The sequence below is a fragment of the Ipomoea nil genome, unplaced genomic scaffold (assembly GCF_001879475.1).
Source record: "Ipomoea nil cultivar Tokyo-kokei standard unplaced genomic scaffold, Asagao_1.1 scaffold2353, whole genome shotgun sequence".
NCBI lineage: Eukaryota > Viridiplantae > Streptophyta > Magnoliopsida > Solanales > Convolvulaceae > Ipomoea > Ipomoea nil.
In genome coordinates this window covers 105,722-177,810 of record NW_017618781.1, presented here as the reverse complement: position 1 = coordinate 177,810, position 72,089 = coordinate 105,722, and the positions used below count along the sequence as shown (strand labels likewise).

At 38.9% G+C, this 72,089-nt stretch overlaps 3 protein-coding genes across 3 annotated transcripts in view; 1 reads left to right on the top strand and 2 right to left on the bottom strand.

Annotated features, from left to right (window-relative positions):
- Positions 1 to 32,034: 32,034 nt before the first annotated feature.
- Positions 32,035 to 32,618, bottom strand: LOC109152005 (inositol hexakisphosphate and diphosphoinositol-pentakisphosphate kinase 2-like). The gene is made up of 4 exons (XM_019299593.1): positions 32,609 to 32,618; positions 32,370 to 32,523; positions 32,195 to 32,294; positions 32,035 to 32,112 (listed from the first exon to the last, which is right to left on the bottom strand). Exons 1-4 carry the CDS (start codon positions 32,616 to 32,618, stop codon positions 32,035 to 32,037), a joined length of 342 nt encoding a protein of 113 aa, XP_019155138.1.
- Positions 32,619 to 49,058: 16,440 nt separating this feature from the next.
- On the top strand, positions 49,059 to 50,636 carry LOC109152004. The gene is made up of 2 exons (XM_019299592.1): positions 49,059 to 49,691; positions 49,941 to 50,636. The coding sequence occupies exons 1-2, from the start codon at positions 49,059 to 49,061 to the stop codon at positions 50,634 to 50,636; spliced, it is 1,329 nt and encodes a 442-aa protein (XP_019155137.1).
- An 18,823-nt stretch (positions 50,637 to 69,459) lies between these two features.
- The window catches only part of LOC109152012 (pectin acetylesterase 8-like), a 3,171-nt gene continuing 541 nt past the window's right edge, over positions 69,460 to 72,089 (bottom strand). The window contains exons 4-13 of the mRNA XM_019299596.1: positions 71,548 to 71,677; positions 71,394 to 71,473; positions 71,205 to 71,291; positions 70,902 to 71,026; positions 70,737 to 70,797; positions 70,591 to 70,644; positions 70,423 to 70,500; positions 70,168 to 70,249; positions 69,931 to 70,055; positions 69,460 to 69,801 (exon numbers count right to left, since the gene is read on the bottom strand). Of these exons, the coding sequence (XP_019155141.1) occupies positions 69,679 to 69,801; positions 69,931 to 70,055; positions 70,168 to 70,249; positions 70,423 to 70,500; positions 70,591 to 70,644; positions 70,737 to 70,797; positions 70,902 to 71,026; positions 71,205 to 71,291; positions 71,394 to 71,473; positions 71,548 to 71,677 (945 nt within the window). The 3' untranslated portion in view covers positions 69,460 to 69,678. The remainder of the gene's footprint in view (positions 69,802 to 69,930; positions 70,056 to 70,167; positions 70,250 to 70,422; positions 70,501 to 70,590; positions 70,645 to 70,736; positions 70,798 to 70,901; positions 71,027 to 71,204; positions 71,292 to 71,393; positions 71,474 to 71,547; positions 71,678 to 72,089) is intronic.

Below are 72,089 nucleotides of genomic sequence, written 5' to 3'. Positions count from 1 at the left end.
CGAACCCAAAATAAAAATCCAAAGACTGAGAAGTGATCATGGGAAAGAGTTTGAAAACTCCCTATACTCAGATTTCTGTTTCGAAAATGGTATAGCTCATGAGTTCTCAGCTCCCAGAACAGCTCAACAGAATGGTGTGGTGGAAAGAAAGAATAGGACCTTGCAGGAAATGGCTAGAGTAATGTTACACGCATCGCATCTGCCACAACGTTTCTGGGCTGAAGCAGTGCACACAGCATGTCATACTGTGAATAGAGTCTATCTCAGACCAGGAACGTCTAAGACACCATATGAGATATGGAAAGGGAAGAATCCAAATTTAAAGTACTTTCATGTATTTGGAACAAGATGCTATGTGCTAATTGATTGGGAACAAAGAGGAAAGTTTGAACCCAAGAGTGATGAGAGAATCTTTCTTGGGTACTCTCCAAACAATCGAGCTTATCGAGTTTACAACAAAAGAACTCAATCTGTCATGGAATCAGTGAACGTTGTTATAGATGACAATCCAGAAGAATCAGATGAAACATCGGTAACTGATCCAGAGACAGATTAACCTATCAGTGAGTTAAAAACAGTTGAGGAAACCAAATTGTCTGACACACAAGATTCATCAGAAGAAGATAAAGAAAGTCATGAACAAGATAACCCTCTCTCGGATGGTGATGGTAAGAACAAGCCCACCAGAACTCATAAAAATCATCCATCAGACAACATTATTGGTAATCCAACAGATGGAATGAACACCAGGAGTCGAATGAGAAGCAATCTGATAGAAATATCCGGATCTACCTGTTACACCTCAAAAATAGAACCAAAAAATGTGAAGGAAGCCTTACAGGATGATCTATGGATTAAGGCTATGCAAGAAGAGCTACATCAGTTTGACCGAAATTATGTGTGGGATCTGGTACCAAGACCTGAGCGAGTTAACATAATCGGAACAAAGTGGATCTTCAAAAATAAAAATGATGAAGCAGGAAATATTGCAAGAAATAATGCTCGGTTAGTTGCTCAAGGATATACCCAAATAGAGGGAATTGACTACGATGAAACGTTTTCCCCTGTTGCAAGACTGGAGTCAATTAGAATTTTGTTGGCAGTCGCGTGTATTCTGGGATTCACACTGTTTCAGATGGATGTTAAAACAGCGTTCTTGAATGGGTATCTGCATGAAGATATCTATGTGGCACAACCTAAAGGTTTTGAAGACCCAGTTCATCCGACGCATGTCTACAAGCTCAGAAAAGCTCTCTATGAGCTTAAACAAGCTCCAAGGGCATGGTACGAACGTCTGACACAGTATCTGTTACATCATGGGTATAACCGAGGGAGTGTTGATAAGACCTTGTTTGTTAAAACCACTGGAAGTCATGTTACTATAGCTCAGATTTATGTAGATGATATTATCTTCGGATTTACTCTACAGAAATATACTGATGACTTAGTGAAGGTTATGAAGGAAGAATTTGAAATGTCCATGGTGGATCAACTGACTTATTTCTTAGGACTTCAAGTTAAACAGAGTATTGAAGGCTACTTTATCTCACAAGAAAATTATGCCAAGAATTTGGTCAAAAAGTTTGATCTGGAGTCATGTAAAACTCCCAGAACTCCTATCTCCACTTCCACAAAGGTATCAAAAGATGATACTGGTGCATCAGTTGATAACACAGTCTATCGAAACCTAATTGGAAGTCTGCTCTATTTAACCGCAAGTTGACCAGATATTATGTTCAGTGTTGGGATGTGTCCAAGATATCAATCTGATCCCAAAGAGTCACATTTGATAGCTGCTTAACGGATCGTGAAATACATCAAGGGCACAATTCAGCATGGGTTATGGTATTCCAAGGACAGTGAACTCAGCCTGAGTGCATATTGTGATGCTGATTGGGCAGGGAATATTGATGACAGAAAGAGTACATCAGGTGGATGCTTCCTTGTTGGTAAGAATTTAGTCTCATGGCTAAGCAAGAAGCAGAATTCAATCTCTCTAAGTACTGCAGAGGCAGAATATATAGCAGCTGGAGGATGTTGCACTTAGTTGGTCTGGATGAAGCAAATGCTTCTAGATTATGGTCTCACACAAATGACTATGACACTCTACTGTGACAATGTCAGTGCTATAAATATTTCAAAGAACCCAGTTCAACACTCCAAAATGAAGCATATTGACATAAGGCATCACTATATCAGAGACTTGTTTAAATCAAAGGAGATAAAATTGGAATATATTCAAACAGATAAGCAATTGGCTGACATACTGACTAAGCCTCTGGACGCAAATCGGTTTGAGATTCTCATATCTGCTGTGGGAATCTGCAGGATTGATCAATAAGGCAGAATGATAACACAGAAGGAGAGTGTATGGTAGTCCCACTCATGAGTCAAAATTACATATTTGACTTCCTTTTTATACTCTCTTCTGTTTATGTTAAGATAATATCTTAACCTTGGTTACCAAAATTAATTCGTCTCTTTCAAATCTCAAATCATCCGTTTAATCCCTAAAAAGGAGCTATACCGTTGCGTCAATCACATAAGCTGCATGCATTCTGACAACCGCATTAAATAGTGTTCATCACCCTTAAGATTATATATTTGATTGGGTCTCTTATTACTTTGGAGGAAGAGTTCTACACACTACTTTGCTCTCTGTTATTTGCTTACTGATTTTACACATAGGGTTTTTCTCTTCTTTTTCCCAAATCGCACAATAATGGCGGATGCAGTGAGAAATATTATCATCAAGCTGGGAAGGAAAATCCATTCACCAGAAACAACCATGAAGCATTTAAAAACTCTTCTCCAACTCGCTATGAAAAAGAAGTTGAAGCTTGACTCTGTTCTCCGCGACGAAATCATAATAACAGTGCTCTCAGATTACCCGGAGTTCTATGCGGACTGGTCCGACGATGATACAAGTGATCTTTTGATGTTGGCCTCCGAAGCAAGTGATGATGTTAGCCTGCATCCATTCCTGAGCCTGAAGATGGGAACCGTGTTGGGGTTTTCCTCCGATATTTCGCCCAAAGGGCTCTAGAATCCGAAGAAGTCTCGCGTCGACGGATAACAGCTCATCCTCTCTATCTTCAAGCTGCACAGGACGAAGCCAAACACCGTCTTGAGATTCTTCGTAACAGGTTTAATACTTCTGAAACCCCTATTGAGATTTCTCCTGATAAGCCCGATGATTTAATTTCTGATGATATTGAATCTGCTCTGCCTGTTGTATAATCTGATAATGAGAATGCTTTACAGTCTATGAAATCCTCTGTGTCTTATGATCCTCATCGTTTCTCTTCTGAAAAAATTGAGCCTACAAAAGTTGTCCTTAACAGTGACTCTGAAGAGAAAGTTAACCAATCTGATAAGGTAGAAAATTTGAGTCTGGTTGTGTATTCTGCTGATATTGCGCGATCTGCAATTCCTGTTGTGCATGTATCTGATGCTGCTGAGTCACCGGTTGAGGTTTGCCCGGTTGATGTGTCTCCTAAGTTGCCTATTGAAATTGAGGCTGCCAGACATTCAAGCCCTCGTTCCTCTGATCCGATTGATGGAGTTCTAGTTTATACATCCTCTACCTTGGCTGAGAGCCTTGACCACATCCGACACTTTGCGGGTTTTCCTTCTGCTTCAGTTCTGGAACCATATAGAGTTATTCATCCTGATGATTCCTCTGTGCAGATAGACAGTGATGATGAGAAAATACTGGCTAAAGTTTATGGTCCACAAGCCCAGTTGTCTAGACCTCTTACGGTGGAAGCTACAGCACATCCAGACTCGACTACTTACAAAATTCGAGAAGTCTCCAAACTTCTTGGCTCTTCATCTGCCCCTGAGTTAGAAACAAGCCACTCGGTTTCACCAAGCCCAACTGATCATTCTCCATCCAGAGAGACAAGAAAATATAAACGCAAAGGTGTCCCTGAGAGAGTAGCCGTTGAAACCGGTGATGATAATCTTGATACGGTTCAACCTGAGAAAAGAAGACGATCTGCTAAATCAGTAAAGGCTGAAAGTGATCCACCTATTCAACAGTTGTTCAAAACTCTGAGATCGTCTGTCAAGAACAAGGCTCCTGCTATGGTTTCCACCACCTCTACCAGAAAGATGAAACCCACTACAAGGTTGAGAGGAAGGAGTATCACTCCTAATGTCCAAGCTGCTTCTGAAAATCCTGACAATTTACAAACCTTAGTTTGTTTCTGCTACGACTCAAGGAAAGTGGTCTACGATGGTTCGACGAGAGCTTATAGTTCAGCGATCGGTTGATGAGAATCAGTTGAACTCTGTCTGTGACATTTTACCCTTGCTGAGTAATGTTGGCCTCATGAAGACTATCACCTCCATTTGCCCCTATTCAAAGCTGATGACCTACGAGTTCTACTGCAATCTGAATGAAGAAATTGACAATCTTACTGGGACCCGGTGCATGCAGATTTTCATCAGAGGAAAGTGGTATGTCTTCGGTCCAGACGTGATTAATGAATATTGTGGTTTGAAGGCCGTTGATGAAGAGGAGATTATGGATTGGGATTTGGTTGCACGGACTGTAACACCCCCTAAAAACAAGCTATTTAAAAGCCTTAAACATGCAGATAACTAAACTAAACAACAACACAACGGAAGACTGGAAGATAGATAGATAGATAAAATCTGGAACACTGGGTGCTATGCCACGTTCACCAAAAGGATGAACGCACAGGCAACATCTGCAATGTTTACATCTAAACCCATTGTCTCAAAGTTCTACATCTAAGCTGGCACACAGGCCACAAAACGTAAGGGAGAAGCTATACTAGCAAGTACTAGACCGCGCACTCGCCTAGACATCACCTGAAAGAACACAATAAAACATGGGACGACGCCCGATCAGCGAATAATGCTGGTAACCCACCAATACCTGTTAAGTATCATACATAGATAGTGTATATACAAAACCATTTGCGAAACGGAATATATATATATATATATATATATATATATATATATATATATATATATATATATATATATATATAAGTTCAAAACCAAGAGTAGTAGTCAACACAAGACTCAAACGCTCACAACAAGATAAGGGGACACATCCCAAGACCACAAAGAACAACGACTCACAAGAACAACTCAAGGTATAATCTATCATCACACAATAGATTAACACCCGACATGCATAATACAAGAGATTAAGGACACACCCAACGACAACACATGCCTTTGTGACTACACACGTCACAAAATAGAGAAATACGCAACAACGGCTACACAAGCCTTCGTGACATCACCCATCACGAATTGATATGCCTTCCTTATGCCCTGTTCCAACCTTATGGCTACCCCCAACCTTATATCTAGTTCCAACCTTTACCTCCAGGACCCCTGTACACCAAGTCCAACCTTATTACCCCGGGAACCGTCATTCCCCCTCCATCAATCCCTCCAACAAAACCACCGATTTCATAGTACACGAGGTACCGATCACACACGGCAACACATGCCCTGGATAACACATGTTATCCCAGAAATAAACACGTGAACCTTACACAAAGGCCACAAACTCCATAATCGCGTCACGGCCACCACGAGGACCGCTGCAATACCTTGGTGACTAGTGTCCCATACCACTAATCCTGCAATCCAGGTAAAGCCACTCACACATCACACCACAACAGGAATCAATCAACGGATCATAACGAATATATGAAACCATACTCAATCAAGGAATGGAACACAGTCCAACAACAACAACGATGAATAACACAAGTTATCATCAACCAATCGGAAGGTACAAACAACACACACGCTAGCATTTAAACACCAAACTAGCGTGCTCATCAAACGGGTAAACCAAAGGTAGTTCCAAAGAACACACAAGACTCATCACGGTTCAACGAAACACAATGTTGAACACTTAACACGATTCAAGACACCAAAACCTACATGGATACCTACCATATAGTTCTAGACATACGAAACATCAAGAAGACACTCAAATAGTTCCACAAAAGAACATCGGGAAGTCAAAAGACCAAATACCGAGTCAAAAGAATCACGGGGAACAAATCCCCCAACATCACCGCATCGTACCCCGCGGGTAGGCCCACGGGTAAGCCCCTACCCGTGGGTACAGGCCACACAAAACATGTACCCCGCGGGTGGGCGGCGGGTTGGAACCCTACCCACCGTTTCGCCCGCGGGTACACACCTGTGCCCAAATAATCCCTTTGGGGATTGTCAACTTCAAGCTCAAATTCAAGTCGAAAACATGCCAAATCTCACCCAATACAACAAAATGACTTGAATCAAAGGAAATGCCAAGCAATGGCACAAATGGACCCTAAACACAAGCTCTAAATATGCATTTTCACAAGACAATGCATAAACCCTCACATTTCATAGCAAAAACACAAGTAGAATCCAAGAAATCACATATAGGTAAGCAAAATAGATTTTGTAGAGCATGGGTTACCTCTTGAAGACTAAAAACTTCACTTTACACCTCAACAAGCTCCTCACAAGGCTCACCTTCCAAACCCACTTCAAGAACATACCAAAAGATCATAAAGATCCTATCTTTAAGAAAAGACACCTTAGATAAAACCAAAAACACAAGATGAACGTAGATCTTACCCTCCTAGATGCCCAAATATATGAAAGGTTGAATCTTGGAAGCAACTCTTGAAGTTTTGGCAAGGCTCCAACTTGGCTTGGAAGAAAAGCTACCCACCTTTTTAGAGAGAAGGTGGAGCTAGAGTTTTAGAAAGTGTAAGGAAAGAATGAAGGTGGTCTACTAGGTTAGGTTACAATACTAACACCAAGTGAAAGGTCAAGAATACCCTTACTAACATAAGGAAATGTAAGGAACAAGGGAACTCCTTACAAAGCTTAAGGTACAACTTTGACTTTGGGGTTGACTAGTCAATTACTAGTCCCCAACTATTGAATTTTCAGGATTTTAGGAATTAATTCACCAATTGAAATAGGATTAATTACCCAATTAATCCCTTAATTGAATTTTGGATTTCGGGGTGTCACACAGACTCTCACTGGTGGTCAAAATCCTGTATGGCCTACAGGTGATATTGACACTCTGTCTAGCTCGAAGCTTACCTCCAAATATGTTATTCTGCACCGTATTGCCCTACACAATTGGCTACCTTTTGCCCATTTTCATACGGTTGGCAAGCAACTGGCTGCTCTCCTGTTCCGTATTGGCACCAAAATGTCCATTGATCTGGGACAGTGGATCTTCTATCATTTCCTCACATTGATTCATCCGAGGGAACATAAGGTAAGATTGTCGTATCCTAATCTCATATTTGGAGTTCTAACGACGCAGGGCCTAGTACCAATGCCAAGTGAGATTATCAGTCCAACTCTACTATATACTGTTGATCCACGCCTATTGAATGGCAAGCACATCCGAGATGTTACACCTGTTAATGCTCCTCCTTCATCTGATGCTGACACTCCTGTTGATGACTCGCCACATGCAAAGGATGTTCAGCTATCTCTCCGCCTGAAGGCTCGGGTGTCTGAGCTTGAAACAGTTAATGGCATTATTGCGAAGCAACTTACTGCAGCACGTACTGAACTTGCTACTGTTCTGCTCGTCTGAGCTTGACTGAGTCTGCTACTGCTGAAAATGTGAAGTCCGACAGTGAAGGTCCCTCGAATGCTTAAATGTTCCTTTGTCTATCTTTGGCAAAAAGGTGGAGTGCCTAAACTCAGGGGGAGTTTTTTGTGTGTTTTTGTAGGACTTCGTACCTTCTGGCCCTGTCTGGGCGTGTGTTTGTGATGACCTCATCTTTGTGAAGAATGTTACTACTTGTTTCAGTCCAGCACGACTTGTGTGCTGTTATTTCTTTAAGGGTTGTAATTCAGATTTTTGTCTTTTATGCTACTGTTATCTTCCTTTTTCTCCATAGCTTTTGTTTATCTTAGTCGAGTTGATTTGCCAAATAATAGCCAAAGGGGGAGTTTGTTAGTGTTTTTATTTCTCCAAAAAACCCCAATATATAATTGGCAATATTATTATGGCAAACTAAGATAGGGTTTAGCTTGGTGTGTGTTTGTTATTACAGAAGACTGATTGATCAGGTACATCAACAGACGCACTAACACTGAAGATCTGATAAAGGAAGATATTTCCAAAATACTGAACGCGGTTTGATAAGACAACTTTGGAAAGAAAATCAGCGGATCTGTTTTGGAAGGTATGGACCGAATCTTTAATATTGCATTATTCACAAATCGTCCTACCATCTACAATCAAAGATATTTTTGGAGAATGCTCTTACTATGGAAGTATAAGTACCCTCATTCGGTCATGAATTAGGGTTACTATTTTAAGAGGACAGAAACGCTCCTTGCTATACAGAGGATCATATCTTTGATTATCATGCCTCTTCTCAAGAATATATATTCTTGGTGATTATGATGAAGATCTTGAGAAGAACTATCGTTGCTTAAACGAAAGGACACGAAGATCACTCAGTTGTGGGAACAACGTGGGACTGCGTCATTGAAGCAGACTGCATCAGAGTTACCTCTCCAATCGAAGGGATTTCGTTGGACTTCTGCATGCGTGGCTCTCCGTCTTCAACAATCCACTAAACCTTTGTAGACTGGGTACGTACCTTATGTGGGGCACTTGGGTGAGATTCTTGTTTCTCTACCTTTGTACATTGGATTATGAGTTAGTGGATTGGACATCTCGGTGATTATCCCCCAGATGTAGATACACACTGTATCGAACTGGGTAAACATCGTATGTGTTGTTTTATTATCTGCTTTAGTTTTCTCTCGACAAACTAATCCGCAAACTATCTGTCTCACTGACAATTCACGTCTCCACATCAGTCAGTCCTATACACCCGTTGCTTATTTCTAATAGTCATCTTAAATTGGGGGCATGCAAAATTACAGAATCAGATATAAAATTTTAAATTAGTAAATCTCTCTATTCAATTTAGAATAAGAAATATAGTGCATGATTAATCTTTCTTTTTAATTTTGCTTTAATTTTTCTTTTTAACTATTGTAATTATACAAATAAATTAATAACTCTTAATAATAATAAAAACATATTAATATATAAATTTTTAATATTTGTTATTTATAAGAATTAAAATCTAAAAAGATAAATTATAACGGATTAAAACAAACTAATAATATTAAAAATTAGTATTTGATTATAGAAAGATCTTATACACATAAAATATAAATTTTAAAAAATAGATACAAAACTATCCTACATCAAACAATTGATTTTATTACTTTGTTGAATATCATTACTGGGCAAAGTATCTCATTATTTACTTGTACATAGTGATTAGTTCATTGAATTTTATGAATTACCATATCACCAACATAGGCAAGAACAAAACACATAAGAAAAAGGTGAATGGTTCACTTAATTTTTAACAACCTATATTACGATATGCACAATCCATATTTCGTCTACACGTTTCTTCAATACTCCGTTTTTTGTCGAGAGGAAAAGGAGGAAGAACATTATTAAATGCATAGCTAAATTCTATATTAGAATTAACACACCATAGAACTTTGTGGTCTATGTATTCATCTGTAGTGTCTTCAGCAGGAGGAGGTGGAGGTGTATTACTGCATGCACACACTAATAGAGGTACAACAATGCCTAACACAAATACTATAATTATGTATTTACTGCTCATAATTGATTATTACTCTTATCTCTCTCTATTCTCTTATATATCTATTTTAGTGTGATCTTTGACCACTCTATTTGGTTGTCTCTCTGTGTTATATATATATATATATATATATATATATATATATATATATATATATATATATAAAAGTAACAGAAGTGTTGGTATTAATTAACCACTTGTAAAATGAACAAATCATCATTATTATTTACATTACATTTACAACGTAACTGAATCTGATTTAGTCATAAATTGAAGTTAATGACATTAGAGTAAATGTTTATAATATTTTCTCAATATAAAGCCATATTCATTGAATATTTTTAATACACTATATTTATTATACATATTTATACATGCACTGTTTAATTTAAAATTTTCAATAATTACACTAAAAAATTCGTACAGTGTAATTTATTCAAAAAATTTCTACTCGGTAAAATATTTAATTTTTGAAGACTATATGATAGCACTTAGTTCTGCAGGCAATGCTAATTTTTTTGTCCATGAGAAAACACACAAAAAAAAAATTGGAAAATTATTCACAGAAAACAATTTATTTTATAAATACATAATTTTTTTTCTGGTGTTTAGTTGAATCTCAATTTTTTTTTCTAGCTAAAAGTAAGAAAGTTCTAAAAAAAAAATTGTATTTGCTTATTTTTAAAAAAACTGAATATAAGTCTATTAAAAATTTAATTTTATAATATATTAATTATTTTAATGATGATGATAATTATTGTTTCTATTATAAATTAAAATTTAGAAGAGTTATAGAGATTAATAATTATAGTTAAAAAAAATATTCGGTTGGAGCATTATTGTGTAGACCGTGGTCCACACAGCTGTGTGGACTAGGGTTCAAAAAACATATAAAATACATTATTTTAGTTTAAAAGTATATATTATTTTACCCTAGAAATTTTATTATTCTAACACGTTAGATTTTGAGTGAATTCCATTTTTGGTCCTACTGTTATAGTGGTCTTTCCAATTTTAGTCTACCATAATTATTTTTACTACATTGCGTCCACTGTTATTAAAACTGTTCCAATTTTAGTCCACGTTAGATTTTTCGTCAAGAAGCCGTGTTGTAACACCCCCTAAAAACATGCTATAAAAAGCCTTAAAACATGCAGATAAAGGAACTAAACAATAAACACAGCAGAAGTCTGAACGATAGATAGATAGGTAAAGTCTGAAACACGGGGTGCTATGCCACGTTCACTACTGGAAATTATGGAATTTCCGACCACCTGAAAGTGATCTTAAATCAAGTCGAAAGTCTTGTTCCGACCACTTTTGGTATCCGGAAAAACCTTTGTTGCTATTTCCGACCACTTTTTGGACTTTTTGGACTTTTTGGTATCAACTTAATTTAAGATCATTTTTAGGTGGTCGGAAATTTCATAATTTCCAGTAGTGGTTCATCATAAGGATGAACGCACAGGCAATATCTGCAATGTTTACAACTAAACCCATAAGTTCAAAGTTCTATAACTACACTGGCTCACAGGCCATAAAAAAGAGGGGAAAGCTATACTAGCAAGTACTAGACCGTGCACTCGCCTAGACATCACCTGAAAGAACACAATAAAACATGGGACGACACCCGGTCAGCGAATAATGCTGGTAACCCACCAATACTTGTGAAATAACATACATAAGTAGGATATAAGTTGTAAAGCCATTTTCGAAACGTAATACATATATATAAGTGCAAAACCAAGAGTAATAGTCAACACAAGACTCAACACTCTCAACAATAATACGGGAACACATCCCAAGACCACAAAGAACAACATGACTCGTAAGAAGAGTCAAGGCATGATCTATCATCACACAATAGATCAAAACCCGACAAGCACAACGCAAAGGAATAAGACTCACCAAACGGCAACACATGCCTTTGTGACTACACACGTCACAAGAGAAGAACTCACCACAATGGCTACACAAGCCCTCATGACATCACCCATCACGAGTTGATATGCATTCCTTATGCCCGGTTCCAACCTTATGGCTACCCCCAACCTTATATCTAGTTCCAACCGTTACCTCCAGGACCCCTGTACAACCAAGTCCAACCTTATTCCCCCAGGAACCGTCGTTCCCCCTCCAACAGTCCCTCCAACAAAACCACCGATTTCATAGTACACGAGGTACCGATCACTCATGGCAACACATGCCCTGGATAACACATGTTATCCTAGAAATAATCACGTCAACCTTACACAAAGGCCACAACTCCATAATCGCGTCACGGCCACCACGAGGACCGCTGTAATACCTTGGTGACTAGTGTCCCATACCACTAATCGTGCAATCCAGGTAAAGCCACTCACACATCACACCACAACAGGAATCAACCAACGGATCACAACGAAGGTATGAAACATACTCAATCAAGGAATGGGTCACAACCCAACAACAACAACGATGAATAACATAAGTTATCATCAACCAATCGGAAGGTACAAACAACACACACGCTAGCATTTAGACACCAAACTAGCATGCTTATCAAACGGGTAAACCAAAGGTAGTTCCGAGGAACACACAAGACTCATCACGGTTCAACGAAACACAATGTTGAACACTTAGCACGATTCAAGACACCAAAAACCTACATGGATACCTACCACATAGTTCTAGACATACGAAACATCAAGAAGACACTCAAATAGTTCCACAAAAGAACATCGGGAAGTCAAAAGACCAAATACCGGGTCAAAAGAATCACGGGTAGGCTCACGGGTAGGCCTCTAACCGCGGTTCCGCCCGCGGGTACAGGTCACCCGAAATGTGTACCCCGTGCGTGGGCGGCGGGTTGGACCCCTACCCGCCGTTCCGCCTGCGGGTACAACCCTGTACCACAAAATATCCCTTCGGGGATTTTCAACTCCAAGCTCAAATTCAAGTCCAAAACATGCCAAATCTTACCCAATACAACAAAATGACTTGAATCAAAGGAAATGCCAAGCAATGGCACAAATGAACCATAAACACGTGCTCTAGATATGCATTTTCACAAGACAATACATAAACACTCACATTTCATAGCAAAAACACAAGTAGAATCCAAGAAAGCACATATAGGTAAGCAAAATAGATTTTGTAGAGCATGGGTTACCTCTTGTAGCTTAAAGACTTCACTTTACACCTTAATAAGCTCTTCTCAAGGCTCACCTTCCAAACCCACTTCAAGGACAAACCAAAAGATCATAAAGATCCTACGTTTAAGAAAAGACACCTAAGATGGAACCAAAAACACAAGATGAACTTAGATCTTACCTTCCTAGATGCCCAAATATAAGAAAGGTTGAATCTTGGAAGCAACTCTTGAAGTCTTGGCAAGGCTCCATGTAACACCCTGTGTTACGGCCCCTAAATTAGAATTAATTTAATTGTCACCCACCCCAAAAAGGGAATTAAAATCCATTAATTAGCTAAAAAGGGGTCCACTATAGATCATGGGCCCTTAGCCCTAAAACCAAATCCCTAGCCCCATAAGAATTAGAATTAACAAACACATGCCACTTAGACCCTAATTAGGACTCTTAGGTATATAAATAGGGACGTAGGAGGCACCTAGATCTGACACCACAATAGTCGCTCACCACAGAAGAAGTTCCAAGAATCCCCATAGGAGAAATCAAGAAAGAAGAAAGCTTAAAGAAGGACCCTTCATAGCCAAGGAAATTAATTAAGTCTAAGAGGTAACCCAGGTCTCAACAAAACCTATTTTCTTCGATATAATCTCCTTCCTTGACCTCCCTCTATATTCTCGTGTCTTGATGAATTCTTCTATGATATTTGTGTTATGATCTTGGTGATTGAGGAGATGATTTATATGATTTCTTGATAATCTTGATGATCTTGATGTTGAAAAGAAGTTCTTGATTTTGATGTGATGATTCTCGACGAATCTTGATATTTCTAGATGTTAAAGATGAAGTATGTTCTTGATGATTTGGGTGGGATTAGAGCCCTAGGTTGAATTGGGAATTGTATTGTGATGTTCTAGATTTATATTTGGGTGGGAATTCGCATGTTCGGGTGTTGTTTATATTTAGAAGTCGTGATAGGACGAATCATATGTGATCCTTGCTTTTGATCCGTTATTTGACTACGTGGTGTCGTTAATTGCGTTTAAGAGTGTCTAAGCATGGTTTCGGGTTCCACAAAGGTTCCTGGGACGAAATATTGATGAATGAGTCAGTGGGGGGTAGGTGGGGATAGGGGTACCCGCCACCTACCCGCTGCCCAAAGATCACCGCCGGGCAGCGAGCAGGCGTCTGCCCGCCGGCAATCCGCTGCCGGGCAGTGATCTCCGGCGGGTGATCCCTCACCCACCGGCCACTCGCTGGTTCGTGACCCACCCCGGGTCCCCGGCTTCCCCGTTTGATGTCCCCCATTCCCCGTGGCGTCCCAACGGACCCCGTTTATCGTACTTATGTATAGTTTGATGTTTCAGAAACCGTTCGTAAGATAGATAAACCTTAGGAATTGCATGCTAGTTGAATTGGTAACCCGTTGACCTAGGTGGAAGTCATATGAACCCCTTTGGACGACTCTTAGTGTGTGAATGATAACACGTAAGTTCAAATTATATGTCTCCCTTCCTAATGTGCTATTATATGCTATAATGTGTTATGTGATGCATGATTCCCCAATTTGGTTGAGATCAGATTGGTTATCCGGGCAGTTGGATGGGTTTTGAACCATACCAGCTGTTAACCAGGCCGGTTGCGATCGGTCAGGTATATAAATATTATATAGGGTTGCGGTCCACTGATGATTACTTATGCGCTGTGATTCATTCTACTGGCTGCGGTCAATGATTAACTTCTTGGGCTGCGGTCTACATGGGCCTCGGTGCTATGACCCACCGGACCTGAACGCGCCAGGACGGTGTGTAGGGCGAATAAGTCGAGGAAGGCTGTAGTCTACCGATCCGAGTAATCGGGGCAGTGTGTAGGGCTACGGCTGGTTGCGACCCATCGAGCGATGGGACGACTGTGTGTAAGGCCATAGTCTCCGAGGATCTCACCCACCGACTGAGTATAGCTCCGCGGTGTGTCGGGCTTGATCCGCTATGGTCCACCGGCGTACCCATCGGCGGTGTGTAGGGTCGTAAGTCCCCCCTTGTAAAGGGGATCGCGGTCCACCGACTGGGTGCGTCAGCGGTGTGTAGGATCGTGGTCCGACGTTGAGTTCGTCAACGGTTCTAAAAGGGTTGGTTGCGATCAACTCCCCTCGTACCGCGGGACTGAGGTAGGGTGCTGCGGGGCCGTGTTAATGCTATAAGCATTGACCCTCATGTTCGGGGCATGCGATTGGTCCCGTGGCGCCATCGATGATGATGTGATATGAATGGTGATTCAATGATGATGTGATGTGAATGATGATTGAATGATGATGTGTTTGGAATTGGAAAGTGATCGGTGACCTGAGATGTGTATTCCTCATGATGTTATCTCTACTTAATTGCTTATTGCTGTTTGATGTGCTTGTCCCTAATTGCTGAGTCTATTCCTGGCTTTAAAACTAGTGTCTCTTAAGTATATATCTTCCTGCTTCAAAATGGTTTTCGTATATCTATATCTACCTATAATGTATTTCAATGCGTTGGAGTGGGTTACCAGCATCTCTCGCTGAACAGATATATTTGGCTTTCAAGCACAGATGAGTAGACACTGGAGCGCGCTAGAGGCTCGAAGCGTAGAGTAGATAGTTTCCCTTTCGGCCTGCGTGCCATGCTTATGTATTGACATGATTAAGGATTTTAGTTAGTTAGCCTGTGTATCTGAGTTCTCCAGCTCAGGTGTGGCATAGCACCCCATACTCTCATGTTTAGTAATGCTTTGTTTGGGACTTAATAATAGAATACCTTTATTATATAAGTTTCTAAAAGTTTAAAAATTTTGGGGTGTTACAGTTGGTATCAGAGCCTAAGTTTGACCCTAGGATAAGACTCGTAAGACCAGACTTTAGGACATTAGACTCAAATTCTAGGTATTCAGGAATATAAGACTTAGGAATCTTAGGACGCGCGGTGAGATTGTGAGCCACTGCACCCATCACCATCACATAAACATTCCACCACCTTATCCCTCATTAACTTAAAGAATTCCTCTTCGCTTATCACACCAGGGTAAGGGAACAACCCTCTAAATCAGTATAAACATTGGTTCTATAGATCAGCAACATGGCACCGAACAGAAGGCAATCAAGGACTACTGAACCCGCCACATACGACCCCCTGACTTAGACCCTACAACAACTAACCCAAGTCGCCCAAACACTAAGCGACGTAGCTCTCCGCAACAACCACCCACCACCAAACACAAACTCAGAGGTCGGCCGACAGGTCTCGAACCATAAGCCGCCCACTTTCTCGGGAGAAGAAGATCCTGCCATCCTCGAGGAATGGATACGAACCTTCGACAAAATCCTGGGATTGGTAGAATGCCCAGAAGAACATCGTGTAGAGATAGCCTCGTTCTACTTCGGACACGAAGGACCCACTTACAGGCAAGAACCAGGATTCAACTGGGAAAATCTGAAAACACGCCTGCGAGAACGATTTTACCCAACACACATAAAAGCCTCTATGCACGAAGAGTTCCTCCACCTAAAACAAGGAACGGCCACCAACACCGAATACCATAAGCGATTTCTCGAACTGGCACGCTTCGCGCCAGAATTAGTTCCCACAGAATCAACTAAAATAGCAAGGTTTGTATCGGGCCTCAACTTCGAAGTCCGGAAAGCACTAATAGTAAGCGGACCCCGGACCCTCAACGAGGCTTACTCCAGTGCTGCCAACCTCTACCGAATCCAACTACTACAACGTGGGGTTCAAGATCAGATTCGGAAAAGGAACACAGGGGGAGGAGCACCCCCAATAAAGAGGACGAGAGTTGACACCAACACGAGGCCAAACAACCCAACGGGACCAAGACCGCCCCCAAGGAACAACGAAGCCAATACGGGAGGCTTCCCTTGCCCAAGGTGCAATCAAAGCCATAGAGGCAGAGACTACATGGGAAACCCCTTGCGGTGCTTCAACTGCGGGAAGGATGGACAGAAGGCCTTCCAGTGTTCGCAACCCTCGAACTCACACCCTATAAACATAGGGCAACACAGAAGCACCAACAACCAAGGGAATCATGGTGCTCCCGGGAAAGTATTCATCATGAGCCGCACACAAGCCGAACTAGTAGACGAGGACAACCCCAACGAAGAAAACATGACCCCGAAAGACGAGGAGCACACGAATCCACCAGAAGAAAACCAAGAAGGAGAATTCTGTTTAGGATAAACTAAGGAACCCCTTGTAACCACCCTTGTAGCAAAAATACTTGTTTAGCTTAGCCACCTCGAAATCTTTTCTTTCTAATAAAATCAAAATATTCTAGCATAAAGTAGAAGAAGCTAAACAACAACAAAACAACAAGGAAAACTAATGTCACCAATGGAAATTGAACTCTAGACCTCACACTTACAAGTCCAAGCCCTTAACCACTAAGCCATGAGTGTTTCTTAAAACCCAAAGGGAACACTCCCCTCTTAAACCCCCACAAATCCCTAAAAATCCCAAAGCCCCCAAATCAAAAACCCTTCTTCTTCCTCACACCCTCCCACTCTCACCCTCACCCTCACCCCGCTCCCTCTTCGCACCCCACCCCAAAACCGGCGAACACCCCCAAAAAACCCACCGGCCACACGCCGCCGCCACCAGCCGGTCGCCGCCCATCAACCTCACGCCGTCGACCACCGCCCAGCCGACCACCCCGCCGTCGCACCCGGAGGTCGCCCACGTCGCGCCCGGGCGCGACCCACTGCCCAGCAGCACCGACAGTGAGCCCAGCCACCACCACCGTACGCCACCCCCCCCCCCCCCTTCTCACCGTTCGAACCCAATAGAAACGGCACCCACCGCCAGACTCGTCGCCGGAGTCTCACCGGAAACCCGCCGGAAGTTCACCGAAAAATCCTCGCCACCAAGAAAAACTTCACAATGCCAAAGAAACCCCTCGGAGTTCGCACCCCAGAATGGAGCAATGCCGACTACACCGTGATCGGAGGTAAAGCCCTTGAACCCGATCAATTCTCTCCGGAATTGGTCGATATGCTTAATCACCAAGAGCTCCTCGATACCTATCTCACCATTAAAGGGGATACGTACCCCGAATTGGTTAAGGAATTCTATCAACATTTGGTAGCCATCAAGCGAGGTGATAAAATAGAAATCACCACTAAGGTCTGAGGCAAGGAAATCATACTTTCCGAAGGCCGCTTGGCCAAACTCTTGAAATTGACCACCACAGGGGTGTCAAACTATGACCGAAAAGGGTGGATTGATACCCAAAATACGGGGTACAAAGACTACCTCGGATACCTACTCGGAAAAGGAGAAGGTTTCACCTCGGCCACACGGCCAAATAGGAAGTGGCTAACCGCGGAGCAAAAGATATTAGTTATGATTGTGACTGACAGCCTTTTACCCACAAACAATAAAAGCAAGGACGTGGGGAGTTTAGAGTGCGATTTCGCCTATCTCTTGAAACACAAAATCAAGTTCAACCTACCGGCCCTCATGCTAAAACACATGAAATTTTGCAAAACTAGCAACCGGCTTAGCCTGCCCTACGGGATGATCCTAAGTTGGATCATGGAGAAAAAGGGGGTGGATCTGAGCCACACTGAGGTCAAGACCGCAAATGGCATGGTTTTCAATGCTTAGAATCTCCGTCGCAATGATATCTACTACACCGAAGGGGGGCAATACATCACCCTCGAGGAGATTTACCTTAAGCCCGAGGGAGAACGAAGGGAATTGGTTGATCAACTGGATATCTCCAACAAGAAACTTAAACGGGCAATGCAAGAATGTGGGGAACCAGGGGGAAACGAGGAACAAGAAGAAGATAGCGAGCTTAATCCACCAGCACCCGCATAAGCAAGGGGAGGTCCAATGAGGGTCCAAAACGAGGAATCTGTCAATGAGCGCATCCTCGCACAGCTCACCCGGCAGAACCAAATCATGGACGAGGGATTCTCGTCCCAAATACGCGCAACACGCGCTTTGGACCAAAGGGTGGCAACTATCGAGGTCATTATGGGTACTCGCGGGGCATCCAATTCAGGAGCAGGAAACCAAGGTAGATCCGAACCCTCCAAACCACCACTTCAATAAAAATCCAGTCTACCCCAACAAGGACAACACGTGGAGCCACATCTCCTAATCAGGAGGCCAAAATACGTGACGTCTTGGGGTGAAAGAATGGATCCACGCACCCCGAAGCCTCTTGTAAGGGGGGGAGAGTGTAACACCCCATGTTACAGCCCCAAAATTAGAATTAATTTAATTGTCACCCACCCCAAAAAAGGAATTAAAATCCATTAATTAGCTAAAAAGCGGTCCACTATGGATCATGGGCCCTTAGCCCTAAAACCAAATCCCTAGCCCCATAAGAATTAGAATTAACAAACCCATGCCACATAGACCCTAATTAGGACTCTTAGGTATATAAATAGGGACATAGGAGGCACCTAGATCTGACATAACAATAGTCGCTATCCACACAAGAAGTTCCAAGAATCCCCATAGGAGAAATCAAGAAAGAAGAAAGCTTAAAGAAAGACCCTTCATAGCCAGGGAAATTAATTAAGTCTAAGAGGTAACCCATGTCTCAACAAAACCTATTTTCTTCGATATAATCTCCTTCCTTGACCTCCCTCTATATTCTCGTGTCTTCATGAATTCTTCTATGATATTTGTGTTATGATCTTGGTGATTGAGGAGATGATTTATATGATTTCTTGATAATCTTGATGATCTTGATGTTGAAAAGAAGTTCTTGATTTTGATGTGATGATTCTCGACGAATCTTGATATTTCTAGCTGTTAAAGATGAAGTATGTTCTTGATGATTTGGGTGGGATTAGAGCCCTAGGTTGAATTGGGAATTGTATTGTGATGTTCTTGATTTATATTTGGGTGGGAATTCGCATGTTCGGGTGTTGTTTATATTTAGAAGTCGTGATAGGACGAATCGTATGTGATCCTTGCTTTTGATCCGTTATTTGACTACGTGGTGTCGTTAATTGCGTTTCAGAGTGTCTAAGCATGGTTTCGGGTTCCACAAAGGTTCCTGGGACGAAATATTGATGAATGAGTCAGTGGAGGGTAGGTGGGGGTAGGGGTACCCGCCACCCACCCGCTGCCCAAAGATCACCGCCGGGCAGCGGGCAGGCGCCGGCCAGGCGTCCGCCCGCCAGCAACCCGCTGCCGGGCAGTGATCTTTGGCGGGTGATCCCTCACCCACCGGCCACCCGCTGGTTCGTGACCCACCCCGGGTCCCCGGCTTCCCCGTTTGATGTCCCCCATTCCCCGTGGCGTCCCAACGGACCCCGTTTATCGTGCTTATGTCTAGTTTGATGTTTTGGGTACCGTTCGTAGGATAGATAAACCTTAGGAATTGCATGCTAGTTGAATTGGTAGCCCGTTGACCTAGGTGGAAGTCGTATGAACCCCTTTACACGATTCTTAGTATGTGAATGATCACACGTAAGTTCAAATTATATGTCTCCCTTCCTAATGTGCTATTATATGCTATAACGTGTTATGTGATGCATGATTCCCCAATTTGGTTGAGATCAGATTGGTTATACGGGCAGTTGGATGGGTTGAGGACCATACCAGCTGTTAACCAGGCCGGTTGCGATCGGTCAGGTATATAAATATTATATAGGGCTGCGGTCCACTGATGATTACTTATGAGCTGCGGTTCATTCTCCTGGCTGCGGTCAGTGATTCTCTTCTTGGGCTGCGGTCCACATGGGCCTCGGTGCTATGACCCACCGGACCTAAACGCGCCAGCACGGTGTGTAGGGCCAATAAGCCGAGGAAGGCTGTAGTCCACCGATCCGAGTAATCGGGGCGGTGTGTAGGGCTACGACTGGCTGCGACCCACCGAGCGATGGGACGACGGTGTGTAGGGCCATAGTCTCCGAGGATCTCACCCACCGACTGAGTATAGCTCCGCGGTGTGTCGGGCTTGATCCGCTATGGTCCACCGGCGTACCCATCGGCGGTGTGTAGGGTCGTAAGTCCCCCCTTGTAAAGTGGATCGCGGTCCACCGACTAGGTGCGTCAGTGGTGTGTAGGATCGTGGTCCGACGTTGAGTTCGTCAACGGTTCTAAAAGGGTTGGTTGCGATCAACTCCCCTCGTACCGCGGTACTGAGGTAGGGTGCTGCGGGGCCGTGTTAATGCTATAAGCATTGACCCTCATGTTCGGGGCATGCGATTGGTCCCGTGGCGCCATCGATGATGATGTGATATGAATGGTGATTCAATGATGATGTGATGTGAATGGTGATTGAATGATGATGTGTTTGGAATTGGAAAGTGATCGGTGACCTGAGATGTATATTCCTCATGATGTAATCTCTACTTAACTGTTTATTGCTGTTTGATGTGCTTGTCCCTAATTGCTGAGTCTATTCCTGGCTTTAAAACTAGTGTCTCTTAAGTATATATCTTCCTGCTTCAAAATGGTTTTCGTATATCTATATCTACCTATAATGTATTTCAACGCGTTGGAGTGGGTTACCAGCATCTCTCGCTGAACAGATATATTTGGCTTTCAAGCACAGATGAGTAGACACTGGAGCGCGCTAGAGGCTTGAAGCGTAGAGTAGAGAGTTTCCCTTTCGGCCTGCGTGTCATGCTTATGTATTGACATTATTAAGGATTTTAGTTAGTTAGCCTGTGCATCTGAGTTCTCCAGCTCAGGTGTGGTATAGCACCCCATACTCTCATGTTTAGTAATGCTCTGTTTCGGACTTAATAATAGAATACCTTTATTATATAAGTTTCTAAAAGTTTAAAAATTTCGGGGTGTTACACTCCAACTTGGCTTGGAAGAAAAGCTACTCACCTTTTTAGAGAGAAGGTGAAGCTAGATTTTTAGAAAGTGTAAGGATAGAATGAAGATGGTCTACTAGGATAGGTTTCAATACCAGTGAAAGGTCAAGAATGCCCTTACTAACATTAGGAAGTGTAAGGAACAAGGGAACTCCCTTCAAAGCTCAAGGTACAACTTTGACTTTGGGGTTGACTAGTCAATTACTAGTCCCCAAGTATTGAATTTTTAGGATTTTAGGAATTAATTCACCAATTGAAATAGGACTAATTACTCAATTAATCCATTAATTGAATTTGGATTTCGGGGTGTCACACGTGTAATCTAGGGGTATTTTGGTCTTTTGAGACTATGTTTCACTGTTTGACTAAGGAAATGAGAAAATTAGGGATTTAAGCTAGACGGAGGTCGGAGATAGAAAAAATCGGTTCGTCGTCGATTTGAGGAAGCTGTCGTTGTCGGCCTCTTCTCCTTCTCCACCTCCATCTCCGTCGCCCAAATATTCTCCATTGCCAATGGGAATTTGCAGCTTTTGGATGACGGCAGTTAACGAACAGGTTCACAACCAGCCATGACCATGCCAGACCAACACCACCCTCCCGCGCCATGGCAGAGTCCTTTGTTCGCCGGAGACTCACCGGCCGTCCAACAACACCAGGAAACGTCGCACAACAGTCAACTGATAATTTGAAGGAGAAATCAAAGGATTCTCACCCGATTGTGCGAATTCCAGAGGAGGAATGGGAGGATCTGACTGCGATGGAGAAAAAAATCACTTTGATTGGGCGCTTTATGAAGGAGAGGCCTGCGTGTGGAAGACGAAGTGATGGTTGGATTGCTGAATCCGGAGAGCAGGTCTGCTTCGCAAGGTGGTCGTTGTTGTTGGCCTCTACTCCTTCGCCATCTCCATCTCCGTCGCCCAAATATACACCTCTCCACCATCGCCGCCGCAGTCTCAAGCCCTAACCATTGCCTCTGCAGTCCTCATCCGCCAATGACACCATCGCCGGTCACACCATCTTCTTGCCATAGTCCTCATCCGCCAGTCGCTCCCTCCCTCTAGGCTCCGAAATCCCCAATCTCTCCCCCTCCACTTCCCTCTACATTTGCGCTTCATCCTCCTCCGATATTCGACGATGGCTCTTCAAACAATGACTCGATGAGAATGGAAAGTCAAAACTACATCGTTTTGTTTGGTCCAACATGGGCCGACGAGTTTCTTAGGTTCAATTTTCTCATTTGTTTTTTTTTTAAATAAATTTTCTCATTTCTTTAGTCAAACATAGTTTTGGATGAGAAGAAAGACCAAAATACCCCTAGATTAAGCAGCATCTTAACGAAAAATCTTAACGTGGACTAAAATTGGAACAGTTTTAATAACAGTGGGCGCAATGTGGAAAAAATAATTATGGTGGACTAAAATTGAAAAGACCACTATAACAGTAGGACCAAAAATGGAATTCACTCATCAATTAAATTAAGCACCAAATTAATTCATCAGGACACTTATAATTGCATATTCAGTCATTAAAAATAATATCAAATTGTTGTAATTTGGCCTTCTAATTAGCTCAGTCTACCGGCGATTGTATGTGTAAACAAAATTGCAATATGGAATGGAAGAGAGAAGTAGAGAGAAAAATGAGAACTCAAAATCTAGGAACTTTAAAAGTACACTCTTTTTATCCATCAACATGTATATATATACAATCCATACAACCCTTCACTTTCTATAACTAACATATAACATTAATAGAGAAGATGAAGGAAAGGAAGATGTTATGAACATATTACTCAAAAGTGGATGTAAGCATAAACTTTATTCATCCATCAGCATGTATATATATACAATCCATACAACCCTTCACTTCCAAATTTTATGAACATATTACTCAAAAGTGGATGTAAGCATAAACTTAGTGAACATATCTGCAAGATTGATTAATAGGGCGAACTTTCTCAACAACAATTTTACCACTCTTCTAGAGTTTATGTGTGTAGAAGGACTTAGGTGCAATATGTTTTGTAAGGTTCCCCTTAACAACCCTATTACTTTCTTGGGCAACACAATCTTTATTTGTCCTCATATAGGACACTGGGGGTAAAAACATAGCATAACCAGTTTGAGACTTGGCATCATAGGGATCAAAATAAAAGAGCAAGTACTCAAGTAGCCCATCAAAACAACATATTAGTTTCTCACATAAATGTCAAAATCTTTGTACCTCAAAGATGCTGGAGGATATGTTAAATACCATTCCAATTTTTTTTGTAGGGGGAAGCACTAAATGTTGCTAGCAATTTCATCGCAAATTCAATTATGCATGATGTGACTATGAAACTTCTAGTTTTATAGTAGTGCTCCAACGAAGTAATGGACTTCCAGTCCAAAAATATCCTCATTATCATCTTCTAAATGGTTCCTTATCTACTTCAAGAGTTTATTGGACAACCATTAGTGTGATACGTAAATGATACCTATCCATATAAAACATCTTCAAGACATTTTTCAAGTAGGCTAACTGGTGTATAAAACTTCTTCAAGGAGAAGCTCGATCTTCAAGTCGAGACTGTAAGTGTACATATTTTGTACACATTAAAAACCTATGTTGGCTAATTTATTTTTATAATAAATAGACTTAGGTTAGCTAAAGTTCTTGGACCATTTTTATCCATCATATGGTGAGTGATTGAGTGACTCTTGTTTATTAGTGATATGAAGAGGAAAACAGCTATCAGATTATGGTTCAAGCAAATGTGTGGTTGTTAAACAAGTGGCTGAGAATGATTTGCTATGTTAGGAAAGCTACTTTTTGTGTCTTGAGAAATTGGAAGCTTCATCACTACAAAAGGAAAGGAAGATCATTGTGGAAGTTGCTAATTTGGAGATTTAATATTATTTTGAGAAGTGAACATTCTATTAATGCTAACGAATTGAATTAAATATATTATTATTCTGTTGAGCTACAGTCTGCGCCTGAGTCAGTCAAAGTCTGCTGAGCTACGGTCTGCGCCTGAGTCAGTTGAAGTACTAGATTTAGCTTTCTGCGGATTCTTGTCTTTTATACCAATGTGTCTCCACGCTTCTGGCGTCAAGGAGCATTGGAAGATACATACGGTCCAAATTGGGGAAGATATATAGGACCTAGTCACTCTTTTTATGATCAATATATATATTGAAGATCTTTATCATCAATCCATATAATTTCTCGGCATTCTATTAAATTTGAGCTCTTATCTCCCCCTAATGTCGTGAAATGATCTTCATAAAGTGTGCAGTCAGTGTACCTAATTATATATTGATCCTTATCATGGGCTCTAAGGATTTAAATAACAAACGGAGGTTTATAATCAACATATACATGCCCACAAAGGTATGTTATGGTGGTGATATAAGAAAAAGACCACACACTATGAATTAAACACAGATTGGAAATGTTTGATTTTACACCACGTACTAGGTTCTAGGGGGAATAATTATGATGTGCAGTATGTTAGATTCTGATAATAACAATAGCATATAAAACTGATATCCCCAATAAGAAAATATATAAATTAAGAATTTTCTGCTACAAAATATGCTTTATATAATATGCATTTGAAGAAATATGACTCACTAAAAATATATATTTCCCCAAGGCGACCCACTAGCTTATCCGATACTATAATTTCATTTGGGCCTTTAAAGTCTTTAAAAATGTATCACAACATATGAAGTACCCGAAACATATATGCAATCATCTAAGAGTAACATATACAACCAGATATGAAAGCATATATATCTAACGACATTATAAGTGTACACAACAATCATAAGGAAGATATGAAGGTTGACAAATAATTATAGATCTTCAAGATCTCCCAAAAATGATTATCATCATCTTTCCAAAGAGTAGCATCATTAGTTTCGTGCACATTGACATGATATAATTCACTCCCTCATTTGCTTCAGGCAAACTAATATGATATAATTCACTCCTTCGTTTGCTTCAGGCAAACTGATATGATATCATTTGCTTCTATATTTCAAATGGCATTTAACCCAATTATATCATGTATGACATAAATCAAAGATTATTCTTAAAGGGGTATACCACTCCTTAAATAATACAGAATTGCACTAAGCTATATTTAAAAAGGGATTCATCATTTTGACATCTTAAATTTAGTCAAAAGAGAATTATCATGATTAGTTGATAATAGCAATCCTTCTGGAATTGATATAGGCTTTATGGAACAAATAATAATTCAACTTTGAATTAGCACCCAGTCAATTGCATACGAGAGTCATGATTGCATGTATGAGATCAAATTTTAGTGAATAAGCTTACAAATTAAGATAAGTAACTCTGAGAAGTAAACTTCCCGAATAGTAAATTCTGAATAGTTAATCCGAGTAGTAAAATCAACAAATTAAAATCTCTTTGCACTCGTAATAATTTGCATCCAAAACTGACTTTGCATTGAAAACTTTTCAGAGTTACTTATCTTAATTTGCATGCTTATTTACCCAAATTTCTTTGCACTCATAATAATTTGCATCCAAAAATAACTTTGCGCTGAAAACACTTTTGGAATATATATATTCTTCTTGGCCATGCAATCACTTTTCGAAAATCGTGGCCATGAATTAACTTTTCGAGTGCTTCAGACATAAACTAACTTCTAAGATGCTTCAAGCATGAGCTAACTTCTCGGATGCTTCATGCTTCAGGCATGAGCTAACTTTTTTCGCCATGAATATATTTTCATGCATTGTTCAAAACATTATCATGATACCAATCATTTCTTCATCAATACCTCATCATACATTATCATCATTTATCGCAGTATTTGCTTCAGGCAAATTAGCTAGAATCATCAAGATGAGACGCATTTTTCAACGACCAAATGCTTTAGTGTGCGGCACGTAGGGATCAATGCCCTTCACACTCACATTGATAGCAAACTTGCTTATGGTTAGAATTTTGCCTCGATGAGTTTGGTCATCTTTGAATATCTTGATCACTTTGTTTATTATTTTAAGCTCAAAATTTATACCACCCCGGTTATAATCTCGACCGCAACCTCTTATAAAGTTGCTTGACTGGGCAACATTATGTGCTTCAGGCACCTACACAAAACCAACCAGACATGCATTTTGATTCTTCATCAACAACTAGTTATGTTTCTTAGCCACAATGAGTGCTAAAATCAGCTTGGGATGCTTCTAATAATTTGTTGTCTTGTACTACTGCAGGAGTACAAAATTACTCACATGAAAAAGTTGGCAAGGTCTTTTCAATTAAATATTTCTCTGAAACTTCTTGTTAAAAGTTTCACTTGCGAGACTATTTTGTGCATAGCTAAATTATAGTTAATCACTGACTTATCATCTTGAAACATGAGATTAGGCTAGTGAAAATGTGTCTGAGGAAGAACATTTAATTTGATGACTTCTGGTTAAAATAGTCCTTCAGGAACTTCCATTAATTTAAGGGGTTCTTTTTCAATCAGATACTCATTTTTAAGATCGTGGTTCAAGTGGTGACGTATGAAAATGAGAGCTTGTGCCTTCTAGAATCGGTGCTCTGTGACTTAACAATAAAAAGCTTGGCTCAATTCTTTAGATGCCAAATATATTTTAATATCCAGAGCCCAAGCTAAATAATTGATTCATTCATAAGCAAGCTCAATAAATTCACATTTGGCAATGGAAGCCATGATCTACAAGATCATTATTTTCATGCAACTTTATGAAACAATGTGTGACAACATTGGGAAAACCCACTATTTTGAATACATGTTCAAACAATGGAATAAGAAATGCCTTTTTGCATAAATATGCATATATGTATCTTAGTATTCTGATGCAAACATAGAAATCCAATGCAAACATAATAAGAATCAATTATGCATTCAATATCCAAAGTCATAGAACATACATGGATACATATATATACATATGATTTAGCATGTAATACTATTTATTTACCATTTCAAAGCATCATGGCACATATAGCATAAATAAATAGAATTTGTATTTACAAACTCATGTATTTACCCAAATTCTTAACCATGGCTTGATGAGGGATTCATATACTCACAATTAGGTAACGAACATGAAGTATTATCACCCTATTTATCATAAACACACATATACATATAATAAAATCAAATCAAAATGGAGAATACTCGTTTTGCATAAACAAGCATTGGAGGTTCAAATTCATACTCGAAGGCATCTATATAAATGATCATTATCAACAAACAAAGTCATAGATTCTAGAATAAAATGCAAAAGACAAGATACCAAGCATACCGTTCACCAGAAATTACGATAAAGACTCATGCTGATAACGTGTTGTAATTTGGCCTTCTAATTAGCTCAGTCTATCGAGATTGTAGTACGGTAACGCGTGGATTGTATGTATAAACAATATTGCAATATGGAATGGAAGAGAGAAGTAGAGAGAAAAATGAGAACTCAAAATCTAGGAATTTTAAATGTACACTTTATTCATCCTTCAACATATATATATATATATATATATATATATATATATATATATATATATATATATATATATAATGCATACAACCCTTCACTTTCTATAACTAACATATAACATTAATAGAGAAGATGAAGGGATTGAAGAAATAATGACCATTATTATTAATATTTAAAACACAAATAAGTGCCTAAGTGCCTAACATATGATTAATTTAGAAATTAATTATAATCAATTTCAATATTGTAATTTTGTGTGTTTTGGTATTCTACAACGAGTGATCTACTTTCTATACTACAAACAGTGTACAAACAGTGTGCAGATGAATCTAGAAAATCTAATTGGTAAATCAAGCAGATAGATCGACAGATATGATAATAGTGCGGAAACTAAAGGCAGAAAGTAAATCAACACAATGAATTGTTTACCCACTTCTATACGATGTGTATCTATGTCTGGGGACGATCATTGATTCATCCAATCCCCTATCTCTAAATTCCAATAGTCAAAGGTAGAGAAACGATCTCACCCAAAGTGTCCACACCCGGTCAATACCCAATCTACAATGGAATAGTGGATTGTTGAAGTCGGAGAGCCATGCAACCAGATGTCCAAGAATCCCTTCGTTGGAGAGCTATTCTGTTGCAGTCCGCTTCACTGACGTATCCCACACTGTTCCCACAGTTAGATGATCTTTGCGTCAACTGATTAAGCATATAGGATTCTTCTCAAGTTCATTGTCGTAAGCTTCAGAACTATAAGTCTTGAGAAGAGATAAAACCAGAGTTGTATTCTTTTGAATGACGGGAGAGAATGTTAGTGATTCAAGCGTGTTGTATGTAGTATGTGTAACCTTTCTTGAATCAGCTCCCATGGCATATATAACTCTAATTGATGATGGGAAGACACGTAATCATGAACTTGAATTCCACATAAGACGGATTACGGTCTTACCCTTGAGGTGATCAACTGATGGTCGAATTTCTTTTAATCACACCTCTTGAAGTAACTACATCTGTCAGCTCATCAAGGTTCTCATAAATGATCTCCAACGGATTAATTTCTGAGACGCTCTGCCTCAGTTGTCTCTCTGTGTTATATAATATATATATATATATATATATATATATATATATATATATATATATATATATATATATATATATATATATGCGGTCATCATCTGCCATGCGGTCGAGTGGCCTAATCTGCATCGTTCGATCATTTGCATCCAAAGGCACATGACAATCTCAATGCACCATATATCACTTGAAAATGTACCACACAACACTCAGAAATGCACCATAGAACACTAAAAAATGCACCGCACACTAGTACATAATAGATCTCGTTGACGGTTCTATTGAACTCGTCGACGAGTTTGACACCCCGTGGAGTGGTGTAATACAAATCAATGCACCATTAATCATTCAAAAATTTACCACAGAGCACTCAAATATGCACCACATACTAGCACCCGATAACGGGTCTATTGAACCCGTCGACAGGTCAACACCCTCGTTGAGTGATGTAATACAAATAAATGTACCATTAATCACTCAAATATGCACCATAGAGCACTCAAAATTGTGGACTGTCTTATTCTTTGGGTGGTGCGGAATTTGTATTATTGTATAATGTTGCTCTATATGATAGTACTCCATTCTCTTCTATTGCTGCTATTTCCAAGATTAAAAAGGAAACTTTTTTGGTTTCAATTCTTTGGTTCATCGTGTTCGTATAAATGGTTTGTTGGACCAATTCTTGGTTTCTGAGGGGATTATTGCTACGTTTGCCTCTCCTCCGAGGCGCATGGTGACTTGGATTAAGTGGCATAAATCACTTTCAGGACATCTCAAGTTAAACACTGATGTGTTATTTTTCATAAATGGAATGGCAGGTGGGGCATGTTTGAGGAATTCGGCAGGCTTTTTCATTGCGGGATTATCTTTTCCGTTGTTTGCCTTCTCGGTACTCGAGGTGGAGGTATTGGCATTTGATTTTGCCTTGTGTTGGTGTGATATGGCATCTACTACGACAGGTTGAAGTTGATTATCTTGCACTGGTTCGGTATGTTACCTCGTCCACAATATTGGTCTCGTGGAGAGTTCATGGTGTGCTTAGTCGGATCCATTCACAGTTGGTTTTTTGTTCTTCATCAATTGTTCATAGAATTAAACTCCCTAAATAAAATACCCTTCTCAAGGTGCAACAATTAGGTGCAATTGTGTGTGCCCAAAGTTATACCCAACTCTCGTTGTGACACAAACAAAGCAAACGAAACAAGTAACTATGGCCACTAATTACAAGCATCAAACAATATTATCACAATTGCAACACAAGTATTAAACCCAAATAATAATATATTAAAAAAACAGAGAGCTCAGGCACATAGGTTCATAAACACTTTTATCCAAGAATCTCTAAAGAATTTAGCCAAGCATGGCTAAATTATACATAGCAAATAATAATAAAAGTAATACAAATTATCAAAAGAGTACAAGAATGAAACAGACGATTCTCTCGAATCTCCCTAGCTTAGTCTTCTTCTTGCTCCCCAAGATAAATTGTGGGTCTTGATTTCTCTTTTTTTTTTTTTTTTTTGTCTCCAAAGATCTCTGAGTTCTGAATTATCAATTCTAAATTATGTCCATTAGGGTTGAGGAAGGTGGGATTTTATAGTAGGTACAAAGCTAGGGCGAAATAGGAATTTCCTATTTAATTTATTTTGGAAATTGTTGAAATTTGGGAATTTGCTATCTTTAATATAAATTTGGAAGTTTAGCTTTGGAATGATAAGGCATTTATTGTAGCCATCTTGCTTTGGAATCACTACTACAAAAAAGGGCTTTAACCTCGATTTTTTGACCCCATTTAACGTCGGTTTTCGACCGACGTCTAGGTAGCAGACGTCGTAAATAATGAGATACGACATCGGTTAAAAAACCGACGTCGTATAATTTTTAAATTTTTAATATTAACATACGACGTCGGTTCGTAAATTTTTTAAAATTATTTTTAATAAAGAAACGACGTCGGTTTTTTAGTAAAACCGATGTCGTATATTTAAAAAAAAAACAAAATAAATTCACATAAGGCGTCGGTTTTAATGAAAAGACCGACGTCTTTTGTTAACTTTAAAAAATAAAAAAATAAACGACGTCAGTTATTTATCGTTTATTTTTTTATTTTTTTAAAACAATTTTCCACCCAATTATTCCTGTACAGCTTTTACAATTCACAACAATTTTCTTAACCTGCCCAACAATTTGATATTCAAAATCTTACAATTAATCAAAACTAATAAATCTTACAATTAATCAAAACTAATAAATCTTACAATTAATTCAAAAGCAACTCATACGATCAACTAAACAAGTTAAATTTATGGTAATTCTACAATTTATAATATTGATAATAATAATAATGTTTTACCTGTTCAATGAAATAAACCACTAACTCCTCAACAAGTCTTAAGCATCAAAATATTTGCTCCAACCTATTAAATGTTTAGAGAATGAAATTAAAATTAATATGTGTGTGTGCTTACTCCATTTTACATGATCTGGTGTGTGATTCCAGATCTTCTCATTTCACCGAACAAGTTGATGGCTTTGAAGCACTCGCTATGGGATCCATAACCTGCAATTATAGAATTTAAAGAAAAAACTCAACTAACATAAAGATAAAACATGTGCATAAACTAAAAATCCACATAAAGAAACAAGATCCAATTAAAAGTGATGATAGGCTCTAATATTCAGATTGATCTAGGAGATCAATTCTGTTAAGAAAAATATTTTTTAGCTTTGGATTCTCTCTCCATGAACAGTATCACCATAGACAATGTATATTAATAAAAAGAATTAGTGAATATAGATATATAAGAGAAATTACAGAAAGAGTTTACCTAATTCGTGGTACCAAAGCTCTTGTTGGCTGTTGCATCTAAGAAATCTTGCAATTGAACAACACTTTTAAGTTTTGTCTGCAAAAGAATAAAAATCATGCTTGGACAACATTGAGAATGAACAAACAAAATATGTAGAAAAATGAAGAGCAGAAAATACCTCAAATCTGGGTCTTCCCCCATTGTATTTTAACATCAAATTCAACAGCTTTTCCTCAGTAACTTTCAACTTTACTTTCTGTTTCGGAGTTCTATCACCACTGGACCAATTCAGAACAGTATATACTATGTAAGCTAACAAACAACATTTTCCTAGGAATAGCAAACTAAGAAACAGTATAATTACAACAATTACACAGCGTAGCTCTTCAGATTGCCCAAACGTGCCAATGAGCCCACTTCTTTGGCGTGTTAGGACCTCAGAAGGCTGAACTGGTTCATTGACCTTCCATGGTAAAGTTGGAGGAATATAGTTGAGGAAAGATGTTCCTCAACACGCAAGCAGCATCATCATAGTATATGCAGTCAATACTTGAGCTCTAAGCTTAGTGAACTAAAATGTAAAATCACAGACTATATGACATTAATCAGTTAATGTCAATATAACATCCACCTACAAATTCAAAGTTGATACAGCACATATATAGGTTAGCAGTTCCACACCTCATCAGCAGTTTCAATGTTTCACAGTTACACAAGAGATGATCAAATGCAATGATCCAATTGATTACAAAAGCTCTGATTAAATAGCAAAATCTTATACGACTGTGCATATAACATATCTCACCTGAGTGCTCCGCGATTGACCTCAAATTTGCGTTGTCTCTTTCAAAATTTAAGGCAATAATTCCAATTATACTGCATCCAGATGAAAATCGAATACGAAAACCCGCATATAAAAATGCAAATAATCACAAAAATAGCAAACGCTGGTCTATTCTTGCGCACAAAACATGAATTATGAGTTTTAGAAAAAATGCAAAAGTATAGCGAAATAAGCATTTTAGACAACGAATACCTCCGATTTGAAAACGGCGTCAGGCGGCGAGGGAGTGAGCGGCGTCCGGCGTACGGCGGCAAGGCAGCGACGGCTTGCGGCGGCGTCGACGTGAGGAGAGCAGTGGCGGCTTGCGACGACGTGCGGAGAGCAGTGGAGGTCGCGTCGACGTCGGCTGCTGCAGTTCGACGGTGGCGACGGTGGCGTGAAGGTTGCGATGGTGGCGTGCGGAGAGTAGTGGAAGGTTGAGGACGGTGGCGTGCGGAGAGTAGTGGAAGGTTGAGGACGGTGGCGAGGCGTGAAGGCTGCTGAGGTTTTTGTTTTTGAGGCGTCGACAATCTGAACTGTCGCGGTTCGATTAGGGTATAGGAGAATCTTGAGTATACGGCGTCGGCTATATACGTAGCTGACGCCGTATACTATATTTATTATTTTTTTTTATTATTATTCTTTTTATTTGAGTTACGGCGTCGGCTATATACGTAGCCGACGTCGTATACTATATTTATTATTATTTTTATTTGAGTTACGGCGTCGGCTAATTAATTAGCCGACGTCGTATCCCATATTTATTTATATTTTTTTTTTATTCGAGTATACGGCATCGGCTATTTACTTAGCCGACGTCGTATACTATATTTATTTGTTTATTTATTTTTTATTTAAGTTACGACGTCGGCTAATTAATTAGCCGACGTCGTATCCCATATTTATTTATTTTTTTATTTTTTTATTCGAGTTATGGCGTCGGCTAATTAAATAACCGACGTCATATGTATTTTTTAAAAATAAAAAATAATTTTAAATATTTAACGTCGGATTTTCTAAAAACCGACGTTATAATGGTGACTTTAAATCCTTTTTCTTTAGTAGTGAATATTGCCATTTTAAATTAGGAAGTTTCTAAAAATCGCGCCCAGTTCAATAGGTATGGTTTGCAATGATAGTTTGACCATTTTCTTTATTATCTAGACTTTGATGTACTCATAAGAGTTGTATACCTTCGAGTCTTCTTTCCAATGGCACAAGAATCACCTCAATCAGACATTCCGATCATGAGATATGATCAAAATACTAAACTATCGCATATCTGTGCGAGATGAAATGTTACTGGAAGTTTTCGACGTGTCGAGCCTGGGTCTTGACCCGTCGAATTTTCTGCTAAGTAATAGGTTGTAGCCCATCGAGTCTTCTTTCCAATGGCGCAAAAATCACCTGAATCGGACATTTCTAGCATGAGATATGATCAAAATGCTAAGCTGTCGCCGAATTCAACGGGAATTACAACTCTTCGGTCTTTTGATCCACTTTTCCCTTGTTTGATTCTTGTGATCAAATCCATTGAAAGTACCACTCTTTGACTCTCTTTGAACCATTTTAGCCACCTCCTTAGCGTCACCTTGACTTTGTTTTGGCTCCAAACTCGTCCTAGAACTTCCCTTGCTTTTAAATTTGACCTAAAATGGTTCAAAAACACTAACAAACACCGTAAAACATTCAAAACAAGTGTGAACCATAATTAAATGATAAAATAAAGGATTACGCCAATAAATTACCAAAATCATGAACTAAAGCCTAACAAATATAATCAAATCAATGCTAAAAATGTGCACAATTGGACGCACATCAAAATATATATATATATATATATATATATATATATATATATATATATATATATATATATATATATATATATATATATATGCGCTCATATGCGGTCATCATCTGCCATGCGGTCGAGTGGCCTAATCTGCATCGTTCGATCATTTGCATCCAAAGGCACGTGACATTCTCAATGCACCATATATCACTTGAAAATGTACCACACAACACTCAAAAATGCACCATATAACCCTAAAAAATGCACCACACACTAGTACATAATACACCTCGTTAACGGTTCTATTGAACCCGTCAACGAGTTTGACACCCCGTTGAGTGGTGTAATACAAATCAATGAACCATTAATCATTCAAAAATTTACCACAGAGCACTCAAATATGCACCACACACTAGCACCCGATAACGGGTCTATTGAACCTACGATTCTAATATATCCGCATGACTACATGGGAGACTAAGGCCGCACCTGAACTCTACTACACACACACACACACATATATATATATATCTCTGTGTGTGTGTGTGTGTGTGTGTGTGTGTGTGTGTGTGTGTTTGTTTGTTTATATGGCTGCAGTTCAGCAGGAATGTTCGGCGCCGTATGTTGCAAATTTATGAGCTTGTCGATGATCATATTTGTGAGTTGGCAGTGAAACTATTTGGACGTCGTCTACAATGGGTGATTTTACGTTGGCATCAGCATAGAATATGCTTAGACCAAGGATGGGTTCAACTCTCTCTTCTAAATGTATTTGGGCGCCAGGTATCTTTACTAAGTGCTCAATATTTATGTGGAAGCTTCTCCAGATCAGAGGTAGTTGCCATTCCTAGACTGCCTAGAGAGGTTTGAGATTTGGCCGAAGAAAGAAGACGGCCATGACAGTTTTCTAGATCTGGACGAGGGCTACGGCCTTCGCCACCGCCCTCGTTCCAGACGGAGGGGACTGGAATGAAGGCAGCGGCGAAGGTCGTAGCCCTCGTCCAGATCTAGAAGAAGGCCATAGCCAGACGGCCACGACTGTCCTTGAAGAAGGAAGATAGCACTGTTTTTTGTTTTTTATTATTAATTTTTTAAAATTTTTTTTAATTATTATTATTTTAATTAATTTATAATTTATAATAAATATTATTTTTAATTAAAAATAAAATAAGGACACGTGTCAACACCGTATGCATTTAACCTGATAAACAAGTCAATTTGGGCTTAATTGAACAATTTTACAGGTTTAGGGGACCTGAATGTAGATTTTTTCACTTAGGGGACCCAATTACACTATCCACTCGACTTAGGGGGCAAATTTGACACTTTTTCCTATTGTATAATGCTGCTATGTATGATAGTACTCCATTCTCTTCTATTGCTGCTATTTCCAAGATTAAAAAAAGAAACTTTTTTGGTTTCAATTCTTTGGTTCATCGTGTTTGTATAAATGGTGTGTTGGATCAATTCTTGGTTTCTGAGGGAATTATTGCTACATTTGCCTCTCCTCCAAGGCGCATGGTGACTTGGATTAAGTGGCATGCATAAATCACTTTCAGGACGTCTCAAGTTAAACATTGATGCGTTATTTTTCATAAATGGAGTGGCAGGTGGGGCATGTTTGAGGAACTTGGCAGGCTTTTTCATTGCGGGATTATCTTTTCCGTTGCTTGCCTTCTCGGTACTCAAGCTGGAGGTATTGGCATTTGATTTTGCCTTGTGTTGGTGTGATATGGCATCTACTAGGACAGGTTGAAGTTGATTCTCTTGCACTAGTTCGGTATGTTACCTCGTCCACAATATTGGTCCCGTGGAGAGTTCATGGTGTGCATAGTCAGATCCATTCGTAGTTGGTTTTTTGGTTGTCATCAATTGTTCATATTTATTGTGAAGCAAACCGTGTCACGGATCAAATACTTTAACTTCATAGGGTTTGCCTTGCTCATCAGTAGCGCTTCTATGTTTTCTTCGTTTAACTTGTTACCAGAAACTATTAAATTGATCCTTTTCTATGATTTCTGAGACTTTACCCTCAGAGATTTATTCATTCATAATAAATCTTATACTTTACTTAAAAAAACAAAAAATCATTTTTTGAACTTTGTCATTTAAGTACTTGCTCTATGCATCGAAGAACATACACCATATCCTGAGGTATCACAATTATCAAGATCTTCTCTTTCATCTCCATTACTTCAAGTAGTTTCCTCTTGTGGTCCAATTTTTTTATCAAAGGATAAATTAATAAATTTAGGTAGTTTTTCTCCAAACCATAGGCTAGCTTATTGATAAATTAAATTCACTAATTATATTAATTTTAATCTTGGACTGTAAAATATATTAAATAATAATATATCTATATAAGATATATATATTATATATAATATATCTATACGTTTATATATATATATAATTGAGAAGAGAGAGGGAGGAATTGAATAGCTAATGTTTATTGCATTTGATGATTAAAAAGGTTAATGACAAGCCTATTTATAGTGAATACAAAACTAGTAAAGCATAAATATAGGAAATGCTCCATGTATTGTAAAGTTGTTGAGATATTTGATGATATTAATCATCTAATTTAATTTTCATGTGTCTCTTGGGTTTTCCATATGTCTCTTGGGTTTCCCATGTGTCTCTTGGGTTTTCCATGTGTCTCTTTATTTTCTTTGTATTCATTCTTCATCATCTTGTTGGCACTATAAATAGAGTGCTTGTATTGAGGTTTAGACAAGAGACAATATATAATCAATTCTCCATTTTCTTCTTATTTGTATTCTACATGGTATCAGTCGCTAAGGTTTATACCTGCGTATAAACTCATCCATGGCCGACGACAACCAGCTGCTGGCGCAGCCTCCCCAACCTCAACCCAAAATTGAACCAAACTCTTCCTTTTACCTTGGTCCTGAAGATCGACCGGGTGATTTCATAACCCCGACACGTTTGACCGGAAACAACTATGATGATTGGGCTGCTGACATACAAACGGCGTTGGAGGCACGACGAAAATTTGATTTCCTTAATGGAACGATCACTGGACCGACTCCACCTTGTTCTCAGTCGGATTGGACCACAATCAACGCTATGCTTATTTCTTGGCTAATGAACACCATTAGTCCTGAGGTAAAACGCTCTCTTGCTAAATACAGGGATGCCAAAAAGTTATGGGATACTCTCGAGAAAAGATTTGCAGTGACTAATGGGCCACGCATTCAACAATTAAAATCATCTATTGTTAAATGTGAGCAGTCTAAGAATATGTCTGTGTCCACATATTTTGGCCAGTTGTCAGCACTATGGGAAGAATTACATACCCATGAGCCTATTATTAAATGTTCCTGTTGTGTCTCTTGTACCGCCGGCAGTGAACATGAGGCACGACGAGAAAATAGCAAGCTGCATCAATTTTTAATGGGTCTTTGTTCAGAGTATTATGCACAAGTTCGCACTAATATTCTGTTACACAAATAATTACACAGGACATACGATCACAGTCAGAGAAAGAATCAGAAGAATATCAACCAGTAGATCAGGAAGATGATGGAGCAGAATCAATAAGGAAAGGAAATAATTTGAGGAGGTCAGTGCGGAATAAGAAATCAATTCAGCACCAAGATTATACCTATTATTAGTCATTTATTTATTTGTTGCCTTTTATTAATTTATTACCGTTGCTAACTATGGTCTTAGGAAGCTATTTAAGGTTGGTCTTTGTACTGCAAAAGCATAGCAGAATAATAGAGTTCTCTTTTTCCTTCCTTCTCATTTTTCATATCGGAGTTACCGTAACTCGAATACGTGTGGAGCTTGAAACTTGCTCGAAAAGTTTCTTTCGTTGTGTACTAGAACTTCCGTACATAACACTGGTGCTTTCATTGACCCTTCTTTGTTTTTTTTCACTGCATTTTGCTTCATGGATCCCTCTAAAGAATCAGCCTCGATCGAACCATCCATTGCCGACATTCAGACCCAAATGGAACAACAATCTGTTGCTAGTAATCAACTTGCTATCACCGTTCACAACCTTGCACAACAAGTCCAAACCTTAACCATGTCCATGGAGGACATCCGACGCAACATCCACTCTCCACCACCATCGTCACGTCCACCTCATCCCTCTGGTAACCGGAATCTTCCCCATTCCTCCACACATCCAACCCATACATCCGTGGAACCGCAGGCTTTCCATGCTCCAATTGGTGGGATACGCTTGGAATTACCCAGATTTTCTGGTACTGATCCTTACGGGTGGATATTCCAGATCCAGGAATATTTTGATTTCTATGGTGTGGTCGACGCCAACCGACTACGCATGGCAGCTTTTGCAATGGAAGGTGACGCATCAGAATGGTATCGCTGGATTAAAAACAATAACCTGTTGAGTACATGGCCAGATTTCATGGAGAAGGTAAAACTCCGCTTTGGTCCATCTCAGTTTATTGATCATCGTGGTCAGCTCTCAAAATTGACTCAGATAGGCACAGTGGTAGAGTATCAAAGTCAGTTTGAGAAATTGTTGAACAAGGTAACCGGCATCTCAGAAGAAATGTTGATCTCTATGTTTATTGCTGGTTTAAAACCATATTTGGAGCAAGAATTATTACTTGCCAAGCCTGCTACGTTGGAAGAAGCTTTTGCATTGGCCAAAATGTTTGCAGGAAAGCACGAATTATTGCAACAACCTAACCGACCAAGACAACAATGGATTTCTACTCCAACTCCTTTAGCCTCGCGACAACAGCAAGTTCTTACGAATCCTGTATCCTCCTCCGGCCACATGTTGACGCAACCGCGTCCTCTATCGACCACTAGCCAGAATCCTCCACTGCCCAACTTACCTATCCGTCATTTATCCGCTGCTGAGATGCGTGATAAACGGAACAGAGGCTTGTGTTACAAGTGTGATCAGAAATGGTCTGTCAACCATCGCTGCAACGGCAAATTTCTTATGTTGTTAGGCGTCGATGATGATGAGTCAGAGGGAGTTTTGGAGCCTATACGTCCTGAAGATGAAATCGCCATCTCGGCTGATATTTCTACACTGAATACTCTTGCCGCTGTTCCTAATCCCCGCTCACTGCGCATTGAAGGGGTGATTAATAGTCAACCCGTGCATATTCTGATTGATGGGGGAAACACTCATAATTTCGTCCAACCTGCCATTGCCAAGAAGTTGAATTTATTCACCACTTCGATAGACCCATTTCGTGTTTATATTGGTAATGGTGATTCTCTCAGATGCCAGTTTCGTTGCCCGGAGGTACCGCTAGTCCTGCAAGAGGCGAACTTTACTGTCGACTTATTTGTGCTGCCGATTCAGGGTCCTGATATTGTTCTTGGGGTGCAATGGTTGCAGCAATTGGGAAAAATCACGCATGACTATGCTCAACTCTCTATGGAATTTAATTGGCAAGGTCGTCTAATTTCCCTTCAGGGAGACCAACATATGCATCTTCAACATGTTTCTTTCAACCAGTTACAGGCTTTATTTCACAGAGGACGTATAGAAGACATTTATGAATTGTTTTATTTCTCAACTGAGGAGGAGAACCAAAATATCCAAGTACATTCACATTCAGAATTACTGGATATTCCGCCCGGCATCCCTACTGAAGCTACGGATCTAATACATGCTTTTGAGCACATTTTTCGTACTCCCCACACACTGCCTCCACATCGAATGTTAAACCATAAAATTCATTTGCTACCGGGGTCTAAGCCGGTGAATGTGCGGCCCTACCGCTATCCATATTTTCAGAAATCAGAGATGGAAAAATTGGTTAAAGAAATGCTCGAGCAAGGTACAATTCATCCAAGCCAAAGCCCTTTTTCGTCTCCGGTGTTACTGGTTAAAAAGAAAGATGGCACTTATCGTTTTTGTGTGGATTACCGTGCTCTTAATGCGGTTACAATCCGTGACAATTTTCCGATTCCCACTATTGATGAGCTATTTGATGAATTGGGTGGCTCAGCGATCTTTTCAAAGTTGGACCTTCGTGCTGGGTATCATCAGATACGAGTGCATGACAAGGATATCTATAAGACAGCGTTTCGAACTCATGAGGGTCACTATGAGTTCATTGTCATGCCGTTCGGGTTAACAAATGCCCCATCAACATTCCAAGCTACGATGAATTCCATCCTTGCTCCTTTTCTACGTAAGTTCGTAATTGTTTTCTTTGACGACATACTCATTTATAGTTCGTCATTGCAATACCATTTGGATCATCTCAGAATGGTGTTTGAGTGTTTGGCAAGTCACACTTTTTATGTTAAACTCTCTAAGTGTAAATTTTGCCAATTGTCTGTGGATTACTTGGGCCATATCGTGGATGCCAGTGGAATACATGCCGATCCGTCGAAAATTGAAGCTATGATTTCCTGGCCACAACCTAGAAATCAGAAACAATTACGGGGTTTTTTAGGCCTAACAGGGTATTATCGACGGTTCGTTCAGGGATATGCTAAAATCGCTGCTCCTTTGACTGATCTTTTGAAAACTGATTCATTTAATTGGTCAGATGCAGCAACCACTGCTTTTCTACAATTAAAAAGTGCAATGTCCAAGGCGCCAGTTTTACGATTGCCAGATTTTAAGAAAATATTTATTGTGGAAACTGATGCCTCGGATGTTGGCATTGGCGCAGTGTTGCTTCAGGATGAGCAGCCCCTTGCTTATTTTAGCAAAAAGTTGGGCCCACGCATGCGTTCCCAGTCTACATATAATCGAGAGTTGTATGCCATTGTAGAAGCGGTACATAAGTGGCGTCAATATCTCCTTGGGCGGTTTTTTATTATACGAACAGATCACAAGAGTCTGAGAGAATTGGTTCAACAATTGGTGCACACCCCAGATCAACAAATTTATGTCCGGAAATTATTGGGGTTTTCTTTTCGGATCGAATACAAAACAGGTAGCTCCAATCAAGTCGCGGATGCATTATCACGCACTCCTGAATCGGATGTTCAAGCTTTGCATGGTACATTCTTCTCTCTCGTTTCTACTATTCGTGCACACTTCCTTGATACTATTCGTGAGGATAACAGGACACAGCCTGATCTCATCAAATTACACCAACAGTTGCATGATGGAGTTGCCGCACACCACCTCTCAATCACAGACGGTATATTATTCTTCAAAAACCGCTACTACATTGCCGCCAATTCTACCATAAAAACGGTACTCTTACATGAATTCCATTCCACCCCATTAGCTGGTCATGAAGGATCTACAAAAACATTTGCGCGGTTGACAAACTCTTTTTATTGGCCGGGGATGCGCAAAGATGTTGAACGATTTGTTGCATCATGTCTTGTGTGCCAGCAGACCAAATACTCCACGCAAGCTCCAGCAGGCTTATTACAGCCCTTACCAGTACCAACTCAAATTTGGGACACAGTCACGATGGATTTTATTACAGCTCTTCCATCCTCGCAAGGATTTACTACAATCATGGTGGTTGTCGATGTACTTAGTAAATATGCTCACTTTGGAGCATTACCCCCCAATTTCACGGCAGAGAAAACAGCAACCTTGTTTATTGAGGTGGTAGTAAAGCTGCATGGTTTTCCAACAACAATCATTTCAGACCGTGATCCAATTTTTATTAGCAACTTCTGGACTGAATTGTTCAAACAAAGTGGCACTACTTTGAAGCGTAGCACAGCCTACCATCCCCAAACGGACGGCCAATCTGAAGTGGTTAATCGAGGTCTTGAGCAATATCTCCGAGCTTTCACACACGAAAAACCCAAGGCCTGGCGCTCATATTTAAGTTGGGCGGAGTATAGCTACAATAGTAGTTATCATAGTTCTATCAAAATGACCCCGTATGAAGCGGTCTATGGTAGGAAACCTTCTCAAATTCCACCGTACAAAAAAGATGCTACACCAGTTCAGGCTGTGGATGAGTGGTTACAGGACAGACATGCACTCTAACAATTGCTCAAAACAAACCTACGGGAGGCTAAAGAGCGTACGAAGCAGAAAACTGATGCAGGTCGACGCGAGGTGAATTTTGAAGTCGGGGATAATGTGTTAGTGAAGCTACAACCTTACCGTCAAACATCAGTAGCAAAGCGTGTTTCACATAAACTAGTCAGACGCTACTATGGACCGTTTAAGATCACACAACGAATAGGTAACGTCGCTTATCGACTTGACTTGCCAACGTCAGCACGAATACACCCTGTCTTCCATGTCTCTATGTTAAAAAAGTTTATAGGAGATCAGATGCTTTCTGTCCACCCACTCCCGGAGGAATTTATGGGCCACCACCCCATACTCAAACCAATCGCTATTTGCAGCCAAAGGGAGGTGCTCAGAAATGGAAGGATTGAGCCTCAACTTCTAGTCCAGTGGAGTGACGAACCCCCTGAAAATTCAACATGGGTTCCAACAAATGATTTTAGAAAAATGTACCCAGAGTTTCACCTTGAGGACAAGGTGACATTCGAAGGGGGATCGAGTGTTACACAAATAATTACACAGGACATACGATCACAGTCAGAGAAAGAATCAGAAGAATATCAACTAGTAGATCAGGAAGATGATGGAGCAGAATCAATAAGGAAAGGAAATAATTTGAGGAGGTCAGTGCGGAATAAGAAATCAATTTAGCACCAAGATTATACCTATTATTAGTCATTTATTTATTTGTTGCCTTTTATTAATTTATTACCGTTGCTAACTATGGTCTTAGGAAGCTATTTAAGGTTGGTCTTTGTACTGCAAAAGCATAGCAGAATAATAGAGTTCTCTTTTTCCTTCCTTCTCGTTTTTCATATCGGAGTTACCGTAACTCGAATACGTGTGGAGCTTGAAACTTGCTCGAAAAGTTTCTTTCGTTGTGTACTAGAACTTCCGTACATAACATATTCTATCCATAGATCCATTACCATCACTTGACCGTGCTTATCAAATGGTCCTTCAAGAAGAGACAATTCGCTTAACTACAGTCCCCGAAGACAAGTCACCAGAAGTTATGAGTTTTGCTGTCAATACCAATTCTGGCAAGGGTCGTGGTCGCTTTGATAAACCAGACAAATCTCATCTCTCTTGTACTCACTGCAAGAAATCTGGCCATGACGTATCTCAATGCTTCGAAATACATGGCTATCCAGATTGGTATGAGAATCGTGGCAACAACGCGCGTGGAGGACGCAGTGGACGGGGTAGAGGTGTTCCCCGTGCCAATGCCACTTTAACCAAAAATCCCACTGACAGCTGTGGAGTTTCCTCATCTCATTTATTCTCACCGGACCAATGGAAGGCATTAACAGGGCTAATTAGTGGTACAAAGGTTTCTGATGATCAATTGACTGGTAAGTTTGATGCACGATTGTGGATAATTGACACAGGGGCCTCTCGTCATGTTACTGGTGATTCCACTCGGATGACTGATGCAAAAGATATATTTCATTGCCCTGTTGGTTTACCTAACGGAAAAACAGTGGTTGCAACTCAAGAAGGCTCGGTTCGATTAACAGACAAAATTATTCTTCATCATGTTCTTTATGTTCCGTCTTTAAGTTGCAATCTTATTTCTGTATCTCAGTTAAATGATGATATGCAGAGCAGTGGTCTCTTTAACTCTCATATGTGTGCTATACAGGACCAATCGAGGGAGCTGATTGGAACGGGTGTTAGACGGGATGGACTTTACTACTTCAAGGGAACCGAATCAGTGCAACATCTTACAGTAAATGGTGTGACCACTTCAATCAATCTTTGGCATCAACGAATGGGTCATCCATCTGAAAAAGTGGTAAAGCTACTTCCCTCTGTTGGAACTGTGGGAAGTTTTAATAAAGCTTGTGAGGTTTGCTTTCGTGCTAAGCAACCTAGAGAAAAGTTTCCTTTGAGTAATAGCAGAGCTTCTCGAATATTTGAGAAAATACATTTTGATTTGTGGGGTCCTTACAAACATCAATCCTCTTGTGGTGCGCGTTATTTCTTGACTATAATAGATGATTATTCGCGAGCAGTTTGGATTTATTTGATGGTTGATAAACCTGAGGTTCTCAAAATGTTTTTGTCTTTTATCGCTATGATTGATAGACAATTCTCCCAATCAATCAAAGTCATTCAGAGTGACAACGGTACTGAATTCCATTGCTTGCGTGATTTTTTTTCTGCCACTGGAATTATATTTCAAACTTCTTGTGTGGGAACTCCTCAACAAAATGGTAGGGTTGAGCGGAAACATAAACATATTCTCAATGTAGCGAGAGCTTTGCGATTTCAAGCTAGTTTGCCAATTTATTTTTGGGGAGAATGTGTTCTTGCGGCCGCACATCTGATCAATCGGACACCAACACCATTGCTTGATAACAAAAGTTCCTATGAACTTCTCTTTGGTAGTCCTCCATCTTACAACACAATTCGTGTTTTTGGATGTCTATGCTTTGCTCACAATCAAAAAGCAAAAGGCGATAAATTTGCTAGTAAGAGTCGAAAGTGCATCTTTATGGGATATCCGTTTGGGAAAAAGGGTTGGAAGCTGTATGATCTTGAAACCAAAGAATTTTTTGTTTCCCGTGATGTGAAATTTTTTGAGGATGTTTTTCCCTTTCCCCTCGCGGATACGGCTACCATTCCTCATGAAGAATTTGTTCATGAAGATTTTTCTGCAATCATCGATGAGGAGGAACCCAACTCCACAAACGAGCCAAACCCTCAACCTGAGCCAAGATTTGCACCCGAGCCAACCTCTCAACCTGAGCAGACTCCATACCCGAGTTCAGCTCACAGCCTGAACAACACACTAGTAATCTTGTTCCGAATAACCAAGATCAGAATGTTGAGATAGGTCGGGGTATGAGAAATAAAGTTCCTTCAGTGTGGATGCGCGACTATGTTATTAATTCTACTGTTGTTAAAAGTCCATCCTCCGTCACACCGTCTCCACGGTCTCCCTCAGGTACTCCTTATCCTTTAGCACATTACATTAATTGTGACAATTTTTCTCTGCCATACAGAACTTTTATGGCAGCAATTCTTTCTGAAAAAGAACCAAAATCTTTTAAAGAGGCGATGACACATAGCGGCTGGAAAGAATCTATGACAAATAAAATTCGGGCCCTCGAAGACAATCAAACTTGGACTCTTGAACATCTCCCACCTGGGACAAAGGCTCTTGGGAGTCATTGGGTGTATCGAATCAAATATAATTCAAATGGGTCGATTGAAAGACTCAAATCAAGATTAGTGGCTCTTGGTAATCATCAGGAAGAAGGCATCGATTACACTGAAACTTTTGCTCCTGTTGCCAAAATGACTACTGTTCGTGCACTTCTTGCCATTGCAGCCTCTAAAAATTGGGAACTACATCAGATGGATGTGCATAATGCTTTTCTGCACGGTAATCTCGATGAAGAGGTGTATATGAAGCTTCCCCCAGGCTTTGAGGCATCTGATCCTAAAATAGTGTGTCGATTGCGCAAGTCCTTGTATGGATTAAAGCAGGCACCGAGGTGCTGGTTTGCGAAACTTGTTACGACCTTGAAAGGGTATGGTTTCTTACAATCCTATTCCGACTACTCCTTATTCACCTTTACTCGGGGTGGAATTCAGATAAATGTACTTGTTTATGTCGATGATCTCATCATTTCTGGGAATGATTCTGCTGCTCTAAAGACATTTAAGGCTTATCTCAGCGATTGTTTTCATATGAAAGATCTCGGCACTCTAAAGTACTTTCTTGATATTGAGGTTGCTCGTAGCGCTTCTGGACTGTTTTTGTGTCAAAGGAAATATACCCTTGATATTATTTCTGAAGCAGGATTGTTGGGGGCCAAGCCGGTTAATGTTCCTATTGAGCAAAACTACAAACTCGGCCTAGCTAGTGGCCCAATTTTCTCTAATCCGGCAGCTTATCGGCGTCTAGTTGGAAGACTTATCTATTTGGCCGTAACTCGACCGGATCTCGCATACTCTGTTCATGTGTTGTCTCAATTCATGCAAGAACCACATGATGAGCACTGGGAGGCAGCTTTGAGAGTTGTCCGTTATTTGAAAGGTACACCGGGTCAAGGGATTCTCCTACGAGCAGACAGTGATCTAACGCTACAGGGATGGTGTGATTCGGATTGGGCCGCATGTCCTACTACTCGGCGATCGCTTACGGGTTGGTTGGTTTTTCTTGGCCATTCTCCAATCTCGTGGAAAACAAAGAAACAAACTACTGTTTCTCGTTCTTCCGCAGAAGCAGAATACAGATCCATGGTAGCCGTTACTTGTGAACTCAAATGGTTAAAGGGCTTGTTGTTAAGTCTTGGGGTTCATCATCCCAAAACCATAAAGTTATTTTGTGACAGTCAATCGGCTCTTCATATTGCAAAGAATCCAGTCTTTCATGAACGCACAAAACACATTGAAGTGGATTGTCATTTTGTTCGCGATGCAATTAAAGATGGTTTGATCTTCCCTTCCTACATTCCTACCAATTCGCAATTAGCTGATATCTTCACAAAGGCTCTGGGGCAAAGGCAATTTGAATTTCTTCTTCGCAAGTTGGGCATTTCAGATCCGCATGCTCCAACTTGAGGGGGGGTGTTGAGATATTTGATGATATTAATCATCTAATTTAATTTTCATGTGTCTCTTGGGTTTTCCATATGTCTCTTGGGTTTCCCATGTGTCTTTTGGGTTTCCCATGTGTCTCTTGGGTTTTCCATGTGTCTCTTTGTTTTCTTTGTATTCATTCTTCATCATCTTGTTGGCACTATAAATAGAGTGCTTGTATTGAGGTTTAGACAAGAGACAATATATAATCAATTCTCCATTTTCTTCTTATTTGTATTCTACAAAAGTCGTGACCCACGTACTGCATCCTCAATCCGCATGCATTGCCACATTTCCCACATACTTTGTTTAATTAAATTATAATAATATTATTATTATAACATTGTCTCCTTTAAACCAAGTTGGATATATTGGTCATCCCAATTTCCTTCTTCAATTTGAGAAATGTCTCTGTCTTCAGCGTCTTCGTAAAGATATTTGCAACTTGACATTCACTTGAATATTACTCAATGTTGATTTGTTTTTCAACAACCAACTCTCTGATTTTGTGATACTTGATATCAATGTGTTTGCTGCGACCATGAAAGACTGGATTTTTGGACAACGAAATCGCTGACTTGTTGTCACAAAAAATAGTTGTAGGTGCCGCCTTGCTCGTATTGTAGGAACTCCAAAATTCTCCTCAGCCAAACTGCTTGAGTAGCACAGTATGCTGCTCCAATATATTCTGCTTCTGTGGTTGAAAGTGCTACAATCTGCTGCTTCTTTGAAGACCAAGAAAATATAGCTGAACCAAGATAGAAGGCATATCCTGATGGACCTTAATCCATGTGGAGTGTTTATGCATGTTGCTTTTGTTGGTCTCCTGCATTAAATCATTTACCATATTCCCTTATATTGTGATATATATAATTAATATGTAAAGTAAAGAATGTTATTTTATATATGATAGATATTGCTTATTTTGTCCATTATATTCACCCTATAGCATACGTGAATAATAAACAGAATTTAAAGTGCATAATTTAAATTAATTGACTAAATAACTGGTGTTTTACCAGATAAAAAATCTCAGGAATCGATTGGCCTCTGAAAGAAGACAGGGATCCGCAGGCTGTCAGGAATTCTTGGAGGCTGGGGTTGGGCTCGAGATTCTTTTGAGACAGGAAGAGGTGTTCTGGCTTCAACGATCTAAACAACTTTGGCTTAAGCTCAGGGATTCCAACACGAAGTACTTTCACAAGTCTGCTTCGGCACGTAAAAAACGAAATTTCCTGCAACGAGTGAAGGATCAAGATGGGGCTTGGAAGGAGGGGGCGGCTATGCATACTGAAGTGTTAAGGTATTACAATCTCATTTTCTGCTCGGGGTCTAGCGCTACCACGTTATTCCCCCGCATGCGGCATTGTGTCACGAACGAGATGAATATCTCTCTATTACGGCCCTTCACGACTGCGGACGTGAAGGAGGCCTTGTTTTCTATGGCTATGGAAAAGGCCCCTGGTCCACATGGTATGTCTCCGGCCTTTTATCAACACTTTTGGCCCATACTAGGCCATGATTTGTCTATGTTCGTCCTTAGGTGCGTTGCCCATTGTAATTTCCCCCGAGACCTGAATCTGTCTAATATAGTGTTGTTGCCAAAAAAAGAAAGTGCCAGAAAAGGAATCTGACTTACACTCGATCGCTTTATGTAATGTTGTGTACAAAGTCTTGGCCAAGATGTTGGCCAATAGACTCAACGATCTGTTGGGACATGTTATATCGCAATCTCAAAGTGCTTTTGTTCCCAAGAGATTATTAACGGATAACATTATAGTGCCGGGGAAGTGGGGCACTATCTGCGTAGGAAGGTCAGTGGGAATTTGGGGTGGGTAGTGCTGAAGCTAGATATGGCCAAGGTATATGATCGAATGGAGTGGGGTTTTTTGGAGGGGATCATGTTGGCGATGGGTTTTTCTGATCAGTGGGTGAGGTTGATGATGCTATGTGTCTCTATTGTCACTTATGCAATTCTGGTCAACGGGGAGTCAGTGGGGTCTGTTTGCCCCACTTGGGGCATCCGTCAAGGGGATCCGTTATCCCCTTATTTGTTTATTCTGTGTGCTGAAGCACTATCTGTGCTCTTCCAACCGGCGGAGGCTAGTGGTGATATTCACGGGGTGAGGGTGGCACGTGGTGCCCCTGCTGTTACCCATCTATTTTTTGCTGACGACAATTTGTTGTTTTTTAGGGCAAATCAACACGAAGCTTTCAAAATCAAGGAGTGTTTGGATGTTTATTGTGAGGCTTCGGGCCAGTTAGTCAACTTTGAAAAATCCAATGTCGTGTTCAGCACTAATACTGCGATGTGTATGAGAAGAATGGTGTGTGAAACTTTTGGGGTTCAGGAATCAAATGACTTGGGGCGTTACTTGGGGCTACCTTCGGTGTTGGGACTAACAAAATTGCCACCTTTCGGTACATTGAGGACAAGATTCGTGAGAGGATCGGCTCGTGGCAACACAAACTCCTTTCAAGGGCAGGTAAAGAAATACTGCTTAAAAGTATAGCTCAGGCTCTCCCTATTTTCACTATGTCGACTTTCTTACTGCTGGTTCGTGTCTGTGACACAATCGAAAAGTTATTTAATCGTTATTGGTGGGGAGGTGGTGGTACTAACAGCCGGGGGGATACAGTGGCTCAGTTGGAGTCGATTATGTGAACCAAAGGCAATGGGTGGGCTGGGTTTTAAACGTTTACGCGATTTTAATTTGGCGTTGCTGGCAAAATAGGGTTGGCGTATTTTAATCCAACCAGAATCTTTGGTAAGCAGGTTACTTAAAGCCAAATACTTCCCAGCGTGTGATTTTATGGAAGCATCTGTGGGGACGAACCCGAGTTATTTTTGGCGGGGTGTTGTGAGGGGACAGGAAGTCTTGAGACGAGGATTGGCACGGAGAATTCGGAATGGTATGGACACGAAGATTTGGGGTTGGAATTGGCTCTCTAGTTCGTCCGATGCAGGTTTACATACGCCTTGCGTTGATGAGCTCAAGGAGGCTAGAGTAAAAGGCCTAATGAATGAGCAAGGCGAATGGGACGTAGGTGTAGTGCAGGATCTTTTTCAAACGGAGGACGTGCATAGAATTCTATCGACTCCCACAAGCAAAGCTTTCAAGGACTCTTGGCGTTGGATCGGCGATGCGCGAGGCTGCTATACGGTGAAACATAGCTACCGTTTGCTCACCGATCAGCTAGCAGGTACGGGCTCTCAATTTGGCTTTCATTCGTGGAACCATTTGTGGTTACTCCCGGTGCCTCCAAAAGTGAAAAATCTCCTTTGGCGGCGTGCTCGTAATGTTTTTCCAGTCCGCGAAAACTTGAAATCGAAGAGAATCTGGATTGGAGGCGGTTGTCCGTTCTGTGGGTCTCCTTTCGAAACAGTTGAGCATATTTTTGGTGAGTGCAGCTATGCTACAAATCTTTGAGGTGCGGACGACGTGCTGCGTGGGCGAAACTTTCCAACAATGATGGAAGCCATTCTGGGGAAGTCAGACGTAGTGCAAGCCATTAAGTTTGCTGCCATCGTGTGGACATTATGGAACGCACGGAATGCGATTGTATGGCGTCAAGCAACACCATCGTTTGCGGAGCTTATTTTGCAGGTCACAAACCCGCAGCAGGTTTGGCAGGAGACATATGCAGCTCCGAATCCCACTGTGGTTAATAGCAACCTGACTATTCCATGGAATCCACCGCCGACTAATTTTCTCAAATGTAATGTGGATGCGGCCATCTTCCCGGATGGAGCAGGCTTCGGCGCTGTTCTACGTGACTATTCTGGTGGTTTTGTTACTGCGAGTAATGGCTGTACCAGTCATACTCAAGAGCCGCTCCTGGCTGAGGCTCTTGCGGTTTATGAAGCTCTCAAATGGCTGTCTGGTTTGCACCAAAATAATGTTATTATTGAATCTGATATTCTTATTGTTTATCATTTTGCAATGCTTTTAATTCCCATATGGTATATTATTCCTACGTAGGATTGATTGTAAAGCAATGTCGTACGATTGCTAGGGGCATAGGGGACGTTAAAGTCCGTCATGTCAGGAGATCAGCGAATCATGTGACTCATAGGTTGGCTCGGGCAACTGGTTCTTCGTCTGTCTCTATGTTGTGGGATGTCATCCCACCTGATTGTATCGCTGATTTATTATCCCATTAATGAAATCTGTTTGTTTTGTTCAAAAAAAAAAAAAAACTGGTGTTTTACATAACCCATCAATCCAGGAACTAAATCATATCAAAAAATAAAATCAAATCAAATCAGTTGATTCAATTATATTAGGTAAGTTAAAACTATGCGCTATTTTGATGCCAAATTACTCAGTAATCAAACTCAAACTATTTAATCATTGATCATATCAAACTTTGCATGTATAATAAATTCAAATACAACAATTCAAGCCTGCCAACATCTAACTTTATCACATCAATTCTGCATGTATCAATTCAGTGGTTGAGGATATATTTTATATTCTGAGCAATTTCTTGGCTCCATAGATGTATCGATAACTTGCAAGTAATCGCAGTCATAGTACCAATCATGAAATACCTCAGCAAAGGTCTGTAAAAATAACACTAAATTTTGTCACAAAAAAGATCTATATATATAGTAATTAATTAAGTAAATAAAGAAATATCACACTATTTTTTTTTTGACATTAAGAAATATCGCACTATTTATTACCTTGTTCCCTATGATTTTCAGCGTTGAAAAGTAAGTAGGCCTGTGCACGGTTCGGGTTCGGACGGTTCGGGTGTCGGACTAGTCCACCCGATCGAATTTCGGTTTTCTAAATCAATATCCTATCCGACTTTTTTTTGTACTATACTCCATTCGGGTTAAGTTGGTTCGGATATTGGACGGTTCGGATATAACTTCGGGTTTGTTCGGATTTCATATTCAACAATTTAAAAAAAAAAAAAAAAAACTAAGTAAAATTTCATATCATGGATTTCAAACTGTCAAACAGTCAAAGTACTTACTTAGTTAGTTACAACTACTTAGTACTTACAAATGACAAAAATACAAAATGATAAACAAAGTCATTGAATCATCAATCATGATAAACTGATAACAAAAAATAATCATAATGTATTATTTATTCAGCAATTGAGCATTCAGCAAACTGCACCAATCAACATCTTCCTGCGAACAAAAATACAATAATCATAATGTATTGTCTATTCAGCCTTCAGCAGTTCAGCTTTCTTGATCTTCCTGTACAAGTTAAATATAACATATTAAATACTTTGGGGATTGGGGCTGTTGGGCAGAAAAATTTAACTATGGAAGGCTCAGATTGCTATGTTTTCATGTCAAAGTAAGATTGTGGGTAAATTGCTACTTTTAGTATTGGAATGCAATTATGCAAACCAAAACTAATGAGCAACATACCATCCCAAAACCATTTCAGACAATGGTGGAAGCATCATCATAGCCAAATCAGTAAAGACTAAAGAGAAATAACATACTGATTACTGAGCACTTGAGAATAAGGGACTAAGGTAGAGTGACTGTTATTACCAGATGAGAATCATGAGATGACATTCATATAGGCAGTAAGGCTATACTGCTGGGGTCATACACTCATACTTATCATAGGCAGCAACAAATCCAACAATTGAATTGTTAGTTAGTTACCAAGCCATTAATTCCTAGGAAGCAACAAATCCAACAATTGGAATTAAAATCAAAAGTAAGTGTAAGTAAAACATTACAGGAATGGTAGGAAGGGGAAAACCAGCAGCACCAGATCCTGTGGTACCAAATCGACTTACTCCAGTAGCCAAGTCTGCAAAGTGCAAAGTGCAAAGTTAGAATTTTAATTTGAAATGCAAAGTTAAAGATTTAAAAACAGAATGTAACATTTAAAGAAATTACCTTGTTCAAGCTTTTCAACATCATCAATATTTTCCTCAACCTTAACTGGTTGATTTGGTAACCTCATCCAGTCTTGTGCACATACTAAGGCCTCCACAATTTTAGGAGTTAAAGAACTCCTAAATGCATCTAAAACCCTCCCACTAGTACTAAATGTACTTTCTGAGGCAACAGTGGAAATAGGAACTGCTAGGATATCCCTTGCCATTTTGGAGAGAGTAGGAAACCTCTCACTATTTAGCTTCCACCACCTAAGGATATCAAAGTCAGGAGTGTCCTCCACAATTTTTTCACTTAAATAAACCTGAAGTTCTGTTTCTTTATAGCTTCCACTAGCCTCCAATTTTTGCTTTTTTAGTTTGTTCTTTAACATATTTTGAGGTCTACCAATTGTGGCATGAGACTGGACAGGAGGCACATCTGGTTGGCTACCAGAAGATGAATCAGAAGATGATTGTTGCACATTGACAGAGTAGGTTGCTACATAGTCACCAAACAATTCTACCATGGCAGCTTGGACATTCTCTAAACACTTCTTCCCATTCTCTTTACCATACAGTTCATCAAACTGGTATGGCATATATTCCAACTTATCTCTTGGGTCCAAGATATTTGCAAAGAAGATCAAGGAATTCATTTTTTCATGATCTCCCCAATACTTTTCAATTTTACTTTTCATTTGGGATCCCATAACCTAAGAAAACATTGAATTAAATACAAACAGCCATACACAAAATCATAAATAATCAGATTAACCACTGAAAATGATAAAAATATAAAATCATTACCTCTGTAGCACTACTAGCAATAATCATGCTACTCAACATGCAACTCAAATCAGATATCTCACTGAAGAAACTGTTAGAGGTGACATATAGAGAACCAGAAATTCTAATTGTCATCTCATAAAACCCTTTCAACAGAACTACCAAGCATTCAACAGAAGTCCAGTCAAGAAAAGAAGGGACAGAATCACCCAGATCAGCAACAAATGAGGGCTCATTCAATGAATATGCATCAAACACAGCGTTGTATTGTATGGCAGTGCTAAGCATCATGTAGGTGTTGTTCCATCTTGTTGGAACATCTAGTTGTAAAGAACTTTTGGCTTCCACCCCAAGCAGTTCTGCAAGATCTCTGAATTTTTTGAGTCTTGCAGGTGAGTTCCTCATCCATCTAACAGAATCCCTCACCTTCTTAACAGAACTATCTGCAAACCTTAACCCATCCTGGACCACCAAGTTTAAAATGTGGGCTATGCACCTCATGTGAATGTACTTACTCCTAACAGTGGTTGCACCCCATGACAACAATTTGGACTTAAAAAAACTAATAGCTGTATCATTGGAAGAAGCATTATCAACAGTGACAGAAAAAACATCCCTAATCCCCCAGTCAATCAAACAACTCTCTAATGCCTTGGCTATATGCTCACCCTTGTGAGAAGAAATAGGGACAAAGGATATGATTTTCTTATTCAGCTTCCACTGATCATCTATGAAATGGGCTGTAATGCACATATAATTGATCCTCTGCACAGAGGTCCAGGTATCAGTTGTCAAACTGACCCTTTGAGTGTTAAGTCTAAACAGCTTCTTGAGGTTTAATCTTTCATCAAGGTAAATTTGGTAAATGTCCCTTGAAATTGTCCACCTAAAAGGTATACAAAATCTAGGGCAAGCAACCAAAATAAACCTTTTAAAACCTTGCCCCTCCACAAACCTAAATGGAAGCTCATCAATAATTATCATCTCACATAATGCCCTCCTAATGGCTTCCTGATTGAAAACCCAAGTCCCTAACTCCCCAACAACCCCTTCAGAACCCCCACCCCCTTGAGTATCAAATGTTGTCATAGCAGTGAAAGTAAGCAGTGACTGCCTAGTCTCCTTAGAATGTGGATTTTTTAGATAAGCCAACATATGATTTCTTAAAGAGGTAGTACCATGCTTTTTACTCTCACAGTGATAGACTTTAGCACAGTATATACATTTCCCCTTTACTACTTTGTTTTCAGAATCATATATCTTTTCAAAATGTTCCCAGACCTTAGATCTAGACTCCACATTCTTCCTCTTTTGTGCAGGAACAGCAGGATTAACCTCAGGCTGCAGAGGAGCATTTGTCTCAGTGCCTTGGGTTACTCCTCCAGGCCCCTCCTCAGTTGAGGGTGGAAGTCCAGATTGAGTCATTTGAGTGGCACTTTCCATCTACAAAGATGGGTACCAGTTTTCACTTTTCAGTTTGTGTGAGTGTGACATAACACATTAACACTAAAACTACCACATAAATTACATAATAAACAATTAAACATACAAAGATATCCAGAATCAGACACATGGACATAGTAGTTTGTGTCATCATTTTTCCAGATTTAACAATTAGCAATTAAGGGTCATACATCGATAAACTGATAGACATAATAACATATACAATTATACAAACAAATCCAGATTCAGGAACTCAGTCCAGATCATCATTATCTGGATTTGAGTTAAGGGCTTCCACGAATAAATGGAAATTCCCACACTGAGATTTCACATTTTAGCCTTTAACTCGGATTGGTAGATTACAAATTTGCATGGAATAAAATCCAGATTTCACAAAATCAACACTTAGAAATTAGTTTGTAAAAGGCTTCCACCAACAAATAACATAATATATGAATATATCACCAAATATTCATCACAGACTCATTGTAGAAAAGACAGAACACAATACATCTCAGTATCTCACAGAAATGAAGATATATAAAACTAGGGTTTTCGATTTCACACTGCTTTCTCAAAATATTCACCACATATCATCATAATAATATAATATAACACAAAGTCACAAACATTTTCTTAATATAAACTAGGGTTTACGATTTACTTGATTTCTCCCAAATAATCCCCGGAGAACAAGGGCTTCTAATCACCAGTTCACCACGGCTTCCACCACTTAGACTCTCAGAGACAGAGAGTAAGAGATTAGAGATTAGAGATTGCAACGCTTCGATTCTGAGAACCCTGAGATTAGACAATAGAGATTAAGAGATTAGAGATTTAGAGATTACAGATTAGAGAGTAAGACTGTAAGAGATTAGAGATTAGAGAAATAGAGACTAAGATATTAGAGATTAAGAGATTAGAGATTTACAGAATCAGAGATGACTGATGAGTCTTGAGAGAACTGAGACTCTGAGAGACTGAGAGTCTGAGACTCTGAGAGAGTGAGACTCTGAGAGTCTGAGAGAGTTGAGAGTCGAGAGAATGAGAGATGCGATCTCAGATCTCAAACCCTAGGTCAGCTGCGCAGATGAGATAATGAAGACCAAGTGTTGGAAGGCATGTATATATACATTGATGGAACGACGCCGTTTAATACAAAGCCTTAGGGAACCCTAGAATAGTTCGGGTATTCGGACGGGTCGGTTGGCAAAATTGTATACCCCACCCGAACCTTCTAAACTGACGCCGTATTGCATGGCGGATCGGGTAATGAGAGTCGGGTTCGGGTCATTCCGGGTTGGTCTCTCTCGGTCGTCGGGTCGTCGGTTTGAACGGGTGGGTCGGGTTGTGCACAGGCCTAGCCGCATTTGAACTTTATTCTATATTGTTAGGAATATAGCGGAATAATGCGGAAGCGAAGAATCGAAAATTGAGAATTATAGAAGTTAAATAATAGGGGAAAATATCTAAATGACAAAATAATTGGGAAATGGAATAAATATATATATATATATATATATATATATATATATATATATATATATATATATATATATATATATATATATATATATATATATATATATATAGGGAAGGGTTCTCGTGCGGATATAGTTTTCCGTGCTGTTGTGCGGTTAGATCTGAGCCGTTGATCAAATCTAAATCATCGACTCAAATCAATGAAAATTTAAAAAAAAAAAAAAAACGCGTGTTTGGAAGAAAGCCACGCACCTTAAGTGTTAGATCTTAAGCACAAACTTACGCATATTAAGTACAAAACCCACGCACAATAAGTAAAATCTCACGCACATTAAGCATAAAACCCACGCACATTGTTGGATTGTGCTTATGTGTGGGTTTTGGTAGACGCTTTTGGTTTTGGTAGACGCTTTTGGTCAGTAGACGCTTTTGGTTTTGGTAGACGCTTTTGGTCATTTAGACATGCTGCATGCTTCTTCATCCAACATACATTAAGCACAAACTCACGCACATTAAGTACAAAACCCACGCACATTAAGTTCAAACTCACGCACATTAAGTACAAAATCCACGCACATTGTTGGACAAGAAGACGCGCTTTTGGTAGACGCTTTTGGTTTTGGTAGACGCTTTTGGTTTTGGTAGACGCTTTTGGTCAATTAGACGTACTGCATGTTTCTTCATCCAACACACATTAAGCACAATCTCACGCACATTAAACACAAAACTCACGCACTTTAAATATTACACACACGCATATTATATACAAAACTCACGCACATTAATCACAGAACCGCTCACATTAATGTTGACCTAAATACAAAAATTACAAAATTGACACCGCGTTTTTTTTTTTAAAATTTTGGTAATCATGGACGTTGATTTAAGCGAGATGAATGACCCAGATTAAACCGCACAACCGCACCTGAGCATCCTAACCGCACCAGAACCTAATTCTATATATATATATATATATATATATATATATATATATATATATATATATATATATATATGTGTGTGTGTGTGTGTGTGTGTGTGTGTGTGTGTGTGTGTGTGTGTGTGTGTGTGTGTGTGTGTATGACTACGTAAGGAGACAAGAGAAGGAATAAGTATTGAATTCAATGGAATTGATGTTGTAATGAGTGCAATTACAAAGTAAAAATCCTAGGCTATTTATACAATCAAAAAGGAGAGAAATTTGCGCATAATAGGAGAACATGCAGTGAAGTGCGGCTATTGCGGCATTATGTGGATGACTAAGACAAATGTTGTCTTCATGGGTTTGAATGAATTTTAGCCACATTCTAACAATCTCCACCTTGGATCAAATTCACTGTTAGAATTAACAACTCGAACAGCCCGACTAAACTCAAGCACTACTTGAACATAGCAATAGGAAAAACTTCAAAATAGCAGGATGGATCGTCACCACCAACTTCCGATGCGACTGAAAGAGCATAAGCAACCATGTTGGTTTCATCATCACTAGCATACCTAGTAGGTTTTTAATTGTCCTCCTAGAACGATCCATAGCAATGAAATACTCTCGTTGTGGTTCGACGTGAGGTGCAGTGCTAGTAGATGCATCATCTTTAGTATTACCATTAGTGGTAGTAACACTATCAATAGGCCTGAATTCAAACTCCACCTTCTCACCAGTACTCTGTGTCTCACCTGTACTGGGAACTTTTCCAGAAGAAAGTAGTGCATTTTCATCAAATGTGATATCTCGACTCAGAATGATTTTCCGAGAATCAGGAGACCAAAGACGATACCCTTTTGACTCAGAAGCATAACCAAGGAAAATGCATTTGACAGCTCTCGGGTTTAATTTACCCGTACTGGAATGAGCATAACCAGGACATCCAAAAACTCTTAAGATAGAGTAGTCAACAGGATTACCTGACCAAACTTCCTCTGGAATTTTGAAATCGAGGGATGAATGTGGAGATCTATTTACTAATTAGCAAGCAGTAGAAACGACCTCGGCCCAAAAAATCACGCTGTTTCCATAACCCAGCATTAGAGAGCATACAACGAGCTCTTTCCAATAGCGTCCTGTTTAGACGTTCGACAACACCATTTTGCTGGGGTTTACCAGGCAAGGTCTTGTGCCTGGCGATTCCATTTGCCGCACAAAAGTCATTGAAATCTGACTCACAGAACTCCAAGTCTCAACAAGTATTTTCCACTTCTTGAAAATAGAAAATGCTTGATTTTTATGTTTCAGGAAATAGACCCAGACTTTACGAGAAAAGTCATCAATAATAGACATAAAATATCTACAGCCTCCCATAGACTGGAATTTAGTCGGTCCCCATAAATCAAAATGTATGTATTCCAATACATCTTTGGTACGGTGTGTAGCAGTAGAGAAACTAACCCTCTTTTGTTTCCCAAAAACACAATGCTCACAAAATTGTAATTTACCCGTACTTGAACCACCAATGAGGCCTTTCTTGCTCAGGAGATGCATGCCTTTCTCACTCATATACCCCAGACGCATATGCCATAACTGAGTGAGATCCGCATCAGACATCGATGAGGATACCGCTACTGAACCTGTCACAGTACTGCCATGCAAGACGTACAAGCTTCCAGAACGAGAAGCTTTCATGAGAACAAAAGAGCTTTTTATGACTTTCAGAACTCCACCTTCAGCTATGTACTTGCACCTTAGAGATTCCAAGGTGCCCAAAGATATCAGATTGCGTTTCAAATCAGGAATATACCGAACATTGGTAAGGGTCCTGATAACGTTATCATGAGTTTTAATCTGCACACTTCCAATTCCACGAACCTTGCATTGGGTATCATTACCCAGCAAGACAACATCACCATCAACCGGTTCCAGAGAGACGAACCAGTCTTTGTGAGGTTACATGTGGAATGTACAACCAGAGTCCAGAATCCACTCGGTTTCGCTCCGTTTGCAACCGGAGCTAACATATAACATAACATCGCCTTCTGAATCACTTTTAACAACACTAGCTTCAGGAGACTTTTCTCTCTCTTGCTTGTTTTTCAACTTAAAGCATTCAGTCACATCATGACCATGCTTCTTGCAATACTTGCACGATTTGTTGGACTTACTTGGATCTAGAATTTTTATTGCTACTCCCTAATTCAAGTGAATGACCCCTTACAGTCAAGCCTTCACCTTTGTCCTCAGACTTAATTTTAAAGTCAAACTTTTCTTTGGACAATAGGTTTGACTTAACATTGTCGAAAGTAAGGGTATCACTACTATTACCATACAGCATAGTTTCTTTGAAATGCTTGTATGATTTAGGGAGAGAGACAAGCAATAAAACAGCACGATCCTCATCGTCAATTATGACATCAATATTTTCCAAGTCCAATAAAATAGAATTAAATTCATCCATGCGAGATTTAATCGAAATACCTTCCGTCATATGGATTGTGTACAGACGTTCCTTCAGGCGTAGCGTGTTCGCCAGAGTTTTGGCCATGTAAAGCGTATCCAGCTTGGACCATAAATCTGACGCAGTCGTCCCACTTACTACCTCACGTAGAACCTCTTTAGACATGCACAAAAGAATGGTTGAACGTGCATTGTCATCCAAATCTTCCCAATCTTCATCTGTCATTGCAGCCGATTTCTTCTTCTTCCCAGCTAGCGCTTTCTTCAAACCGTTCTGGGTTAGAACGGCTTCCATCTGAACCTCCCAGATAGAAAAGCTAATTTTCCCGTCGAACTTCTCGATATCGAACTTGGTAACAGTTGACATCTTTGAAAATAACTCTCAATTAAACCGCTCTGATACCACTTGTTAGGAATATAGCGGAATAATGCGGAAGCAATGAATCAAAAATTGAGAATTATAGAAGTTAAATAATAGGGGAAAATATCTAAATGACAAAATAATTGGAAAATGGAATATATATATATATATATATATATATATATATATATATATATATATATATATATATATATATATATATATATATATATATATATGTATGTATGTATGTATGACTACGTAAGGAGACAAAAGAAGGAATAAAAAGTAATGAATTCAATGGAATTGATGTTGTAATGAGTGCAATTACAAAGTAAAAATTCTAGGCTATTTATACAATCAAAAAGGAGAGAAATTTGCGCATAATAGGAGAACATGCAGTGAAGTGCGGCTGTTGCGGCATTACGTGGATGGCTACGACAAATGTTGTCTTCATGGGTTTGAATGAATTTTAGCCACACACACACACACACACACACACACACACACACACACACACACACACACATATATATATATATATATATATATATATATATATATATATATATATTCTTTGGAAATTAAAATTTGACTGTATAATTGAGCTTTAAAAAAATTGATATCAAATTTTTATGTTTTTGTATATTTAATCATTAGGTGAAAATTTATTTCTTCAAGTCTTGTATATGTTTTCAAATCAACTAATTTTAAAAAGAAAAACATATCATTAAAAAATTAATTCTAAATTCCAAAAACAGACTATAAGTCAATATTAACATGAACTACCTATATGTACAAGTCAATGTCAAACCTTGTGCCACCATGACTATACCTATAGCTATATCCTATATAGTCACACTTTTATTGAACTTATTCAAGTCGAGTTCAAATAGCTCTAGCTCAAGTTTGAGCTAAGTAAACTGTTAGAAAATATATTCAAACACACAATGAAAGTATCAATGTCTCTCTTTTAGAAAATATATTCAAACACGCAATGAAAATAGCAAGTCCCCATCCATGCATTTAGGGAATGTTATGTTGTGAGCACGTGTCCACCTTGCAAGGTGGGCACAGTTTCATATCCATAATTTCTATACTGTAGATTCATAATTTCTATATTGTAGATTCATAAAATTTATACTGTAAATTCATAATTTCTATACTGTAGATTCATAAAATTAATATTGTAGATTCATAATTTCTAAATCGTAGATTCATAATTTAAATATAGTAAATTCATAATTCCTATATAGTAGATTCATAATTTTTATACTGCAGATTCATAATATTTGTACTATATATTCATAATTTCTGTACTGTAAATTCGTAATTTCTAAACTGTATAGTTATCAAATTTTGAATATATAGTTCTCTGATTTGTTAAAACAGAGTTCAAAAATTGGAATCTAAAGTATAAATTTTATGAGTTTATAATATAAAAATTATAGATCTACAGTATAAAAATTATAAATTTACAGTATAGAAATTATGAATATGGAACTGTGCTCACCTCGCACTGGCAAATTATTGTGTAGACCATAGTCCACATAGTGTTGTATGAACCATAAAAGAAAGTACATTTTTAATGTACTAAAAGTACATTATTTTTGTACTGAATCTACATTATATAAAATAATGTACTTTTAGTATTCAAATAATGTACTTTTTCTAAAAACAATGTACATTTTTAATATACTAAAAGTACATTATTTGTGTACTAAATATTCATTATTTTATAATATACAAAATATGATTCACACAACTTATATGAACCATGGTCCATACAATAATGATTGCTTCGCACGTGCTCACAACATAATTTGCCTGCATTTAGCCCAATCTGCCAGACCTCCAATCACAAATTATCTGTAAAATAAAACCCAACTAGAATTAGTAGTTTCCAGCCCAAGATAACCGGTTGTTATACAATGCACCATGGTCCATAGTCCTATGTGAACTATGGTTGTCAAATAAAATTATAGTAAAATTAAAATTGTACTTTATTACATTCAAAAAAAAATTGTACTATAGTCTTGCTAAAATGAAACTAGTGTGTGTAAAACATAAAACTAAAAAATAGAGCTCACTCAACAACATATATTGTCAAATGAAACTGTAGTATAATTGAAATGATACTTTAATATTGTTAAAATGAAACGAGTGTGTGGGGAAAATGAAACTAAAATTCAGAAACATACAACAACATATATTGTTAAATGAACGTGGTGTGTAATTAAAATAATACTTTAGCATTATAATAATTAAACTAGTGTATGTGAAAAATGAAACAACAAAATAGAGCTCATACAATAATGTATACTGTCAAATAAAACTGTAGTAGAATTAAAGTAATATTTTGGTATTGCTATAATAAAACTAGTGAGTATGAAAAATGAAACTGAAAAACATAACAACATTATATTGTCAAATGAAACTAAAATGTAATTAGAATGATATTTACTTTATGGACCACATTAATGGTCCACAATAAAATTTGCCCAAGACAACTCCACCTGAGTCAAAAGGAATAAGCCCATAATCAATCCTAGAAGAATAAGGCAAACAAGTTAAAAGCTCAGCACAAATCTATTCATGCAAAATCATCAGTCAGCCAACTTATTGCAACAATTCAATCGAACCAATAAACCATAAAACCCACATCAATCAGCCAAACAAAATTTATATGTTGGGGGTGTTTAGTAAGTAGTTATTAGTTGATTGGGTTAGCGGATTGTACGGTCATTTCAGTGAGAACCTGTCAATTAATAAAGGATTGCACAACACCTAATACATGAATGCACCGCAACGGTCCCAGAAGTTGCGGTGCATTCCTTTGCAAAGCTGGAGGAGTTGCGGTGCACAAATACACCACAAAATGAACAACACACCCAAAAAAATACATCATACCTCCGACACCTAATTGTGCATTTCCGAATACTGTGTGGTGCTTTTATACATACACAATTATGCGTGACACATGCAGTTGGTAACGGTCAAGAGTGAAGTTGAAGAGGTGGAACGGTTCTTAGAGTCCAATACCACCTCATCAATGAGCGGTTATGAAGAGAGAGCGCGACAATTACTAAGGAGCCCAGACACTTATGGAGAGGAGCCGTTGCACTTATTAAGAGGTCGTTAGTGCCTTTATTATAGCCATTACCATTGTACAATATAAAAAGCTGAAGCCATGTAACAAGTGGGGGGACACGCTCGACATTTTAATTCTTATACTGAAATACTTAGCAATACAACTTATTACTCACATTTTATATTCTACGGTAGCATATTTACCGTCATTGGTGCTTTCATTGAGAGCCTGAGAATCAACTCAAGGCAACAACATACATCTTTCTATCTCGATCATCAACAAGCTTGGAGCACGCTTCCAAGGTTCTCATACCTTGAATCGCAATAACAACGACAACGCTAGCACGGATGATACGGCCAACAAAAACAGTAGGGGAGGGCAGTAAGGGCTCGGGACACCGGTACCACTAGTGGATCTCAAAAGTGACTGCCCAGTCCATTCAGCAAGGACAAGTGCCCCGACGCCCGCACATGAGGATGAAGTGATATCGCCACTGCGGGAGAGGACCCAGTGCCGCGGTGCTCAGCCTCACTCCAGGAAAAGGCAAGTGAGGGGTCTAGGAGAAGGCACTGAAGGGGACAACTCAATTGCGTAGTGGCCACCATGGTCGAGGCCTATCCTCAACCATTTGATCGAGGTCTGTCCTCGACAAAATAATAATAATAGTAATAACAATAATAATAATAATAATAATAAAATAAATAAATAAAAATAATAATAAAAAAGATTCTCACACTCTATTCCCTAAGGGTTGGCACGAGATCCAATCTCGCTAGCTACCCGCCGAAAGGACACTTTCTTGATCAAACTGAAAGCTTGGTTACAAAAATACTATTCCCTAAGCACTGGTACGAGGTCTGACCTCGCTCATTACCCTACGGAAGAGCCGACCTTTGGTCGAGCCTATAGCCGGTTGAAATGAGCTATGTACACACAAAAAAAAAAAATCACATAATAATAATAAAAAAAAAATTTAAAAAAAAAACAAAACAAAACAAAAAAAAAAAAAAAATGACTTGGTTGAGGCCTCCTCGGCCACCAGCTGAGGCAAGCCTCGGCCTCTCCCATGGTCGAGGTGGTTGAGGTGGTCCTCGGCCACCTGGCCGAGGCGACCCTTGACCAAGGCAGTCCTCAACCATGGTAGCCGAAGCGACGGTGCTCCGTATTTTTTTTTAAAGATAAATAAAAATAACAATTAAAAAATATTATCGAATATATTTTACACCAATGTTTTTACATCATTACTACTCCCTTGTTGATTTTACTATGCTCTCACCTCAGGAGTAGGGGGGCTGATGACAGAATAATTGGATAAGTACTAGATCCAACCCGAAGCAGATTCAGACTAACCGGCAGTAGTCAAAGGAATTAACACATGCTGACATGCATTTGGTAACGGTCAAGAGTGAAGTTGAAGAGGTAGAATGGTTCTTAGAGTCCAATACCGCCTCATCAATGAGCGATTATGAGGAGAGCGCGGCAATTACTAAGGAGCCCAGACACTTATGGAGAGGAGTCGTTGAACTTATTAGGAGGTCGTTAGTGTCTTTATTGTAGCCGTTACCATTATACAATATAAAAAGCTGAAGTAATGTAAGTATGTAATAAGTGGGGGGACACGCTCGACGTTCTAATTCTTATACTGAAATACTTAGCAATACAACTTGTTACTGACATATTATATTTTATGGTAACATATTTACCGTCAATGCGTTTTTGGTGATGCGTACTTATTGTTTTATTTTTTTGTTGTGTATTTCTTAACACTGTATGCATATTTGCATAATTATTATTTTGCATTTTCTTATTGATTTTATTATTTTTGTTATTAACCATCCTTTGAAAAGAATAAGAAAGGAAGATTGTGAATGCAAGGAATTTTTAACAACATTCATGAAGATATGCACAATTCCTGAGTGCTTTACACGATTCTCCAAACACACTTAATTGCGTTTGCACACATTTAATTCACGTTCGCACACACATAATCTAATCTAGACCATTAAAAAATATTAGATGGATGCACACGATTTGTTCTCACGTTCTCAAATAAGCAAGTGTTCTCATATAATCCTAAATCTATATATATAGGCCAGTGTTCCCGTAAGTCCATCCTTTCCCATGAATCCGTGTGGACAACTGTGATCCATTGATCTAGAGACAAATAATGGCTAGGATTTAATTGACTTTTATTTAAATTTCATTATCAATTTAATGAGCAGGGGTATACATTGGACTGTGCATTTAAAAGTGGAAAATAATATATTAAGGGATTTTGCATGATTTTAGGGAGTGTATAACAATTTATTTGTACGCTGATCGTCATCTCTTCCTGCTTCATTACACAAGTCACACACACCACCGGGAATGGAGACTCCGGCGACGGGTAAGTTATTTTCCGGCATCTAGTTTTTGGTTTATGGGTGCCTTCTTGAAGTGCACATATGGGGTATTGATCAATTGTGATTAGTTGGTGATCTCATAGACCTCTGTCTGCTACCATTGCGAATCTAATGTTATTGTGTATTTTGTGGATGTCGGCTTAGAGGGTTGTGATGGTTTATTAAATGAGACGACTGTGCACCCTCGTATTGTTGCATGTGCGTCGTTTTAAGCTGTAATTAGAGTTTCAACAGTATAGGTGTTAGTGTCCATCTAGAATTTTTAAAATGGAGTCGACAGTGCACCTGCGTATTTGAGATTGTGCATCTGTATAAGCTCAAACTAGAGGTACAATAGTAGAGGTGTGAGTGTCCAACTGGGTAGGTGACCTGTGCAACTGGGATGAAAAGTGTACTGTGCACTCCAAACCCTATTGTGGGCAATTACAAATAGAAACGGAAAAAAAAAAACCTTCAAAATCAGCCTAACATTTACGCCACAAATCTCCAAAATACCCCTGCAATTAATACACAACCCAATTACCCCTGCAATTGATGATCCTCGGTCTTTGTTGAGAGTGTGATGAGTCTTTGACGTTGATCTTCTTCTGGCTTTCAAATGACTATATACTGTATTCCTCAGTCTCAAACGCTTTTGATTATATCTATCTATATACTATGCTATTTAACGCGTATTGATGGGTTACCAGCATTATTCCCTGACCGGGTTTATCCCTATGTTTTACAGGTTTTGCTTAGACGGAGAGCGCGCTAGAAGTGGACTCTAGTTAGCGTAGATTTGTTTTCCCTCTGCTTAGTTTTGTGCCTGTGAGCCTTAGATAGACGGTGGCCTGTGTGCCTTAGAAAATGTGTTGTTTTGTTGGATTTTGTAGACTTAGCATGTGCACCATAGTTTTATGGGTGTGGCATAACACCTTTCCCGGTTTATAATAGCTTCGCCTTTATGTTGATTGATGTTTAGTTTCCCTATCTTTGAATTTTAAGTTTTAAAATGTTGGTAAAATCGGGGGTGTTACAGCTCATATGCGGTCATCATCTGCCATGCGGTCGAGTGGCCTAATCTGCATCGTTCGATCATTTGCATCCAAAGGCATGTGACAATCTCAGTGCACCACATATCACTTGAAAATGTACCACACAACACTCAGAAATGCACCATAGAACACTAAAAATGCACCGCACACTAGTACACAATACACCTCGTTGACAGTTCTATTGAACCCGTCGACAAGTTTGACACCCCGTTGAGTGGTGTAATACAAATAAATGCACCATTAATCACTCAAATATGCAACATAGAGCACTCAAAATTTCACAACAGAGCACTCAAATATGCACCACACACTAGCACCTGATAACGGGTCTATTGAACCCGTCGACGGGTTTGACACCCTCGTTGAGTGGTGTAATACAAATAAATACACCATTAATCACTCAAATATGCACCATAGAGCACTCAAAATTGCACCACACACTAGCACGTAATGCACCGTCGAAATATACCTGGTGCAAAAATTACGATATTACCACCCCGTAATTTCTCTTCTTCATTGATTTCTAGCCGTTTGATCTCAGCTCATCCTACGATTCTAATATATCTGCATGACCGCATGGGAGACTAAGGCCGCACCTGAACTCTACTACTACTACACACACTGTTTGTTTGTTTATATGGCTGCAGTTCAGCAGGCATGTTCGGCATCGTATGTTGCAAATTTATGAGCTTGTCGATTATCATATTTGTGAGTTGGCAGTGAAACTATTTGGATGCCGTCTACAACGGGTGATTTTACGTTGGCATCAGCATAAAATATGCTTAGACCAAGGATGGGTTCAACTCTCTCTTCAAAATGTATTTGAGCGCCAGGTATCTTTACTAAGTGCTCAATATTTATGTGGAAGCTTCTCAGGATCAGAGGTACTTTCCATTCCTAGACTGCCTAGAGAGGTTTGAGAATTGTCTACCTTCCATTTCTTCTTTTTTTTTTTAAAAAAAAAAATGCAAGTGCATCTGTGGAGCATTGCCTTTTTTCATGTGTTCATGTTTTTTCGCGTGTGGCATAGTTTTGCTTTAATCTTTGGAATTTCCCTTGATAATGTCCGATCGGTAAGAGCTGTGTGTCATAAATGGTGGTTATCAGCTTCGTCGGGGACTACTGCGGGTTTATTTTGCTACCTCCTCCCTTGTCTTATTCTTTGGGTGGTGCGGACTTTGTATTATTGTATAATGCTGCTCTGTATGATAGTACTCCATTCTCTTCTATTGCTGCTATTTCCAAGATTAAAAAGGAAACTTTTTTGTTTCAATTCTTTGGTTCATCGTGTTCGTATAAATGGTTTGTTGGATCAATTCTTGGTTTCTGAGGGGATTATTGCTACATTTGTCTCTCCTCCGAGGCGCATGGTGACTTGGATTAAGTGGCACAAATCACTTTCAAGACGTCTCAAGTTAAGCAATGATGCATTATTTTTCATAAATGGAGTGGCAGGTGGGGCATGTTTGAGGAATTCGGCAGGCTTTTCATTGCGGGATTATCTTTTCCATTGCTTGCCTTCTCGGTACTCGAGGTGGAGGTATTGGCATTTGATTTTGCCTTGTGTTGGTGTGATATGGCATCTACTTGGACATGTTGAAGTTGATTCTCTTGCACTGGTTCGGTATGTTACCTCGTCCACAATATTGGTCCCGTGGAGAGTTCATGGTGTGCTTAATCAGATCCATTCGCGGTTGGTTTTTTGGTCTTCATCAATTGTTCATTTTTATGGTGAAGCAAACCGTGTCACGGATCGGATACTTTAACTTCATAGGGTTTGCCTTGCTCATCAGCTGCGCTTCTATGTTTTCTTCGTTTAGCTTGTTACCAGAAACTATTAAATTGATCCTTTTCTATGATTTCTGAGACTTTACCCTTCGAGATTTATTCATTCATAATAAATCTTATACTTTACTTAAAAAAACAAAAAATCATCTTTTGAACTTTATCATTTAAGCACTTGCTCTATGCATCGAAGAACACCATATCCTGATGTATCACAATTATCAAGATATTCTCTTTCATCTCCATTACTTCAAGTAGTTTCCTCTTGTGGTCCAATTTTTTATCAATGGATAAATTAATAATTTTAGGTAGTTTTTCTCCAAACCATACGCTAGCTTATTAATAAATTAAATTCACTAATTATATTAATTTTAATCTTAGACCTTAATCCATGTGAGTGTTTATGCATGTTGCTTTTGTTGGTCTCCTGCATTAAATCATTTACCATATTCCCTTATATTGTGATATATATAATTAATATGTAAAGTAAAGAATGTTATTTTATATATGATAGATATTGCTTATTTTGTCCATTATAAACAGAATTTAAAGTGCATAATTTAAATTAATTGACTAAATAACTGGTGTTTTACAACCCAAACACATAACCCATCAATCCACGAACTAAATAATATCAAAAAATAAAATCAAATCAAATCAGTTGATTCAATTATATTAGGTAAGTTAAAACTATGAGCTATTTTGATGTCAAATTACTCAGTAATCAAACTATTTAACCATTGATCATATCAAACTTTGCATGTATAAATTCAAATACAACAATTCAAGCCTGCCAACATCTAACTTTATCACATCATTCTGCATGTATCAATTCAGTATTTCAGTGCTTGAGGATTTATCCCATATGCTGAACAATTTCTTGGCTCCATAGATGTATCGATTACTTGCAAGTAATCGCAGTCATAGTACCAATCATGAAATACCTCAGCAAAGGTCTGTAAAAATAACACTAAATTTTGTCACAAAAAAGATCTATATATATAGTAATTAATTAAGTAAATAAAGAAATATCACACTATTTTTATATTTTTTTTGACATTAAGAAATATCGCACTATTAATTACCTTGTTCCCTATGATTTTCAGCGTAGAAAAGTAAGGCAAATCATGGGCGATACAACTTGTAATCCACATGCCCCTAAATAATGGAAGAGCTTTCGGCAGTGCAGCTAATACATCCCATCTCAATTCTGAAAAATAAATAAATAATCAAATCTTTATTAATTATTTTATATATTATATATCATCCATTTCGGCCTCATGAGAAGTAACATTTTTTTTTTCCACACTTATAGCACTAACCTTGCATTGCCTCCTTCCGGTCATCGGTGCAGTTTTGGCTAACCAAGCACACTTCGTCCTCACGAAATAAGTTCAACCTTATCTAAAATAAAGAAACATTGAAAATAAAATTATATATTTAATTTATTTTAACATTGTGACAACTAATAGATTCATGATGGAATAACATTTGAAATCACCTAACTTAATATTAAAACTAAATTGCTTGGATCATTGAATTAAAATCACCAAAAATTAACAAAGAGTCCAATTAACCTGGATTTGGTCAAATGCTGACATAGCAATGAAAACGGGTGTCTTCACAAACAACAATAGATATTGCGGGAACAAGCACTGTGTGGATCCAAAACATGAAATATTTAGCAAAAAATGAAATATTTATTATGCCACAAACTCAACATTAAATTGGTTTAATTAACTTACAAGACTCGGTCTCATTATTGAAGTGCACAGTGGAGGTAGCATTGCAGCTGATCCCTGCAAAAAATTTTTATTAAAGTTTATATTTGAAAAATTAGCTTAAAAATTAATATAATAAAACATTTATAAACTAAAGAAATTGAAATTACATGTAAATCAATCAATGCATCAAATGTCGGCTCAAATTGTTTGCTCCCCAATATGTTTTCCCTAATAAAAGATTAGACATGTTAGTTCATTCCATTTTTAGCATAATTTAATTTTTTTTTGTAAATAAATTTGAAATTGACTATTATTTATAAAAATAAGCTTACTCGTGCACAAAATATCCTGCAATTGGGAGGCATTTTACTCTAGCAAATAGTGGGAGAAGATCTCGAAATCGATCACAGTGAACCATTGTTGCCAATCCCCCCGCTGAACTACCCATCAGAAGTGCCTACAATAAATTTAATAACAAATTATTTATTTTATTTCCCTCCAAAAGAGAAAAATAAAAAAGAGAAAGAAAACCTCAAAACATTATAGTTTTCCCATGGCATAAATATTTTGTTTCAAATAACAAATTCAATAATCTAAATAAGTTCAATCAACTATATAACTAAAGATTACCATACATTTTGTGCACAATTCATTCCCTTAGACAATAGATCGTCCATCGTGGCCTTAAAAATTCTAGCACCTCTGTATGTCACGTTAGTCACCTTAAAAAAAAAAAAAAAAAAAAAAAAAAAAAAAAAACAGGTGTTAACATATTTAGTATATTTTGAAATAAAATACTTTAAATTCAATTTTATAATACTTACAGTGTCAGGTGCTTCAATATCTCCCGTAAAGGACGATCCATCACAGTATGGAACATATACTCTATTCCAATTGTAGAATTCTATATATAACAAAATTCAAATATTAAATTAAAGTATAACAATAATTAAATAAATAATTTTAAATTTATTTTACCTGGATTTTCTGTGAAATTGTTTGAAAGAAAATCTACAAATTCCATAGATTGCTTCATATGCTTGGAAGAACCTTGACTATATGTAGTGCGAATTAGGCAGTCTGTTTGATTAACGCACCAACCTCCACCCTTCAAATCACATGTTTATGAGAAAAAGAAATACTTACGTTAAATATTAGAAATTCTCTTGTACACAAATTTATTATTATTAGAACACATTTTGCAGCTGAAAAAAATATCAAAGCTTTTGTATGGTATAAGAAGAAATGCAGACAGTGCTACCGTATAAGAAGAACAGAATTTAATGTCACTCAGAAACCCAATAGGGTACAAACTAAGGCATAACATATAATTAAACACAAATTATGGGATTTGTAACAAAACAAAAACTGATTTAATTTATACAATGTTGTATACTTTAAGATAAAATGAAGTTTGTGCATAAACATAAACATATATCATAAGGTTAGAACACTAATTAGGGCAGATTGATATATCATAACAGTAAAGAATTTTAAGAAAAAATTAAAGAACCGAATGA

Excerpts from the sequence above, each read along its gene's own strand:
- LOC109152004 (XM_019299592.1), top strand. The coding sequence starts at position 49,059 with ATGGCCAAGGTATATGATCGAATGGAGTGGGGTTTTTTGGAGGGGATC. Across the intron at positions 49,692-49,940 it reads CAAACTCCTTTCAAGGGCAG|GGTTGGCGTATTTTAATCCA; the intron begins GTAAAGAAATAC and ends CTGGCAAAATAG.
- LOC109152005 (XM_019299593.1), bottom strand. Across the intron at positions 32,295-32,369 it reads GTAATTGTTGTAATTATACT|TGGTGATAGAACTCCGAAAC; the intron begins GTTTCTTAGTTT and ends GAATTGGTCCAG. Across the intron at positions 32,113-32,194 it reads GGGGAAGACCCAGATTTGAG|ACAAAACTTAAAAGTGTTGT; the intron begins GTATTTTCTGCT and ends ATTCTTTTGCAG.